At 35.1% G+C, this 72,089-nt stretch overlaps 5 protein-coding genes and 2 pseudogenes across 5 annotated transcripts; 2 read left to right on the top strand and 5 right to left on the bottom strand.

Annotated features, from left to right (window-relative positions):
- The first annotated feature begins 16,400 nt into the window (after window positions 1-16,400).
- LOC116117798 (glycolipid transfer protein 3-like) lies at window positions 16,401-18,439 on the top strand. Its single transcript, XM_031403810.1, has 6 exons — window positions 16,401-16,743; window positions 16,830-16,885; window positions 17,072-17,202; window positions 17,455-17,590; window positions 18,051-18,194; window positions 18,271-18,439. The coding sequence occupies exons 1-6, from the start codon at window positions 16,539-16,541 to the stop codon at window positions 18,304-18,306; spliced, it is 708 nt and encodes a 235-aa protein (XP_031259670.1). The 5' UTR covers window positions 16,401-16,538; the 3' UTR covers window positions 18,307-18,439.
- Window positions 18,440-18,683: 244 nt separating this feature from the next.
- On the bottom strand, window positions 18,684-21,349 carry LOC116117792 (endoglucanase 25-like). The gene is made up of 6 exons (XM_031403805.1): window positions 20,953-21,349; window positions 20,581-20,876; window positions 20,019-20,495; window positions 19,793-19,925; window positions 19,503-19,675; window positions 18,684-19,405 (listed from the first exon to the last, which is right to left on the bottom strand). The coding sequence occupies exons 1-6, from the start codon at window positions 21,347-21,349 to the stop codon at window positions 19,016-19,018; spliced, it is 1,866 nt and encodes a 621-aa protein (XP_031259665.1). The 3' UTR covers window positions 18,684-19,015.
- Window positions 21,350-22,054: 705 nt separating this feature from the next.
- On the top strand, window positions 22,055-24,353 carry LOC116117791 (annotated as a pseudogene).
- A 2,835-nt stretch (window positions 24,354-27,188) lies between these two features.
- Window positions 27,189-27,966, bottom strand: LOC116117790 (annotated as a pseudogene).
- A 6,865-nt stretch (window positions 27,967-34,831) lies between these two features.
- On the bottom strand, window positions 34,832-35,333 carry LOC116117789 (pathogen-related protein-like). The gene is made up of 2 exons (XM_031403803.1): window positions 35,139-35,333; window positions 34,832-35,020 (listed from the first exon to the last, which is right to left on the bottom strand). Exons 1-2 carry the CDS (start codon window positions 35,331-35,333, stop codon window positions 34,832-34,834), a joined length of 384 nt encoding a protein of 127 aa, XP_031259663.1.
- An 18,236-nt stretch (window positions 35,334-53,569) lies between these two features.
- Window positions 53,570-54,599, bottom strand: LOC116117795 (pathogen-related protein-like). The gene is made up of 4 exons (XM_031403808.1): window positions 54,434-54,599; window positions 54,220-54,352; window positions 53,839-54,140; window positions 53,570-53,750 (listed from the first exon to the last, which is right to left on the bottom strand). Exons 1-4 carry the CDS (start codon window positions 54,569-54,571, stop codon window positions 53,607-53,609), a joined length of 717 nt encoding a protein of 238 aa, XP_031259668.1. The 5' UTR covers window positions 54,572-54,599; the 3' UTR covers window positions 53,570-53,606.
- Window positions 54,600-57,417: 2,818 nt separating this feature from the next.
- LOC116117783 (pathogen-related protein-like) lies at window positions 57,418-58,401 on the bottom strand. The gene is made up of 4 exons (XM_031403799.1): window positions 58,252-58,401; window positions 58,026-58,158; window positions 57,650-57,951; window positions 57,418-57,561 (listed from the first exon to the last, which is right to left on the bottom strand). The coding sequence occupies exons 1-4, from the start codon at window positions 58,390-58,392 to the stop codon at window positions 57,418-57,420; spliced, it is 720 nt and encodes a 239-aa protein (XP_031259659.1). The 5' UTR covers window positions 58,393-58,401.
- Between the last annotated feature and the right edge of the window lie 13,688 nt (window positions 58,402-72,089).

The following is a 72,089-nucleotide window of genomic DNA, read 5'->3' as shown; positions in this document are numbered from 1 at the left end:
TTGGCCGAGAAGGAGGAGGAGTTAGTCGCCCTCAGGGAGCGGTGCAAGTTCATTGTTGAAAATGCCATGTTTAAAGCCTGTGCCAAACTGATGAGGGAATATAAGGCCAAGAACACCGCGCACTGGGACCTTGATAGAGATATTGAGCTTTGGGAGGAGATTGAGGCAGAGGCAAGTAAGGGAGATGACCGAGTGGAGGAGGATCGAGCCAAGTTTGATCCCAAAGACCAAATTGAGGAATTTGTTGAGATCTAGAAGGCACTCTGGCAAGGTCAACCGAAGTTACTTAGGATGTGACAGTTGCTAGAGGGTTAACCAGGCAGGAGAAGGAGATTGGGCCAACTGATGACCAGTCGGCTTGGGATGATCAGTCGGGTCATGTACACCCTTAGTTTTATTTTTTTTTTACTTTTGTAAACTTTGAGGCATTAGTGCCCTTTTGCTTTGTATTTTCAACTCCCAACCGTTTGAGGCTTTTAATAAACTTCTTTAATATTTTCAATTCGGCTCATTATCGAGTGTTGCTTTTTCTTCTTTCAATGTATGAATTGCGGATACTTAGAATGTTTGATTTTCTGAAGACTGGTACGCTGAGGTCGAGTCAATGTGATTGACTAAGTGCATAGATTTACTTAGTGCCTTAAGGCCGAGTCGGTGTAACCGACTGAGTGTGTAAACATGCATTAATAAAAGTTAAGTACCTTGAGGCTGAGTTGGTGTGATCGACTTGCTTTGACTCGTTAGAAATACTCACGTTGATGTTGCGAGGCCGTGTCGGTATGACCGATTAACGTTGAATCATTAACCTAGAAAATTACAATTATTTGTAAATAATAAAACAAGTGTCGAGTAGGCCAAGTCAATATGACCGACTGAATGTGAAGATAAAGGCACTAGGCCTTCTGAGCCGAGTTGGTGTGACCGATTGACAGTGAAAGTAAAGCCATAAGCCTTATGGTCGAGTCGGTGTGACCAACTAGTAGTTGACATTCAAGGCGTTAGGTCTTGTGGCCGAGTCGGCGTGACCAACTAGTAGTTGACATTCAAGGCGTTAGGTCTTGTAACCAAGTCGGCGTGACCAACTAGTAGTTGACATTCAAGGTGTTAGGCCTCATGGCCGAGTCAACGTGACCGATTATAGTTGAAAATTAAGGCATTAGGCCTTATGGGGTGAGTCGGTGTGACCAACTTTGTAGGTAAAAATTTTAAGACATTAGTCCTTATGTGCCAAGTCGATGTAAATTGATTGAAGATGAACATAGTTTTTTGCTGATTAATACTTTTATTGATTCGAGGCCTAGAGGCCAAATGGCGATGAAGGAGGTAGACAAGCCCACTCATCTTTTTTATCAACAAAAACAAAATACAGCTAAGATGCGATCTATCAGAAGTGATAGCGCTTGAGGTGGATGACATTCCAATTGTGGTTGATATCTTTTCCTTTAAGAGACAGGAGTTTGTAAGCGCCCTTACCAACTTCCTTGGTGATCTTGTATGGCCCCTCCTAGGTAGGGTCGAGTTTGCCAACATTGATTTTCTTAGTGTTCTGGAATACTTTGTGGAGGACCCAGTCGCCTTCTTTGAATATTCTCACTCGGACATTGCGGTGGTAGTGCCGAGCAACCCGCTACTAGTAGATGGCGTTTCTGATATGGGCTTGTTCTTGAAACTCATTGACGATGTCCAAGTTGTGGCATAAGTTCTGACTGTTTGACTTTTCACTCATCCATTAGAGTCTACGTGATGAGATCGACACCTCGGTTGGGATGACTACTTCCGAGCCGTATGCAAGGGAGAAGGGTGTCTCATCTGTGGATGAGAGGGCGATGGTTTTGTAAGACCATAAGATTTCTGGGAGTTCATGCGCCCATGTGCAATTTGCTTTCTGAAGGCGCTTCTTCATTGTTTGCATTACAGTCTTATTAGATGACTCGGTCTGGCTGTTCGATTGAGGGTTTCGAGGTGTTGATAAGCTGAGTTTGATTCTCCACATTTCACAGAAGTCCCTAAAGCCATAGCTAATGAACTAGGACCCGTTGTCAATACTATCTCTTTCGGAATCCCAAACCGACAGATGATTTTTTTCCAAAGGAACTCTTTTACCTCCCAGTCTTGGACTTAGGCGAATGCCTCTGCCTCAATCCACTTTGTGAAGTAGTCTATGACTGCCAGCATATACACTCACTGACTAGGTTCGATTGGAAGCTTGTCAACGATGTCCATTCCCCACTTCATAAATGACCAAGGGATGAGGATGAAGTTGAGTCATTCAGGGGGGAGGTGCAAGACATGAGCAAATCATTGACAACTGTTACACTTCTTGACATATGAGGCTAAATCTGAGCACGTAGTGGGCCAATAGAATCTAGAGGTTATCACTCGGTGTGCCAGACTGCATCCCCCAACGTGGTTCTCACACTCGCCCTCATGGAGTTCTGCTAATACGTACTGGGCTTCTTTCAAAGTGATGCACTTAAGGTAGGGATCAGAGAATAACTTTTTAAGGAGCTGACCCTTGTAGATGGTGAATTTGGCTGCCTTGGCTCTCAGGCAGCATGTTTCATTCTTGTCAATTGGGAGCTCATCATTTTCTAATTATTTGAGGATGGGGATCATCCATGAGTCGACCAGCTCAATGTCCATAACCTCGGAGTGTTCTTTGGGAGTCAGTTCTATTTCAGGTTGAGGTTCCTTTTAGTCGGCCAACCATTGGAGAAAAAGTAGTGCGATGGATGAGTCAGCAGTTGACAGCGTGTTGTCAACACTACAAAATAAATAAACTTTACTTCTAATTATTAACCAGTAGATGGTGAGAGTAAGGGTCGATCCCACAAGGAAGTAGTAGAATCTAAATTCCAATTATTTAAAAATAAATCCTAGAAAACCAAATTGACCTAAATAACAAAAATATAGATTAGGGGTTTGTAAAATCAAGGAAACTAATTAATTACCAAAAACAAAATTATGAATGAAAATCAATATAAAAACAACTTCAGTTCTTGGTTCAATCTCATCCTCACACAATCAATGTATATTCTCAATTGCAACGCAATCCTACCCTATCATGGAAGTATCAACCCTAGGCAGTAACAAGCTCTACTACCCGAAATTCCCCTTAATTCTGACTAGTGAAACATGCTCTTCAAAATTCTCTAACCATTAGACAGCCTAGAACAAGCTCTATAGATTTAATGTAATGGTTGCTTAAGTTCTAATGAAATAAGTTAATTTAAACAACAATCTCACAAGCTTGGATTATTAAACTTAGGTTTTGTTATTCAAGTAATAAAATAGAAAGTTTGTTCACAATCTTTTATTACTAATTGCTATTACGTGATTAGGAATAGATTGATTACGTAATACAATCCCTAATTCTAACAATCAATATCAATTCAATCAATCTACTACGCCTAAAGTAAATTAAACGAATCAAAAATCAGATTCCATTAAAACAAAATAACATAAATCAAATCCATAGAAAGGGAAGAAATTACATTACTTTATCAATTATACCATCGACATGTGTTAGGAATTGAAATCCCCTTGAACTGAATTGAAAGAATTTAGCCAAACATCGTAAATTGAGAACAACAAGTGTTTCTGAATAAATCTCTGTGTGTGTTCCCTTTCTCTTAAAAACCTAATGTTATATTTACAGCCCCTTCAAACAACTCTAAAAAAGTGTGTACAGCCTCCCAAAAGGTTTACAACTCAAATTCCTAAATTGTAGGCATTGAGTCCTACTCAAAACAAGATGACTAGTTTTCTTCTAGAACTTGTGAGCTGATTTCAGGTCATAAAAAAACTGAATTCGGGCTTGGGATCTTTATAAAAGTTGTACCCCTGGTTATAATATTTCCAACACATCTTCAAGCATCTCAATTAGACTTCTAAAACTCAAGTTATAGCCCAATTACTGAATGGTGGCCAAGTTGTGACGGGATTGGAACTTCTGACTTCAATGTAAACTTTGAATACCCAAATCTACTAGGATTAAAACGCATAAGCCCAATTTAGAAAAATTAGGATGTCTACTTAAAATATCAAGAAGACTTCTTTCTCATTCTAGAACTCTAAGATTGTCAAAGTCTCCACTGAACCTTCAAAGGTCGAATCTGCCAATGTCTGAAAACTGCACATTATGCTCCACTTTCATTCACATGCCTTCATTCCTATCCTAATTCAGAAAGTATATTAATCAGCTCAATTAATCATAAAATATATCGCAAAAATTCGTGTAGATGAATTGAAAATATCAATTATTGAACACTTATCAGAAGTACCTTAAAAGGCTGAGCTGAGGTTGGCGAGTGCATCAGCATGGGTGTTCTTAGTTCTAGGGACTTGGTAGATTGTGAACTCGTTGAAGGCCGACTGGAGCTCTTTGACCAAGTTTAGGTATGTTGTCATCTTTGAGTCTCGACCTTGATATGTGCTTTGTAGTTGATTTACTACAAGTTGGGAATCAGACTTGACTTCTAACCTTGTCACCCCTATCTCCTTCGCAAGTGAGAGACCAGCTATTAGAGCCTCATACTCAGATTCATTATTTGTACACTTGAAACCGCACTAGATGGCCCGCTAGATGACTTCGCCATCTAGAGTAACCAATATTGTACCCAAACCACTTCCATTTATATTACTTGACCTGTCGACCAAAAGAGTGCACTTCAAAGGTGTCTTGCTTGTCAGGCATAATAGCTCTCTCTCAGCCTGAGTAGAAGTGTTAAGAATGAAGTTTTCTATGAAATCTGCTAACACTTGAGACTTGATACCAGTGCGCGGCTGGAAGGAGACATCGAACTCACTCAACTCGACTATCCACTGAGTGTGGCGTCTCGAGAGCCCAGGTTTGTGTAGGATTTTCTTAAGTGGGTAAGTGGTGAGGACAACAATGGAGTGATACTAGAAGTAGGGCAAGAGCTTCATGGATGCGTGGATGAGTACCAGTGCCAACTTTTCCAATTGACTGAACTGAGTCTCAATGTCGAGGAGTGACTTACTTACATAGTAGATTGGCAGTTGTTTCCCATTGTCTTTTCTAATAAAAACCATTGAAATTGCCGATTCCAAGACTACTAAGTATGTATACAATTTTTCCCCAATTAGTGGCTTAGAAAATTGAGGGGGAGAAGTCAAGTACCTTTTGAGTTGTTGTAGGACTTCTTCATAGGTTAGGGTCCATTCAAACTACTTTGACTTTCGAAGGGCCGCGAAAAAGTGGTGGCATTTATCGGTTGATCAAGAGATGAATCGGCTTAGGGTTGACACTCTTCTAGAGAGACGTTGGATGTCTTTGATGCATGTAGGTGAGATAATGTTCAAGACTGCTCAAATCTGATCAGGGTTAGCCTCAATCTCGCGCTAAGTCATAATGTATCCTAAAAACTTACCGGAAGAGTCCCTGAATGAGTAGTTGGCTAGGTTGAGCTTCATATTGTACTTCCTGAGGACTGTGAAGGCCTGACTGAGGTGGTCCAGGTGCTGATCGGCTATCAAGGACTTGACAAGCATGTCGTCGATGTATATTTTCATAGTGTCCCCTAAGTGTTCTGCAAACATCTTGTTGACGAGTCGTTGATAGGTGGCCTTAACATTCTTGAGTCCGAATTGCATCAATTTCTAGCAGTAAGTGCCCCTCTCTGTGATGACAACAGTTTTCTCTTAGTCACCTAGGTGCATGAGTATCTAATTGTAGCCAGAGAAGACATCTATGAAGCTGAGCAACTCATGACTGACTATAACGTCAACCAGCATGGCAATGTGTAGGAGTGGGAAGGAGTCCTTGGGGCATGTCTTGTTTAGGTCTGTGAAATCTATGCGAACTTTCCACTTTCCATTCTTCTTTCGAATCATCACCACATTAGTGAGCCAATTGAGATAGTGAACCTCCAAGATGAGTCCATTACTTAACAATTTTTCTACCTCTTCATTGATGACTCAGTTTCACTATAGAGCAAACTTTCTTCTCTTCTGTCTGATCAGGTGGCAATTAGGGTCAACCTGTAGGTAGTGCACAATTGCTTTAGGGCTGATCCTTGTCATATCTATGTAGGACTCTACAAAGCAGTCATGATTCTGCTTCAAGAAGTTAATCAATCGTTTTCTTATTTCAAGACTCAGTCGGGATCCAATCTAAGTCTTCCTATTAGGATAGTCTAGGTGGATTTGGACCTCATCCAACTCTTCCATAGAGGGCTAGTTTGGCTCGAGTAAACAAGTTGGATTTGTCTATAGTTGCTATAAGGCGTGGGATTTGCCTTTGAAGGCATTCTTGTAACAATCCCTTAAGGCCTTAGGATCGCCTTTGATTTCTCTCAATCCTTATCTGGTGGGGAACCTGATTGTCTGATGAAAGGTTGAAGGGATAACTCTCATGTCATGGATCCAAGGTCGACCCAGGATGATGTTGTAAGATGAGGGACAATCTAGCATAAGAAAGGTAGTCTGTCAGTTTACTTCGCTGGTGTAGACAGGAAAGGCTATCTCCCCGATGGTGTACTTTTGCTCGAACCTAAAACCGACTAAAATGGTAGGGCGCCTATTTATATTTGACTCGGCCAGACCCGTCGTTTTGACAGCTTTCAAGAAATGATGTTGGCTGAGGAGCCTCCATCCACGAATATCCTCTTGATTAGGATATTCGCTATCTATAGGGTGATCACAAAAGCATCATGGTGCGGTGCAGTCAGGGTGACTGGCTCATCATCTCCAAGCTAGATGACATGTTGAATAAACCTGGCAAAATGGGCAAGTGGGTCAGGTATGGATTGGGTCCAAACAAGTATGGGTCCTAAACAGGTCGATCTAAACGAGTCCAAAATATTATACCCGCATCCTACCCTATGCGGGTATGGGTGGACCCATGGGTACCCGTACTATTCACAAAAGTTTTAAATTATGATTGTTACACCCCCAAAATTCCTACAGTTTTCATTTTTTACAATTACACCCTTATAATTTCTGCACATTGACTTGAAATAAGGGCAACCGAGTAAATGGGTAATGATTTTTTTTCTTTTTTTCCTTCCCTTTTCTCTCCTCTTCTCCTTCTTCACTCCACAATCCATTTCCTTGCCCTTTCTTTTTTTTCTCTCTCCTCCTCTTCTTCTTCACTCCATCGTCCATTTCCTTATTCTTCTTTTTGCTTTCCATTTCCATTTCCTTTTTTTTTCCTCTTTTCTTCTTCTTCTTCTTCACTCCACTATTCCTTTCGTTTATCTTTTTTCTTTATTTTCTTTTCTTCTTCACTCCATTATTTTCTTTTCTTTATTTGAGTAAATGGGTAAGGATTTCTAGGTTGCTTTTGTGTTTGTGGTTGTTTAAATCTAAAGTTTTTTCATTATTTGTGGATGGGTCTATGATTAATAGTTGGCCGACTCTTGACAATTTTGGCTGCCATGGTTTAAACAATTTTGGCACACTAGATCCCTTTTTCTTCCTCTCTTCGTTCTTCTTCCTCAATCCTTTCTTTTTCTTTTGAGCACAATTTCGAATCTGAACAGTTTCGGTAGCATTTCTTTTGACTTCTTAATTGACTTTTTTGGGAGATTTCTTAATTGATTTTCTTTTTTTAGATGAGAAGATAATGAGCAGAAGAGTCGAATTTTTTAGTGTTGAATCGAAGAGAGTTGGATAATGAAATTTTAGGAATTAGCGATTTAGCTAAAAAAAAAAAAAAATTTACGGGTACCCACGAGTATACCCGATCTGCCCATTTACAAAATGGGTAAGGCCGGGTACAGGTCCAAAAAAATGAGTCTAAAATGGTAGACCCATATCCTATATTATTTACCCGAGTACGAGCCAACCTATGGGTCCGGACCCGTTTTGCCAGGCCTACTGTTGAATGGGCTTCTATATGGGTGGATAGGAAGAGCGGGCTTCAAGGTGATGGAGTAACTTACTCCACTGATTTTTGAGCCGCCGGCTCAACATTAAGATTATACTCAGGAACCATGAATGGAGTAAAGTTGAAGGGTATGTATGCAGGTCGGGCTGGTGGGCGGTCATATGGTTTTCGATTACTTCTATTGGGACCGCGAGCTGGAGGTGGGTTGTTTGTTTCATACTATCGAGCTTTTGGGCGTCTGTCGCTTCGGCTTTATAGGTGATCATCGTAGGGTGTATACCTTCTACGGTTTGCCTTATCCTCCTCCCACCTTATTTGAATGATTGCTCGGGCCAGAGCGTCCTCCATGGTATTGTAACCCAGTTTAGTAAGATCTTTGTAAAGTTCCCTATTAGGGATGAGCCCCTTCCTGAAGGCAGCCACTGTTGTTTCAGGATTGCAGGATGGGATATATATCTTCTCTTTATTGAATCAATTGACGTATTCTCGCAACGGCTCTCCTTTCTTCTGATAGGCCCTGTATAGGTCAGCTGACAGCTTCTCAAGTTTTTTCATGCTCGCAAACTACTCAATGAATGTGTCGGTGAGCTGGGCGAATGAGCCTATGTAGTTGTTGAGGAGGTTTGTATACCATTGAAAAGTTGGTCTTGAGAGGCTGGAACCGAAGCTCTTACACATGGACACTTCCCTGAGAGTGGTATGGAGACAACAAACATTCTCTGTTTGTAGAAGGCAATGTGATCATCCGGGCCAGTTGTATCGTCATAGAGTCTCATGTTTGGGATGGAAAACTTTTGAGGCATCTCGGTTAGGGCTATGGAGTCAACGAAGGGTGAGTCGGCATAGCTATAGGGTATACATCTCATCATAGCTTCCATGTCGACCAACTTCTTTGCTAATATTTGTTCAAGGGGAGTGGCGGTAGATAGCATGTCTGGATTGACGGTTTGGGGATGGGTGTTTCTCTCACTTAGTCTAGTAAGGCGAGTCGAGTCATTGGGTGTAGCTTGGTGCCTCGTTGTTTGAGTGTTGGGGGCTCCATTCATCCCTTTAGGATGAGTCATCCTGAGCATAACGATCCAAGTGTTTTTGCCAGCATGGATGGTTAAAAGTGTGACCTGGGGGCCGCTCGACCCATAAGGATGAGCCGAGTTAATGGGTGTTTAGTAGGGGTGAGTGCTCAACCCATGAGGAAGAGTCGAGCTGGAAGGGTCTTAGATGTAGTGTGGGTCATTCATACTGATAGGATGGTTGATGTTGGTGATATTTTGTTGCTAATGGATGGGGATGGCTTGAGTGAGTTGGTCACGGGTGCTTGAGGAACTAGCTGATAGGGGTCATGTTTGCATGGCTAGGTTTGTTGTGTCTGTAATGGCGGGTGCCAAGCCATCCGTTATGGATGATTGGAGTTGGGAAGACTATGGGTTTGAGGCCGAGGATCTGGGGTCTGGTGTTCATCGGGACGCAGAATCGGTTCTCCGGTATCAGGTTGAATGGAAAATCAAGAGAATAAAATTGAGTTACCTTTTTCTTATAAGTTCTGATTTTCAGCTCGGATGTTGTTGTTTTCGGCTTCTAGTGTCGTGACCTTATCGGCCTGTTTACTGCATCAGTGTTGAGAGAGCCTCAACCTTAGCTACAAGATCTATTGAGGCAGTGTCTGTGATTTCAGCCATAACGTGATTCTCTGTAGAGTAGGATGTTGAACGGGAATTGATTGCCAGAAGCCCCACGGTGGGCGCCAAACTGTAGATGCTAAAATCTACTGTTACGGAAAGAAGGTCTGATCCTATGAAGTTGAGGTCACTGACAATCTATTGTTCCTCCACACAAAGTAAACAAATGTGAAGCTTACTTAAACACCAGTGTGGTACCTGTTGTAGGCACTCCGACGCTCAAGTCAATAAGGCTGAATGAGGCAATTTAGTGAGGGCTAAGGGAATGAAGGGTTACCGGAAGTTTAGTCGGAGACTAGAACCAGGGCGTAGGTATATAACTCTTAGAAGTAAGGGCTTGGGAGCAAATAGGTGGTATTCAGATTAAAAGCCTAAACAGAGGTGTGACCCCGTTTATATAGTAGTCGTAGGATCTTCATATCCTAGTAGGACTTTGAGTCCATAATGGTAGAGGTTTAGTAAATAGGAAAAAATCCTGATTTACTTGCCTCATAGAATTAAGAGTCTTAATTCTCATAAGATACTGAATCTTGTGCGAATTAGGATGTAACTCAAATAGGAAGAGTCCTAATTATCTTGGACCAATGGGTCTGGCCCTAGATGCACTAATGGTGATGCCCAATCTAGAGAGAGGCTAGGTTTAGGCCGTGCATTTCGGCCTGTGACATGAATTTTGATATTAGTCCAATCGGAATTGGGCCACAGCTTTGGGCCTATATAGTAGAAAATATCTATTTGGGCTTGATAAGGCCCGAGACAATTTTTAGTCTATACAAACGATGTTAAAAAAAAAAAATTGAAATTAATAATTTATGTTAACAAGGGAAAGCGTGTGATATCACATCAAGCAATTTGAAGATAATCTCGAACCCCAAACCATATAAATTAAGATTAAGCCATTTAAAATGTTTCAATCGTCATTGCTTTCATCATTCAATTTTTATTTATTTATTTTTATTTTTATTTTTTGTTTTTTGTTTTTTTTGACAATTGTTAAGTGTAATTGGCCCGTAGATGGTCAAAAGCATTGTCTTAATGTGAGCCCATTACAGTTCCCTAAAATGAAATTTGATTTAATCTAACAATTTTTAATATTTCAAAACTATGATTGGGTCCAATAGAATTTACAAGTATAAAAGAAATTGAGCACTAAATTACAAGAGTTGACATTGTAGGTCCAACTAGCTAGAAATCCTTACGCTTGACTTTCCCTTGTTGCCTTTACTCTCGACATCTATGCCTCAAATCTGTATTTCATTAATTATAAATATTTCAAATAACGAAACTTGCTACTTTAAAATATACAATTCTAAGCCTATTTGATATGTGTGTATGTGTGTGTGTGTGTGTTTATATATATATATATAGTAAACCTTTTTATAGTGATACTCTATATATGAATAACCTCATGTAGTCATAAAAAATTATAGTCCCAACTTGGGTCAGTTATAAATAAAAATAAATTTTACATTATAATAAGTTATAATATTTCTAAATCCCGTCTTAACTAACTTGCCTCTATATAGTAATAATTATATATATATCGTAAAAAAAAATATGTTATGTTATATTAACGATTTAAAATGAAATAAAATATATATATCTAAAGTTATTTGAGACAATGATTTATACTTTAGAGTTGTTACTACATCTTTTACCTTACGGGTACGTAATAAGTTGCCAGTATGGACATCTTCTTGTTGAAGCCAAAACATTTATAGCTTCCCAAGCATGTTTAGAGATTCTTGATATGAAACTTTTTGTATTTTCGTACTATCATCCTCATGATTTTTTCTTTCCTCTTCTTATTTAATTCTAGTAATTATTTCTTTTTCAATTAAAGCCTACACGACTTGTTTCTCGTTTAGATGATTGAGGAAAACATTAATATCCATTTGATTAGTGTAGTAAAGTTGAATCTAATCATTTAATTTTACAATGACTCTATGATATCAATTTCTGTACTATCCTAATGCTGCTAAAATAATTAATTAAAATCCTAATACTATTAAAACTTGAATTATAAAATAAGAAATCAAAACAATAATTTTTGAATAAAAAATAATAATTCTTGTAACTACACTTCTATTAAATTATAATCTCCTCATTGTAATAAATTTAGTTGGTCCTAACAATATATATATATATCAATTTTTTGTTTTTGAAAATAAGAGATACAAAAAAAATCTTATGAAAATACATTATAAATAAGTCAAAATGCTTTTAAAGACAGTTTGGGAATTCAATCCTAAAAAGTTATTTAAAATAAAAAAAACGATTAAAGTTGTTTTCACTATTTCACATAATTTTTTAATATTATATTAAACATATTTTCAAATATTAAAATGGTATTTTAGTTTTTGAAAATTCTGTTCTAATCACAAATCAAACATATAGGCTGTTCGTTTGTTTCAGTTTTGGGAATACTACTTTTAGTATTTCCAAAAAAGTTAAACAGTAAAATACCCAAAAACTCAGATTTTTTGGAATACTACTCCCAATATTATTCAACTTTTTTTAAACCCTTTAAATTTGATAATTTAATTAAATACCCCTAAATATTTTTTTTTTAAATTACAAAAACACCCCAATAATCCACATTTACCAGATTCTGGCCACCACCACCGAAAAATGGCCGGAATCTGGTAGAATGGCGCACTACCGGCTGAATCTGGCCGGTAGTGCGCCGATCTAGCCTTTTCCGGGCAGATCCACGGTGGATCTAGCCAGAAAAGGCCAGATCTAAGGCCAAAGATCTGGCCGTTGACGGCCAGATCTTTGGCCGTAACAGTCGGTCACGAGGGCCAACAAACGGTCGTCGTTGACCATCAACGACGACCGTTTGTTGGCCGTCGTTGAGAGCAAATACGACCAGATCTGGCCGTTGACGGCCAGATCTGACCGTAGATCTGGCCTTTTCCGGCCAGATCCACCGTGGATCTGGCCGGAAAAGGCCATAGCGACGCATGACCAGCAAGATCCAACCGGTCATGCTCCCATAAGGCGACTCCGGCCACCTCTGGTGGTGGTCGCCGGCTGGGGGTGTTTGAGGGTGGGTTAGAGGTATTTTTGTTAACTTTTAATGTTTTATTATAGGGGGTATTTTGTAAAAAAATAAACATAAAGGGTATTTTATGAATTTATAAATTCTACATCGTAATACCGGTCCAATTCAACTTTTTTTTAACTTTTTTTAAAAAACTTTTCCCAAAACCCCCAAATTTTGAACCAAACAGAGCCATAGTTCTTACTGCGGTTATCAATATTATAATTGATAAGAATAATTATAACTAATCAATTTATTAATTCTCCCAAACAAAAGGAGTTCCAAACCTATAAGAGGGGATTATTAATTGGAGAATTAAAACGATCTTATCCACAAATTAGTTGTCCTAATTAATGTCGCTTATGAGTAAAATACTTTTTAGAAGTTAATTTATGCGATCAAATGGGTTCTTTTGTACTATAAACAATTTTTTTAAATGTCTCAAAGAATCTCAATGTATTCACACCTCGGCTCGTGGGGAAATGGTCTGGAATCTAATTAGTTTAATTAACCCGGTGATTAATTCATAGTGTCATCGGTGGTTAACAAAGAACCAATCCTCTCTGGCCATCATCACTTGATATTTGGAGTTGTAAATAAATAAATTAACTTAATTAAACCATTAAAATAAGTGTACTTACTATTTGTCTTGTTTTGATTGTTTTTTAATTATCATTTAGATCCATGATGGAATCCACCTCGTTCACACTTTTTTTTAATTCTTATTTATCTTTCACTGGTTTCAATTTTCGATAAAAACTACATGTAATCATTGTAGATGTAGATAAAATAATTTATAAAATTAAATCTACTCGCGAATGCTTTTTTTTTTTTTTTTAATAGTATCAGGGTGTGTAGGTTAACTTTCGCACACTTCAACTAATTTCTCGAAATTTTGAAACTATCGATCAAATAAGAGTCTTAATGATCACCCTTATTAATATCTAGAGCACTTAACTCAGGAGCTCGTGAATCTTCTTTTACTCTTTTATCATCACATTATTGATAGTTTATGAATGAATGCTATTTTCGAATATTTACATAATTAAAGAAAAGCAAATAATTATATTTTCTTATAAAAGTAAACAATGATGCATATCTAGCAAGAAAGTTTAGGTTATATCTGAGACGGGTTCATATATAATTTTTAAAATTTATCATATCATATAGTTTAAAATAATAGTGTTTTATATCCAAAAAATAAATAAATTGGAAAGAAACTTTACTTGTAGAACTATATTCCTATTCTATTACTAGATTCAAAAATGTAATTAAGGATTCAATTAGAAGAAGAAATGTTTGATTAAGTAGTGATAGTTACGAGTAGCCGTTGTTAAATGCTTAATTAAATTTATTAATTAAGTTAATTGTACTGATTCTGACATTACTAATATTTTTTTTTAAATATTTAATGGTTTTCCCTTCAGGTTCTTTTTTTATATAAAAAAATCATTATTTAATATTTAGTGACCAAGCTTTTAAGACTTTGGCCCAATCTATAAATTTTGGGTCCCATTCTTTGAGCCCATATGAAAAATGATGAATTATATATATATTTTATTTTGTTTTCATTTCTATATATAGTTTAGATGCTTATTCTTTTATTTATTTATTTATTTTAAATCTAGAGTTAGTCACTAGATTCGATATAAAATTCATTCTATTGACAGATTTATGACTTAGATTGTGAAAAATATTAATCAACAAAACCAAAATAAACTATAATAAATTATATATAATTACGTATACCATAGAAATTTGTATGCAATGTTTTCGCAATTACAAGTATTTTATTATATTAAGATCAATTTTGTTTAATATATATATAAATAAATAAATAAGACCCTTATCATACAATCTAATTGTTTTTTTTTTCTCTGTATGCACATCTCATTTAAAAGCTTAGCAAAGAGATTAATTTCTAAATCCCTTGAAAAAGATAGTACAACCACCATTAATTTTTTTTTTCTTTTAAGGAGATAAGAAAATAATTAATTAAATGGGTTATGTTAATTACCCAATAAACTGTTTAAGGATTATTAATTTTTACGTAAGCTCAAGACTTTAGAGATTGGCATAATTTGATGGTGATGCAAGTAGTGATTAAAAAAAAAAAAAAAAAAAAGAGTTGATCCATATCCATAGTTGAATTTGAGGGTAGATAATTGAATAAAATAAAGAAATATTCCTTAAATGAAATCTGAATTTATGTAACGCAAATCTTTAGATGTATTGATGAAATAAGAAAGTTGAAGAGGAACCCATTTAAAAAAATGAGTTGTACTGTTGAGAGCATCTCAACTGTAAGCATATTTAAAAAACTATAATAGGTCTTCACTTCATTTTCTTCAGGCATGGTCTATGGCTCAACAACCACCAACCAAATTCCAACTTGCACCTAAATACCCATTTTCTTGGTCTATTTCTATAGGAAATAATTTGTGGGTCTTATTTTATAGGGATTTAATCTGTCGTATATTTGTTCTTTAAAATAGATACATGTGTGTTTGTTCAATTACGATATAACATCTATTCTATTTAAAAAGTTTTTACGAAGTTATATCTATCTTAATATGATTGAATCGTCGTATACTCTTTTTTTTCTTCAAATGAATGTATGTATACGATATCTGTTTTAGTTAAAAGTTTTTATAAATTTCATATGGTAAAGGAAGACATTTGCATTGCTAATTTGACCAAAAGAAAAGGTGGATGAGAAATCATGAAAGTGATAATTAGAAGCATGTGGCAGGCACACACACAAGTTGCTATATCAAGAAAATTTAATTTGTAAAAATCTCAGTATAAAATGCTCTGTTTTGGAGTTGCTTACTGCAGTCATATCATATAATTACAGTTCACAAATGGTGTAGTCAAGTCTCCAAAAAGAGAGGCAATGAGTGGTCATTCTTTTCCAATACTTTCTTTATAATCTTTTTCTCATGGCCCATGCCTAACTACAGCCATGCAAGAAAATGTCTTCAAAAGAAAAAAAGTCACATTTTTCTCAACCCATCTGTCCCACACTTATCCTTAAAGCATCATCATAAAAGATCAAGAATTTGAAGAAAACTTTATACAATTCTATGCCCAACCCAGTGGATCAATATCATTCAAATCCCCATACCTAAATGCTTTATTTTTCATAATTTAAGAGCTAAAATTTTACAGGGGTTTTGTAACGTTCGGTAAAATGAAATAATAGATAAAAATATCGCAAATAGGCCATTGCCATACTCGCCCAATTTCCAAATTTCAACTAAATTAATGAGGTGATATTACCTATGGATTTTGACTTTGTTACAATAGTTATTACTAAACAATTTGGAGACATTTATTGGATATGTAAATATATCAAAGTATCTAGAACACCATTTTTTTTTTTTCTCTCATCTAATTTTATAATTAATGTAATAGATAATTGTTAAATTTAATTTATTGACTTATGTTCCCACAGTGAGATAATAACCAATAATTGCATTAGCTAGACTTTTAATTGGCTGCTTTAATTCAATTCAATCTATATATGGCATGATACTTTTAACCTTTTCACGATGGCCAACAATATGATAAATGTTCCCTGGCAGGAAAAGAGAAAATATATGATTGTTGTAATGAGCGGCCCCATAGTAGCTTCTGTATGATTACTGATACCTGAAAAAACTCAGCCAAGAATATCGGATAGATACGGCTTCGATCTTAATCTACTATAAGATTTTATTTAAAATAAGTACAGGAAGATAGCTCATAGATAACTCCAAGGTCAAATATAAGGTCACCGTCAGTGTTTTATAAAAGAAATTAATATTAAAGTTCAAACCAGAGAAGTAACATGTTGCAGTCCAGGAGTTTTTAAGTAACAACTGGGTTTGTAATATTCAATACAAATCACCATTAAAGCAAATTCATTTTCTATAAGCTATCTTTTTAACCTCAGTTGTGACCTCTATATATATCTCTATCTATGCAAATAAGTGTTGAAGAACTAGGAGATATAGAGGCTAAAATGAAGAGGAGAAGAGAAATGGAGAAGGGGTCAGAGATCAGGTCTGCCATTGAAGAGCTCTCCATGACTATCAAACTGAAGCCTAATGATAATCCTGATGCAAGTTCTCATGTGCCCACCAAGCCTTTCTTGCATGTCTGCAACTTGGTTCTTCAAGTTCTTGGTTAGTTTCTTCTTTCTTTTTTTTTTCTCTTTTCTTGCACCCTTTAATGATTAGAATTTCTTGGTCATGTGTTTGTTCTTTTGCAGATAAGATAGGGCCAACTATGCTTGTACTAAGACAAGACATTCATCAGAATGTTCAGGTAAGAAGAAAACCATATTCATCCAATGCACATACCTATCCTAGACTTTTTTTTTTTTTTTTTGTATGACAAAAACACCCTTTGATTTTTCAACTTTCTGGCTTTTCTTTCGTATCAAAACTATTGGTACTTCTTTCTGTCACTGTAATTAATTTACGAGTTCTTGTTTTGACTGTTAATTCAAAGAGATTGGAAAAGCTTTGTGAAGTGAATCCTTCATTGTATTCAAATGTGGTTGAGATGTTGAAGAAAGAGGCCAGTGAAGGCAATGCAAGAAAGGTTTCAAGTTGTAGCAGAGCCTTTGTTTGGCTAACCAGGTAAGCCAATGTATATTACTCTATCTTCCATTCATTGTTTTAACTTTGAGTTCTGTTTTCAAGGTTGACAAAAGCAAAGTCACAAAATTGGTGGCCTGGTGGGTTTTGGCAGAACCAAAAACCAGCTAGACCAAGTTACACTTGCACCAATGATTGTAGGATTATCAAGTTAAATGGCCTATCGTATTTTAATAATGCTATTCTTCATGTGAGATGCCAGTTTCTTTCGGAAATTAATCTGTTTTACTACAGATCCTTGGATTTTACGGAGGCTTTATTACAAAGATTAGCAAGGAATCCGGAGCAGAAAATGGAGCAAGCAGTGGAAGAGTCCTACAACATTACTTTGAAGCCATGGCATGGATGGATTTCCTCGGCTGCTTTCAAAGTAATATTTAACTCTTTATTTCTCTTCTACCATTTTATGAATATATATCTTGGTGATACAAGTCATTAAAGCAGTTTTTTTGAGCTGATACATAATGTCTAGATATTGGGTTCATCTTGCTAGTAACTCAAGTTAGATTTTAAGCACAACAGATCATTTTATAGAAGCAAGTGCTTGGTTGTTTTGAAGTGAAAAAAGTTTTTTATGTTAAATGGAATTGAACTCCTGAATTTTGCAGTTTGTTGTTGGTTCTGTGGAATGTTAACAATGAACATAATTGCAACTAGATCATGATCATACCCTTAGATGTTATGGTTCATCGATCAAGTGGATTTCTAAATATTAATGCTCCATTATCCCTTCTTGAGAGCTATTCTATCATTTAGGCAATTATTTATAATGTACTATGTGGCCTCAACTTCTTCAGATAATCAAGAGCTAACAAATATAGTGTTTGCAGGTGGCTCTGAAACTAGTGCCTGACAATATAACTTTCATCAATCTCCTCCTGGCAAAAGATGAAAACTATGACACCCTAAAAGAGGAAATGCAGACTTTGATTTCATTACTTGGGCCTTTTCTAGAAGAGATTCACAGTATTCTGGTGAGCATTTTTCTTTTGCTTACAACACAAGTCTGATGGTGTTACCCAGTTTCACTTGTTCATCCTATTTTTTCAGAGATTGCATCGCTTGGATATGTTGAAGTCCCCATAAGGAGAAAATTCGGAAACAGATCAAAACAGATGTACAGAGTTTGGTTTTATGTAGCTTTAGATTTTTACGACTACATTTTCTGTTTATGTAAATATAAAGCTGTAATTTTGCCTAACAGATATATCTATATATATCTTCTTATATTATAAGTAGAATTCTATGACTTGTAGGACATTCCTCTTATTGAATCTTTAACTTATTTACATTTGAAAATAGAATTCTCATATAATTCATAGGCATTTATGTAAAACTAGTCTTGTTAGTCCAACAAAAATTTACTTTATGATTCTGCAAATCATGCTTTGATTACACGTTTAAATCTGGAAGATCTGAGTAAAAGATTGTTAAGAAAATCATGCTGTGGTGAGTAACTGATATGAGGAAAAAATTTGGCATAACCGAATTTATAATAGAATATGCATCCATGACAGTGTTCTCAGAATTAGCTTATAAATGAAGATATAATGCTTTCATGGCAGTACCTAAACCCTAAACCCTAAACCACACCATCCTGACTCAGTATGAATTTCAACATCAAGTCAACAATATTTTTTACACAAACTGCCATCTCTTCATCTGCCTCTCACTTTGTTTAAAAGAATGCAGAACTATCCTCCATGAAACTTGTTTAAGATTATTTGTTAGCAGTCAGTTTTTCTTTGCATAACATCACAAAAGTTAGCCACAGAGCGTAAAAAGTTCTACGGACTTAAACTGGATGAATTTTTTCAAAGATACCCAACGGGTCGATGCCTAATTTGGCGACATTTGGATTCGAAGACTTGTGAGGAGGATCATGAAGTGCAATGAGGGCTGCAACTAAACCTGCATTGCTTGCTATGGTTGGTTCAGTGAACAATGGTTTGCCCCTTTCATCAGAGAAATTATCAAATTCATCTGGTCCTGCTACCATGGCCCCCAAAAGAACATTAGGATTTGGTTCTTTTGAGTTTAGCCATCTATCTCCCTCTTCACAAGAGTGATATTGTCCATCCCAAGGAATTGATGCACTCCTGTGGTGAACTTGTGTTGGATAGTGGTCTCCAAAGCCAACCATGTAGCTCATTTTCATAGGATTATCTCCTAATATGTAATTGACCTATAAAAAAGAGGGAAAATTAGAAGACCCTTTATGTAAAGAAGGGGAAAGTTTATTTTGCTGCATAATCAGAACCTGGAAGCCTGATATACTTAACCTGAGACATTGAGAAGCTCCTCAAATTTTCAAGGGAGAATCTATCACTGCTGCAAACACCACCCGATCGCCGCAGGAGCTCAAGGTAATCACTGTATAACTTACTGAGGAAAGATGCTGCTGCAGCAAACTGAAGTGGTTGACCATAAGCAGGCTTTAAGAGGATCAATCCACCTACATTAAGAAAATTTTATGAAGTTATAAACCATTAAATTTCCAGCCACTATATTGAATCCATGCATTTTCATGTAAAAAAGTGTACATATTCATATACAATTGATGAAGTTTTACCTTTTGTCTTATTGAACATCTGATCAGAAAGATAAGAACACATCAACTGCTCAGTCCTTTTTGATGAAGATCCCAAGGCATCTTCATAAGGGTAGCCAACATCACGAAAGAACTGAACTCTAGCTAACAAAACCTGCAATTCATACTTAGAAATTATGTCAGCTTTCACTCAAAGACACATTTCAATTCTTCAAAAACTCCATGAAGTCTTGATTAATTAAATTACCGCGTTAGCAGTGAGCTTGTTGTTCCAATAGAATCTCCCTTTCTCGGATATTTTTTCTTCATCTGCAGCTTCTTTAAACCTCCTGGTGGCATATTCAAGGTAAGAAATGTTCCCAGTAGCAAAGGACAACCAAGTTCCTCCCCAAACTAACTCATCTATGTAGCTAGTTGAGTTGTAAAACTCTCTTGCTTCTCCGCCACAATCTTCAACCTCAGTGTAAGTTCCTTGCTTGTGGCCGCCGTCTTCTTCCACAGTCGCCGCACTGTATAACGTCTCTGCCGCTTTGATTAATTGTCCAGAGTATTCCTTCTGTTCTCTGAATACCATTGATGCTGCTGATAGCGCTGCGATAATTTCCCCTGCAAGATCTGAAGCTGTGCTATCACACATCGAAACAGGTCTCTTATAGCTCATGTCTTCAGGTCTTTGCCAGCAATTTATGTCATTTCTGACCCCAGTGTCATTGCCTGCACCAACCTAAAATCACAATACAATATCTCCAGTAAATTTTCATTTCGAGATAAATAACAATGACCATAGAACATTAGATAAAAAGGCTTGCCTGAGAATAAAGTACTGTTTTATCAGAAGTGGAATTTGTGACCTTGAGCAAATAGTCACTACCCCATTTGATAATATCCTTGATATGGTCAAGCTCGCCTATATCAGCATATTTTTCATGGTATTCAATAACAGTCCAGCTCAAGAGTGTTACAGTATAAGCTGTAGGAAAACTGAACTTGATATTGCTTCCAGAATCATAAAATCCACCCACAAGGTCAATGTTACTCTTACTGCCATCTTTCAGTCCTGAATTTCCTCGAAATTTTACCGGACTGTTGGATGGGTAACTCCCAGCTGCAAAAAGAATTCTTTTAAGAATCTTAAGAGAAAAGAAGATGGTTTAGAAGAACAAAAGAGTGCAGAAAATTACACTTCTGAGCATCATAAAATGTTAGAGCTTGGCTCAATGCAAGTGTGAGATTCTTCGAAGTTTCATGGTGGTGATGTTTGCGAGGCAAGAAATGCAGCAAGAGAACAAGTAAAGGAATTAAAAAGAGTACCGAGACAGAGATGAAAACAAAACGTTTGAAGCACTTTCTATCAGTGATAACAAGATCATGATCGAAAGATTTCGAGTATCTTGAAGGGAGTGAATCATATCCACTGGAAGATTTAGGGGCAAGGTTGAATTCAATTTCTATAGAGTTCCATCTACTGGCTGAAGGGAGAAGCCGACCCGCCTCGGAAACTGAATGCACAAACCTGACAGGGTGCATTTCTGCATCAGATGCAGAGGTATGTGTAGGAGAACCTAGGGAGTATGGCATAATTGATGAATATGATGGTTTCCAGGAAAGTTTTATACAAGAAAAAACAAAAAGGAAAAAATGACAATTCCAAGGCTGAGATATCGATTGATTGTAACAATTCCAAGCTCTTTGTTACAAGCAATTGTTGTTCTCAGGCTACAAGAATTAGTGCACAGTAATGTTTCTTTCTTGAAGTAAATAAAATTTGTGTGTTTCTTCTATGCTCTCTGGGGTACCATCTTTTTTTTGTGATGAACTTTCCATTTCATACAAATGACATGTGCTGTTACGTATCCATTTGACAATGGATAACTGTAATCTGTAGATATTTCTTTTAGGACTTATCGTAGGATTTTATTTTTGTATTATTATACATACACGTTTCTGGTAGAATATAAGAGATATATAGTAATTTATTATCAGAAAATTACTGATATGTTTTCCAGGAGGCCTTGGGTTCTTTCACTGAACATGTAACTGCAAGGAGAGGCTGTTAACTTAATAATTTCACAACAGATGTCAGGTCAAAGTCAATTAAATTTATTAATGATCTGTCTTGAAAGAGGGTTAGAAAACTGCCATAGTTATTACGGTGAATTCAATGCAGATTAATTTGTCTCTCTTCATGGTTGCTAGCTTGTTCCGTGAGGGTGGGAGAGACAGAGAAGTTTTTATGATTTATTTATGTAATCCTGAAAGCCTCAGCCGTCCAAACCGCACAAAATGCCACTGGGAAACAAGGAACTTCAACTTCTCTTTAGTTGGAATTGTCTAATAGCTGCTGCCTTCAATTATTTTGTTGCCAAAAAGGCATTATTCTTGCATAAATTCCCATTGAATTAAACTGCCTAGGATTGCAGGCAATCGCAAAAATAGTTCCACTAAGCACAAAGATGCCCACAAAGGGCTGAAACGTTTAAAGGTTTTCTGTATAGACTATAGAGTCCTGAAAAAGTCATTCATTCTAACTTTAGATATTATACAAAAGCCAAAAAATAAAAAACCAATTTATTCTTGTGTGAAAATTTAATTATCAGACTCATCTGGATTATAAAAGATATCAAATCTTTTATAAGAGGTTATTAACATAGGTTTTTATATCTCAAAAATGAATATTAAATACCTATAACCGTGATAACATCATGAGATTACAACTGTATATGAACAAAGTACATTTTTTTGGGTAGACCATAATTGTTTTATCTATGTGTTTGATACAAGTCATCTTAATATAAGCACTTTCTCGTGTGTATTGTGGACCTCATTCAATCTGGGCCTGCAGTGAGTCATTAAGGCCCAAGTGCACAAAAATCTCTTGTCCTATTCTAGTCTTTGGCACCAAGTATGGGCTGAAGTGAAACAAAATTTGTTGGGCTTTCTGATCAGAAAATCCAAATCATAACTGCTACGTCTTCTTGTCCCCCATCTCCCACAACAACAATTACTCTCAAGTCTCAAGGTCCAGTCTTCTTTCCTATTCAAGGTCAAGCTGCTAACATAAAATGTAATGAATCAAAATGGGGATCCGTACTACAATTAACAAGCCAAACAACCTTCTTTGGATCTTCTCTCTACTCAAACCAAATAAACTCAAAACATCTTGGTGAGGTTTCTGTCCTCATTTTAGTCATATATTTAACCAATATCGCTAATGATCTGTGATCCATACGCTTAATGATTGTGATCCATTTCATAATTTTTTAGATTTCGTCTGGGTATGCTTGAATTTGCGATTTGCTAACCCATTAGCTGAATTAGCATTATAATGAGCAGTTTTTCATTGGGTCAAATTCAAATAGTCCCAAGTCCTTCAATGCATACCCAAGAGGTGATTTCGACATAGAATTAGGGACTATTAAAAGAACCCGGAAACCGAAAATGATCAAATCTTTCTCTAATCGCCTTCATACTTCAAGAAGTTGCATCACTTGTTGTGCTGTTCATTCATTGTCAATGCTGTTACTGTATTGATCATTTGACTGCATATGAGAGCCATTTTCGGACGATGAGCAGCTAAGAAATTTTGATGGGGATTGATAAGTATCCGTTTTCGACGCTAAAGAATCTTGTAATGGTTGCTGGACACTCTGTATATACTAGTAGTTGTGGAGTGAGATGATAAGGAGGATTCTTGGTTTTTGGAGCCTATCAGAAGTATCCTGGTCAGGCTGCTAGTTTTGTAACACATATTGAGGAGGGAGTCAAAATAGTGGCCGAAGATGAGGATGCTATACTTTTGTTTAGCGGTGGAGAGACTAGGAAAGATGCCGGTCCTCTAGTGAGGCACAGAGTTACTGGAATGTTGCCGAACAAAAGGATGTTTGGTGAGTCTTATGCTTTCTTTTAAATGTTTTTACTAGCATTGCCATTTGATAGTGAAATTAAAAATGTTTGTATAGTTATGTTGATTCACCATTTATTACTGAACTAGGAATCCAGAAAGTTGTTTGCAATAAGAAACGATTTCACATTGTAATTTCTGGATTTTTTTTCCTGTCATGACCTATATACAACTGTGAAGTTATTTTGATGCAACATTTATCTTTGGATGTTATGGAAGACCCACCAGTAATTTTCTTTCAGCCGTGTGGCTTGTTTGACATTTGAAATTTAGTTTTTTACAACTCAGGTCTGTGTCGAGTTTTGACTTCTTTTTTTTTTTTTTTTTTTTTAAGTAACAGTCTATTATCTGTGGTTGAAAGAAAAAGAGATGAGTTTTCCATAATATTTATTTAATTCCAAGATGTTTTTGGTTGGTTGGAGTCATGAAGATATATTTTACTCCCAAGTGTTTTTTTGTTTTGTAGATAAGTAATCTAACTTCATATATATTCTTGGAACTGGTTCCATTACATGAAGGTCTGAACCATCTGATGTTGATTCTTTGTTGCATTGTGACTTCTGTCAGGCAAAGAAGAAAGTGTGAAATGGAGGGCAATGACTGAAGAGCATGCAAGAGATAGTTTGAGAATCTTTATTTAGTGTCTGTCGGTTCCGCGAACTTACAGGACATATCTCATAACATAACTGTAAGTGTGTTGTATTAGAAGTGCCCTGTTTGTTTATTCATAGCTTTTATATATACGCAATATATTGAGATAGGGTAAAAGGATAAAAGGAGTTCTTCGGAATGTTGTTTATTTTCATTTAGGTACATAGTTGGCTCCTAGGATGAAATAGAGACAGTAAAATGAAGTGTCTTTATGGCCGTGTTTAGTAGTGTTACAAATCAATTTCACAAAATTTGTACATGAGGCTCCTTGTATGCACATTCATGTAGAAGATTAATGTAGAATTGCCCTTGATGATCAAATGAAACATTTATAATGTTGGCACCGTCCTTGTCATCATTAAGTCTGAGTAATTATATGATAAAGAGGCTATATATGCATCCTTTTCACTATAACAAAGATGATGGAGGAGGTTCACATCTAGAAGTTCCCAGCTTGCCAATCATTAATCAACCTTTCCTCTTTTTTATTTTTGGTTTGGCTAATGATAATTTGATCTCAAGCAAAGAGAGACCTGCAATTTCAATCTCCGTGATTCTCTTGAAGAGAGAGCCTCTAGGCCCACTGGACATGGATAGCCTGTCCTTTTTTTGTGTGTGCAAGCTCAGTCAATTTATCTTTCCTTGTGTGAATGTCTCCATGTTTGTGCGTTTGTGCACCTTAAAATTCTCACAACTTTAGCAAATAATAGCCGTGTATCTGGCATGTATTAATTCTGTGTTTGTACAGAAGCCAAGTCCATTAGTTTCTATGACAACTTGGTCTGTTCACGTCAGCTTTCTTGTTAATTTAGGTATATTAGGTTTTCTCCTTTAACTGTTTAGGTTTAAACGCTTCCAATATTGTTGCCTATCGACCGGTGTAAGTTATGATTTCAAGGAGGGTAGTTTTCACATTTGCATCGCTCCGCCATTGGCTTTCCTGAGTCAAGATTCTTTTACTCTGGCAACCAGCTCATCAACTTCCAGAGAGGCAGCCTTGAAAGGGGAGGCATTCGTAAGGTCTCAATTTGAAGAAGATCCATATGGGTGTCAGGTTCACTTAGACGTAAAAAAGTAGGCCGTGGATCCTCATCGGGCAATACCTTACCCAAAGGATGTCCTGAAATTGAAGGTTGTGCAGATTGTGGACCAGCTCTTATACTGGGTCTCTCCTTGGGCTCAGTAAATTAACCACTGCATGTTATTTCTCATGATCCGAATGTAATTAATCAACCTAAACAATCGCATGATAGATGCTTGAGCTGATAGTATAATGTCTGTTCAAAATTGTTCTTTTCTCAATTCAAATTATATAAAGGTGAATAGATAGAATAAATTTGGCTGCAGCTTAGAGAAAATGTTGTCATTATTAGAGAGTTAGTAATTGTATTGCTTGTTTGGGTCCAGAAATGAGAAATCTGCTTTCCAGAACATGTATTGTAGTGAATCTCCTGAAATTGTAGTTTATGTTACTACTAACAAAAGGCGAAATCATTTTTTTTTTTTAGAATGTTTTCTTTTTATCTGTCATTCCATGTTTTTTCATAATTTTGGGAATGAAATATTCATAAAACGCCATGATAAGACGAATCAGCTGATAATGTATGTCCTGTAAGCTTTAAATCAGCTTCACAAATATTCAATCTGAAAGTCATAACAAAGAAAAGAAACAATGCTTTACTTCATTCACCCAAACTGAAGTGCCCAGTTTGAGCATTTATTGTTTGTTATTAGTGTTACAAAAGCATAGTCTGGCAACATTAGCCATAGACAGGCTCTTGAATACAGGGCAGCTCGAAGCTGCTGCTTCAACCGAGCCGTCTATTTTAGCACGGCCGAACGACTTACACATACCCAAGGTTTGCCGAAACGATAGTTGATACCCAAAAGGTTTTAAAACAACAAATAGGTACTTTCCGTCTCGTTTGATAATAGTAAAAAGACTAGAATGTCTTTAAAAGTTTGATATTTTAGTTTTTTATAAATTTAAAAATTTCTAAAAAACCCCCTAGGTTTGCTAATTTGACTAAATACCCCAATATATAAAAATAACAAAAACACCCCCGCCACCGCAGTGCCAGATTCCGGCCACCACCGCCAGAATCTGGTCGGAATATTGCGTTACGACACAGACCCATCGGATCTGTGTTGTAACGCGTCGATCTGGCCTTGACGGCTAGATCTGGCCAGAAAATGCCAGATCTGGTAGGAAAATGCCAGATCGACACGTTACAACATAGATCCGATGGGTCTATGTTGTAACGCAATTTTCTGGCCAGATCTGGCCGTAGATCTGGCCTTTTCCGGCCAGATAAGTCACGCATCTTGCCGGAAAATGCCAGATCTACGCGTTACGACACAGATTCGACGGGTCTGTGTCGTAACACAATATGCTGGCCAGATTCCGGCGGTGGTGGCCGGAATCTGGCATTGCGGTGGCATGGGTGTTTTTGTTATTTTTTAAAAATTTTATATATTGGGATATTTAGTCAAATTAGCAAACTTAGGGGGTTTTTTTAGAAATTTTTAAATTTATAAAAAACTAAAATATCAAACTTTCAAAGGCATTCTAGTCTTTTCACTATTATCAAACGAAAATCACTAACAAAACATGACGGAAGGTACCTATTTGTCGTTTCAAAACCTTTTGGGTACCAACTTATCATTTCGGCAAACTTTGAGTATGCGTAAGTCGTTCGGCCATTTTAGCACCCTTCAGAGTTCAGAAGACCGCCAAGCAATTCACCACGATCGCAAAATATCTCCACCTTCACAATTTTGAATTTTCGTCTCTTCATCCGTCTGTTTTACAAAGAAAAGCATTAACCCATAGTGACAGAACAATAAAGGGAGAAATATTTAGTGTTACTGAAGTTGAAGAGACACCTCAAAAATGCCCGTGCCATAGAATTATACTAACTCCCTAGTGGGGGCATGCCCTTTAAAAGGACCTTCCATGTATCCCCGGTGCCTGAACTTGCAAACAATATTCGGAAGTCCAGAATAAACCTGGAGAATTTCCAAAGCAAACCCTCTAGGGAAAGTTGTGGTGAGAGCCCTATGTGATGATATTGAAGTTTCATCAGCTGGGTTTGTAGCACCTTTTACTCCGGCAAAGAAGTTTGCAGGAATGCGTTGTAGCCGCCAAGCTTGCTTATATCATCCAAACTTAGCGCTTTCCTTCCCGCAATTGCAAATGATGATAAAAATGTTTAAACAATTACGTGGTGACTCAAATTCATGTATTTCGGTTGGTTAATTACCATTTACACGCTGACAGTATACTCCTTTGGATCAAGTGTTTTAAAGTCTTCAATGTTTACTTTATGGAAATTTTCCATTTCCCATGTTTTTATAAGGTTCTGCACCTTTTCTTCAAGAGATCCAGGAGGCCAAATCTTCCAGGCAGAATCACAGGTTAGATATTTAACACTATTGGGCCATGAACATGAACTAATATATACATAAGATCAATTATAAAAGAGAAACAAAAAGGGAGAGAGACCTTAGTTCTGCCGTCTTCAGGAAGCTTATTGACAACTTCATAGTTAGGAGGTGAACCAAATTGCCATTTGGTATTCTTTTCTATATCTACTTGTAAGAGATAAGGATACTTATCGCCCACAATACCCGAAGTTGCCATCTTATTATTCTAAGCAAGCATAGAGTAGAGTAAACGACTTTTTCCCACCCCAATAATGGCCTAATGACACTTTTCCACCCAAAAAGTTTTAAAATATAACTTTATTACCCAAACGTTATATTTCGTTAATAATTTCCGTTAAATACAATGATATTCATTGCAAAGACAAAAACACATTCTCCCTTCTTCTTCTCTTATCAGGCCTTTTGTCAAACAGTTGGAGTGCCAACTTCAAAATCTCTGGTCTTCAATGCCGAAATCGATCCAAAAACCCAAAAAAATAACACCAAACACTTCTAAAACATTCCCAATCATCAATTCCATTCAAAAACTCCAAAACTAGCTCCAATCGAGCCCAATAACTCCAAAAGCGTAAAAACCCTAGGTGACAGTGGTGGACGGCGAACAGCAAGCAACTAATGCCAGGGCTGTTGAGGGTTTTGGTTGGGGGATGTCGGTGAAGCAGTAGGTGGTGAAGGGGATGATTTTTGGAGCAAGGAGCGACTAGAATTTGGCGAGAAAGTCGCAACAGTCGCTTACATCAAAGGTTGAAACCTAGCATTTTGTTATAGTAGGTGTCCTAGAGTCAATCAATTATTGTAAAATTGACTCTTTGTAATAATGTTTATTAATCAATAAAAAATATTTTATTCTATATTGTGTAAATCATATCTATATGTATTGATATATGTCCTTAGGATGATAGAACCGTGATGAGGGTATCAAGTGTTTCAAATCTTGACAGTGAGAACCTTATGATCACATATGGTGGTCATTCTAGAAATGTTTGTAGCCCCAGTATTATTCTGACCAAGGACACAAATAATACAATAAGACTATCATAATTTTGAATGACCCTGTCGAAAGACAATAACTGATCTCACTTGTCAAGGTTGTTTGCTGACAGCCTGGTGCAACGCATGAGTGCTTGCTGTGGGCAAGTTCACTAGACAAACCCACTAGAGGATTCCATATGGATGGTAACCCTAATGTCTATGTAATAAATCCTCTAACAAATGGTGGTGCATGTAATCCTTAGACTTGAGATCACTAGAGCACTTTGTGCATCAATTGGTATAGTTTGACACTAGATTAACGTAGTTATATTCAGACTATCAATACGGTAGTGATTGACTGCATCAAGGAGTGTATCAAGACTATGGTGGATCGACAAAGAATTCATCACTCCCAGGTACGGGAGCAGTTATCTCACTACGCAATTCAGTAAATGGCAATGAAACTAAATATGTGGTCACAATAGGATTTAGTTGTTGTTCAATCCAATTTATTTATCCAGTTATTGGTCTAGTAACTGAATACAAAGATGTCGAGAATAACTAAGGTTGACACTATTTCTGTACCTCAGTCTCGATGAGATAACAATATGATAAAATGATTTGATTGCACAGTAACCATATCATTGATGGATAGCTATTTCACTGAATCCGAATCTATCGGATGGCCATGATGCCTTGCTAGGGGCCAATTTTGGTCTGTGTGTAATGAGACGATTAATTGGTGTTAATCACGATACTACTCATTGTCAATATGATAAGGAGCCTATGGGTCACACACTTAAAAGATAATTTAAAAATCAGTTTATGAAAGGGAAATTTTCGTCTTTTAGAATGAAATGGTATTTTGGTAATTTCACAGTGTAATTAAATTTGTTGAGGCTGTTGCTTGTATTTAATTTAATATTAAAATTAAATTAGTGTAATTATATTTAAATATATGTACGCATATATTTAAATGGATTATTATTATTAATTAAATGTTAATATATATATTGATTTTAATTATAATAATAATTAATTAAATTTTAAAATACCAATTAAAGGGTGCTTGGTTGCAATGGTGGATTAAGGTTGGAGTCCATGACTATTCCTTATTGGAATACAGTTTTAATTGTTACACTATATAAGTGCAACTTAAAATTAAAACAATATAACAATTTCATTCAATAAAAAAAACCCAGCCACCTACCCACTCTCTCTCTCATGTCTTGTTCATTGATTGAAGAGAAATATTTTTCTCTTCTTGATTCTTTGAAGATCTTTGATTCTTGAAGCCACCTTGTTGTTTTAACAAAACAACGATTGGTTCTTCGGATTATCTTCGTATGAATCAACGTACGTGTAATTCTATATTGAATCAGTAACGAAATAAAATCATAGATACTTGAAGGAGCCTTCAAACGTGTGTAAGATTCCTGATTCTTTGAATGTATTATTTTATTTTGTACAAAAATTTTGTTTTTAACCCTAGTTAGTAAATACGGGTACGGCAAAAACAGGGTAAGGGAATTTTACGGGTATAATATGGCAAACAGTGAAAAATACGTTTATAAAAATTCGACTATAAAATTTGGATACGGGAAAAATACGGTACAAGTTTAATATGGTGCATTGTCAATAATACGTTTTGAAAAATACGGCAATATCAATCTTAGTTTTAATACTTTTATGGATTACTTGACTAAAATCAATATAGTATTTCAAATGCAAAATATTCAATTAACCAATAACACAAATATACAATATATAACTGATATTCAAATTATAGTCTCCAGACTCAAACACAATATTTAGCCATGATTTTTTACTAATTTAAAACTTGATAAGTTTGATATTAAATGCAAACAATTTTAACTTCCCATTAATCCATTAAATTATTTAAATCAAAAACTAAAATTTTGTCACACAAATCTATATAAAAGATTAGTGTTACAATAGTCTAACTATTATTTTATACCTATAATATATGACAGTTTTTTTTTTCACAATAAATTATTATTTTAATTTCATTAATCCAATCTAATTTATTAGATAGCATGGAAATAATTTAAAATATGAAATGATTTTGTATGTGTTTTGAGTTTAAAATGTAAGGGTGTCAGGTGTGGGGGAATGGGCGGGAAAATGGATGTCTTTGAGAGGGTTATTTTTTTATTCCCCCCTTTTCCAATCTCTTCTCTTACACCTTACCATTGATTTCTTCTTCCCCACTAAAACGACGTCATTCCAATTAGTTTTTTTTTTTTTTTTTCAAAAATTCGCGAATTATACGGATACTCCAATAATTCGCGAATAATTCGGTAGTCCTTTGTAAAATACATAAATACGTATTTTATACACGTATTTACTAACTAGGTTTTTAACATGTAAGCAATTTAATCGATACCCGGATCTTGGCAAAAAAAGGGCCATTGATCTATCCTTTATTTTTATTTTTCCGCTACATTGGGTAGATCAATTCCTAACATTCGCATTGCCATCTTTGGTCAATTTGGCAGGAATTCGGTGTCGTTGACCTTCCCCATCACCACCACCAGATTCTCTATTCTCCCTTAACCAAAACCCCCTTGATCCCCACATCGTTTACCCCATCGTTCGTCGGCCACCGCAAGTTAGGGTTTCCCTTTTTTGCGTCGATTCTGCCTGATTCAAGCGGCCAAATTTCAATCTTCCACCACCCTTTAACCTCTAACCTCCCCTCTTCAAAACCTCTCAAACCCCGAAACTTCGTACTTGTTGTTCGTCGGTCATAAATTGCATCCCTCCTTCGTCGTTCATTGTTTTCTTAGCAAAGTGGAATTTTAAATTTTGATTTTTGATGCATAATTTTAATTGACCATTATAACGGACTTTTGATCATCCTGCTATTCTTCATAATGAAATTTATTAACATTATTAACAGAATTATGCTTTGGGTAATAAAATTGTATTTTAAAATTTTTTGGGTGAAAAAGTATCGTTAGACCATTATTGGGGTAGGAAAAGGAAAAAGTCGCTTACTCGCATAGAGTATCATAGAACAAATTAGACTTTATGTTACATTTGGAATCATGGATCTTACATATGGCCAATAAGTGTTCGGTGTTCCTATCATCGTTATTGGGTTATTCTAAATGCATGTGTCATATCATTTATTAAGTAATTGAGATACAAATTAATTAAATATACAGCATTTAATTTGCTACCCATATCTATTGATGCGATAATTCATACCAATCAGATAAATCCAGCCGATTCCAGAGGAAATCGAGCAAGATGTGTGCATGATTACGGATAACTAGCAAAGTCGTCGAAGCGACATACTAAAGCAAAGAACAAGAGAAATTTTATAGTGGTTCAGCGATTATGAAAACCAAACATACATCCACTATCATGTCATTTTTTTGGGGTGTTACAAGGTCTACTGAGGTTAAAAAGGGACCATGAGACCAATGAATTTGGTTCTCTCGACCTACTCTCTTTAACTCTTTCTAAAATTATCTAAGTGTTTATCTCCTAAACTTTACTACCACTAGAATCGAAGTTTGAAACGAAGGCCGCGGGCTCTTTTTATACCCATCTCGTCTGACAATGGTTGAGAGTGGGTGTTATGGGGTTTCTTGCACGTATAATCCTCCTAATTAGGATTTGAGTTAGTATAACCCATGCTTGTGGTAGACCGGACCATGGTAATGGCAGTTTAACCCATACTTATGGCAATAATCACCTTATGGTGGAAGTCAAGCACCAAGGGGGTGTCACGTGGGAGGATCTTGGTCGTCGAGCATTGATATACTTTAGGGACATGTGGCACAAATCTGACCATCCAGGAATTGGGCATAACAATATCATTGTTATTGCACAAGCAAGGAAACATGAGGAAACTTTCACAAGTTTTCTGAAGAAAAAAAAATTATAAAACTAATACTTTAAGATTGATTATACGAATAATTTTTTTTTTTTTTTTCATTCAAAACTAATTAAGAGTAAAAGATACGAGATAATTTTAAGTTTCAAAATTAAAAAAAAAAAAAAAAAAAAACTTAAGAGTATGACGAAAATATTTTCTTGTTTTGTAGATTAAAGATTTTGTTTATGGTTGTATCCAATAGTATTTAGAATTCCATATATTTCATAGATTTGTAACCAATAGTATTTAGAATTCCATGTAGTTCATAGATTTGTATAATATATTTCACAGATTTGTATAACCATTACTGGTTAAAAATAATAATAGAGGAAGAAGATAGGGAAAATTTTGGAATTCAATTGTGAACATAATTTATTTAATAAATTTTATTAAATTCGGTGTCTGGAACTAGAAAGAGGTTTGATGGGGCTTAAATAACAACATTCAATAAATTTATCAAACACCAAAAATAAATTCATTGTCACATAATTGCAAATAATAAAATGGACTAAAATTGTTAAACTAAATCCATGTTGTAGATATGAATATCATTTCAACACTTAATACTTCGCTAGATAGCAAATGACGAAATTGACTCCAGGCTTTTTTATTCATTTGGCAAAGATAAAACAAAAGTTTTAAAAGATTAATATACAATCAAAATTTTTTTTAAGTCAAATGTTATTTACTTACTTGACCTTAGACTTATTTTATTTTATTTATAAAGTTATATGCTTGGATTGGATTGGTTTTAAATTGGATTTACTCAGCAAATTTAACAACCCAATTGGATTATCAAAATCCAGTCCAATCCAATTAAATTATCGAAACCATCAAAATTGGAGCGGTTTGGATTGGATTGGTCGGTTTAGGGGGTGTTTGTCTGAGCTTATGAAAATTAGCTTATAAGCAACAAGTACTTATAAGCTAATTTTAGCTTATAAGCATTTAAAATTTTAAGCAATTACGTGTTTGGTTAAAGTACTTATAAGTGACTGATAAGTAGTTGACGTGTTTGGTAAAATATGGCTTATAAGTACATTTTATTATAAAATGACTAAAAGGGGTACTACATTAAACAAGGGTATACTATGAAATTTTAAAATTAAATAAGGATAATGTGGTAATATACTTGGTCAAACTAGCTTATAAGCAGAGTGCTTATAAGCCAAAAAAAAAAAGTACCTCCCCCCAACTTATTTTTTTTGGCTTATAAGCTCAACTTATAAGCTCAAAAAGATTATAAACAAACAGGTCAGCTTAATTTTAGAGCTTATAAGCAAGTTTGACCAGCTTATAAGCTTAGACAAACACCCCCTTTAATTAGATCTGAATCATCTGATTGGATTTTGATCAGCCCTAGTTCAAGACACGGCATCCAAAATAATTAAAATATTTTATGATTTTAGTAGATAATGTGTTTGTCTTTGCTTAGTAATTTATTACTTAACCCTATCCGTTATTTAGAATAGATTAATTTTTTCATATTGGATTAGAGTAAATTGAATAGAATTGGATCAGATTAAATTAATACTATCATTTGTTTAGTGTAACAATAAATTAAATGTATAAATAATTATTTAAAATTTTAAAAAAATCTGATAAGAATGTTTTCTATATATATTGCCGTTTAAGGGTTAAGGCCATGGTTGTTTGAGAGCTTAAGTGACGATGAATATGATAGCCTTGAATTTGGAAGTAAAGCACCCATAGATTAAGACAGAATGACATGTAGATTAGTTAAACTTAAATTCATTATACACATAATTATACATTAAAACAGCTGCATGACAATTTCAATATAAAAGAAAATTAAAGGCAAGTCACTTAGCTGCTACAGGTTGAATCTTGACTGCAGATGAACAGGGATCTCTCAAACTGCATACCCAGGTGCCCACTATGAGCGCAATTATTTATATAGTCACTCCCTTTCTCTATTTATCTTATTAGGATTAATTAAACATTTTATTATTTTACAGGTTCTCTTAACATATGTTCTCTAAACACATATTAAAGGAATTATGTAGTATCACAAGTTTACAAAAGGATAAAACTTTACAGCTTTTAACACGTCATCCACTGTAAATTGTATCTTCTTGTAAGATTGTGGATCATGAAATTCACTTTAACACATGCCTTGAGAACAGTTAAGTTGAGATTTCCTTTATTTATTTTTGTACTATGAAAGTTGGCATGGCAATACTCGCCAGCCATTATAATTGTTCCTGAGAACAGGGCAGCTTAAGGGTGCTGCTGCTTCTTTAGATGAATATGATCCATCTATTTTGGCACCTTTGAGGAGAACAGCAAGCAATTCTCCACGATCGTAAAAGAACTCCACCTTCACAATTTTCATATCTTCATCCACCTGTTTCACATTGAAAAAGAATACATTTTTTTTAGTACTTATAGTATTATTCTTATATAGTATTATACACAGAAGAACTTAAATCACGATAGTCAATTTAGCAGAGACGTAAAATAACCTCAAACATGGCCATGCCAAAGAGCTCTACCATCTCCCCAGTAGCGGCATGCCCTCTAAAAGGACCGTCCATGAAACCCCAGTGCCTGAACTTGTAAGCAATAACTGGAGGGCCACTATAAACTTGGAGAAACTCCATAGCAAATCCTTTGGGAATGTTGTTGAGAAAGTCTTCATATATGAAGCTGCGTTTCATCATCAATTGGGTTGTACACCCTTAACTCCTTTGGCGGGAAGTTGCCAATTTAGGCCATACCCTCCATCAAGCTTACTTATTTTTCAATAGTTTGAGCTTTCTTCCTGTAAATCATGATCAACATGTACATGTTTCAAATATATATAGATACATTAAGACATGGCAAAAACTAATTCATTTTTGAATTGTTGCTTAAGTGTTTATTATTTGGTGTTAATAATTATATAACCATTGAGGTGAAAGTAAACTGTTGGTATCAATTGTCTTGAAGTCTTCAATACGAGTCTTGGATCATTTCCATTTCCCATGACTTGGCAAGGTTCTGCAACTTTTCTCAAGTGATCCAGCAGGCCATACCTTCCATGCAGAATATATAAACAAGTTAGATTGGTGATCTCTATAGTAATAAAAAATCCACATATAAAGTAGAGAATAATTTAAACATATATAGAATTTATATGAAAGAGAACGTATAAGAGACCTTAGTTCTGCCTTCTTCAAAGAGTTTGTTGCAGTATTGTAGTTAGGAAGGGTACCAAACCTCCATTTGGTATTTTCTTTCTTCCCATGTAGGAGAGAACGATATCTGTCTCCCTCAACTACTAAAGCTGCCATTTAAGTTTCTATATTTGCAAGTTTAAGATTAATGGAGTAGAGTGAATATTTTGTGTGGACACAGAGTTCTTTATATAGGCAAAATGTAGTAGACTTTTTGCTTAGTAGAATAAGGTAGCTTGAGTATCACACAAATGAACGAAGTCAACATTTGGAAATATTGGTTGATGATGAATTATATGTCCCAAATTATTTTGAAAACAAATCCAGTACAATCAACGTGATCTTTTATCGATTAAGGAAGGAGTATACAACACTCCTCAAACTCTGATATCACTTATCTCGAGAACTTACAATTAAAATCCCAAAAATCCCAATTCCAAGCAATAATTTTAGCTAAAGTCCACCTTTAAAAATAACTTGCAACTAGACGTTTAATAAAAAATGGTGGAATGGAAGATGGATGATGACACCAAGCTTTACATTTTTCTAAAATGGTCTTATCAATTCCCACTCTTGGTGGTGCTATTCTTAATTTCATTTTACTTGCTAGCCAGCTTCTTTTTCGATTGAACTTCCCTTCTACATTTCTACTTAGCTAAATATCCTAACTAATTCCTAAATATCATAATTTTCTGTGACATATATATACTTTGTAAATAAATAATCAATAAGAATTATAACGCAAACAAATCCTAAAATCAGCCAAGGTTTCATGGTTAACAATAATAAATAATTAAATATAATAATTAATGAATAAATTCAAGCCTCGCATAAAGAATAATGAATAGATTTGTTAAAATCCTTTACAATTCAGAGTTTAAATTGAAGCCAATTGCTTTGGTTTTAGGTGTAGTGGCACAGTGAGTTGGCGTAAAAACAAGACTATCAACTGATTATGCCTTTAAGGTTGATAAACAAATCTTAATCACATAAACTTAATTCCTAAAGTTTGAAGGAAAATCTGAAAATCCTTCTATATCTAAAAAAAATTAATAATATGTTTATATAGGGTGGTGACAACCAACCATAACAAAATTCCTAATTAAACAAGAAAATAAAATCATAATTAAACTCGAAAATTAATTAAAACAGAATTTTTCACTGTTGACTAATTATAAAATACGAAAATACTCTAAATAAAAGAAGAAAAATGTGTTGAAAACTTTTAAACGGGCTTGAAACGCGCAAAAATAGTGGATTTTGGTCTCGAAAACAACCTCCAATCGGGAAACTAGGTTCCATGTTGTCGGACTAAAATGAGTTTTTCGTTGATATCTTATAGGTTCCGTAACTTCTCTAGAATCAAAAGTTATAATTGTTTTAAGTTGGCACGCCCGTGTTTCAGCTTTTGACGCTCGACTCTCTCCAATAATTCATCTGTTAGACATTCTATATCATTTGGACTTTAGTGTATAGCGATAGTCTATATGTTATATTACTTAAGACTTTAGTGTATAGCTATAGCCTATGAGTTATATTACTTATGAATTAAGACATGATTTTTTTTTTTTTTTTTTTAATATAAAAAGACTGAGGTAGATGTAACCTTAAAAAATCGATTTTATTAAAATCTTTAATAAAATGTTGACGAACAGATGATAACATCATTGCTGGTTATTTGATAGCATACAAAGTCATTAAATAAGAATTGAAGAATCAGTATATTCATTTTTTTTTTTTTAAGTGGATTGAAATGGCATAGTTGACTTTAATTTACTTTGATTTTGAAAGGTCATTTGAAATTTTGTAGTTAGGATTCTGAAAAGAACTCTGAAGGTCGGAACTCTAGGAGAGTAAATTAGGATGGGCTGGTCCAGAAATTGACTACGCCTGGCTCGAATTTTGCTATTACCAAGCATGGCTTGATGGGCTGGGTTTACATAGGTTTAAAAAGTTTTCATTTAGGATCTGAGCTCCAAAAATACCTCTGTAATTCTCCATTTACATAAAATTTCTTATATAATATAAAACTATAATGAAAGCAATCACAAATGACCTTTAAAAATGAAAGCAATGAAAAGTCAATGAAAAAAAGAGGATATATATATTCTTCATTTCTTATTTAATGATTGCATATGCTATCAAATAACTTGCAATGATGTTATCATCTATTCTTCATTATAAAAAGACTATTAACATCGATCTACCTCAGTCTTTTTATATTAAAAAATAAAAATTATTTTAAAATTTATGTCTTAATTAATAAGTAATTTAACATATATACATTTAAGTCCAAAACCAAAGCAATCAGTTTCAATTTAATTTCTTAATTGTAAAGAATTCTCTCTAACATGAGAGGCTTATTTATATTTATTCATTTATTGTATTTATTATTGTTAATTCTTACTATATATTTATAACAAAGTATACATGTCATAGAAATTTATGATATTTAGTGAAGTTGGAAGGGAAGTTCAGTTAAAATAGAAGCTAGCAATTACACAATGCCAACACAAGACTATGGTTAGAACCACCAAAATGGGGATGACCATTTTAGAAAAATATAAAGCATGCGTCATTGTGGATATGTCATTATCCACCATTTTTTATTAATCCCTATTTGCAGGTTATTTAAATTTGACTTTAGCCAAAAGTTATTAGCACCACCACCATTCTTTTCCCCAATCATCACTCACTAAAACCCTTTAAACCCTATTCTTATAGACCTCACCAATCGCCGACAACTGAGTGATTAGGGTTTACGCAGTCACTCCTCCCAAGTCAAATTCTGATCAATACCAACCATCAAAATCTAACCTTTCATCACCAAAAGGCTCATTGATCTCTTATCTTCAAAAGCCCAAATAATCTGGAACGAGTTTACTCTCTATTCGTCGTCAGAATATAAATTTAGATAATAAATGATATTTAAAAGTCTATGGGGAGAAAACATCATTAACCCATTATTTGGGTGGGAAAAAGTCATTAACTCTTTAGAAAAATGTAAAGCATGGCGTCATTGTCCACCTTCCATTACCCACCATTTTTTTTTATTAATCCCTATTTACAGGTTATTGAAATGTGACTTTAGCGAAAAGTTATTGTTTGGAATTGGGATTTAATTTGTAAATTCCTCGAGATGAGTGAGATCAGAGCTTGAGGATGAGGAGTATTGTATAATCGTCTTCCTTAATTGATAAATGAGTATCCCATTTATTTTGGATAAGATTCAAACATACATTTAAGTGAATTGAGGTGCCAATAGTTCATCATCGCCCATTTATATCCAGTTGTTGACTTTGTACGTTGTGTGTGATGAGTCTAATGACACTCAAGTTGCCTAACTCTAAGTAACAATATGTCTACCACATTTTGTCTATATAAAGAAACCCTCGGTCACTTAAAAAAATCACTCTACTCCAATTAAATCTTAATCTTCCATACATAACTTTAAAAATATGGCAGCTCTAGTTGTTGAGGGAGACAAATATCGTTAAGAAAGGAGTAGACAACACTCCTCAAACTCTGATGTCACTTATCTCGACAAACTTACAAATTAAAATCCCAAAACTCCCAATTCCAAGCAATAACTTTTAGCTAAAGAATAATGAATAAATTCAAGCCTCACATAAAGAATAATGAATAAATTTGATAAAATCCTTACAATTCAGAGTTTAAATTGAATCCGATTGCTTTGGTTTTGAGTTTAGCGTATAGCAATAGCCTATATGTCATATTACTTATGAATTAAGACATGAATTTTTTTTTTAATTTTTTTATTTTTAATATGAAAAGGCTGAGGTAGATGTATCCTTAAAAAATCGATTTTATTAAATTTATTAAAATCTTTAATAAAATGTTGAAGAAAAGATGATAACATCATTGCTAGTTATTTGATAGCATATAAAGCATTAAATAAGAAGTGAAGAATCATTATATTCCCTTTTTTTTAAGTGGATTGAAATGGCATAGTTGACTTTAATTTACTTTGATTTTGAAAGGTCATTTGTAATTAGGCATGGCAATGGGGCGGGGCAGGGACCTCATTCACCGTACTTATCACCGCCCTCAAAATTACTCCCCACCCCCGCTCTATCCCCATTACGGGGATGACAAGAATTTCCCTTCCTCGCCCCAAAGGAAAATGTTGGAGGCCCGTCCCCACCCCGTTAATTTTACATAAATATAAATTAATTTGATCATTACCAAACACAATAGTTAATTCTCGTCCACATAACAAACACTTAGATTAATCATTTAAACATAATTAATTATACATAAATATGGGTTAGGGTTAGTTCTTGTTCAATTGTTTAGGGTGAGGGAAATTGGGAAAATATAGGTTTATATAGATAGGATAATTATGTAATTAGGTGAAATATATGGGTATTAGTGAAAAGTATATATATATAATTTTTAATTTTATATATTATATACGAGACAGGGCGGGGAAAAGACATCATCCACCCCTGCCTAGGGGTGAGCGGTTCCGGGTACCCTGCATTTTTTGGGGGAACCGGAACCGGAACCGCACAGTGCAGGTTCCCCAAAAAAGGAACCGGAACCGGAACCGCACAGTGCAGGTTCTTCAATTCAAGGAACCAGAACCTAAAATGCAGGTTCCGGTTCCTTTCCAGGGTACCCTATAAAAAATCAATTACCCCCTATTAGTTTAAAAAANCCCCCCACCCCCGCCCCTATCCCCGAAAAAACCGAGGCTTCCCCGCCCCATATGAGGCAGGGCGAGATGGGTCCCCGAAATTCCGGGGAACATTGCCATGCCTATTTGTAATTAGGATCCTGAAAAAAAAAAAAAAAATTGAAGGTTGGAACTCTAGGAGAGTGAATTAGGATGGGCTGGTCTAGAAATTGACTCGGCTGGGCTCAAATTTTTGCTACTACCTGGCTTGGCTTGATGGGCTAGATTTACCAATGTTCTGAAAACCGGACCGGACCGTCCGGTCGGACCGATTCGACCGGTAACCGACGGCATTTTCGGTCCGAAATCGTTAATTACATTTAAACCGGATTGGACAAGCAGTTGGACCGCCGGAATAGTATCGAATCGTGGTCCAATCGCAGTTGAATCCCGCCGGATTCCGGCACCGATCGAGGGAGAAAACACCGCCATTAGACTTGACGACATCTCCACTACAAAACCCTGCCATTTTCAGTGGCCGTCGTCCAGCCATCATCGCTCGCCGTCCACCTGAACTTCACGTGACCGTCGGACTTCTTTTGTTGATTCCGACGATTTCCGACGCCGATTGAACTCCCTAGCACCACCATCAGATTCGTCGGCACGTATACTTCAAAAGCCCCATGATTGCAAACCTCGATTGGCCATCGATCGTCGCTGCCGCCACCATCACCAGTCTCTTCGCGTGACAGGGGTGTTTTGGATAGATTTCAAACCTTAAGGGAGTTTTGTAGGCGTGTTTTTGATGAATTCCAAACATTCAGGGACTAAAAAATAATTTTACAGAAAACGGTCCAACCGACCAATACAACCGGAAACCGGACCCTTGAATGGGTCATAGTCCGGTCTAGTTTTCGGAACATTGGGATTTACATAGTTTTAAAACATTAGGATTTGAGCTCCAAAAAACCCCCTGTAATTCTCTATTTACATAAAATTTATTAGAATAATGTTAGGTCTATAATTCAATCTCACAACATTCTCTCGCAATCTCCGATATAATGGTTTGTCATTGGTTAGCTCGCAAAATGGATTCCACTTGCTTGTATGGGTCCCAATTCCAAGCAATAACTTTTAGCTAAAGTTACCTTTAAATAACCTGCAACTAGACGTTTAATAAAAAATGGTGGAATGGAAGATGGATAATGACACCAAGCTTTACATTTTTCTAAAATAGTCTTATCAATTCCCACTCTTGGTGGTGCTATTCTTAATTTCATTTTACTTGCTAGCTAGCTTCTTTTTCGATTGAACTTCCCTTCTACAGTGCTACTTAGCTAAATATCCTAACTAATTCCTAAATATCATAATTTTCTGTGACATATATATACTTTGTAAATAAATAATCAATAAGAATTATAACGCAAACAAATCCTAAAATCAGCCAAGTTTTCATGGTTAACAATAATAAATAATTAAATATAATAATTAATGAATAAATTCAAGCCTCGCATAAAGAATAATGAATAGATTTGATGAAATCCTTTACAATTCAGAGTTTAAATTGAAGCCGATTGCTTTGGTTTTAGGTGTAGTGGCACAGTGAGTTGGCGTAAAAACAAGACTATCAACTGATTATGCCTTTAAGGTTGATAAACAAATCTTAATCACATAAACTTAATTCCTAAAGTTTGAAGGAAAATCTGAAAATCCTTCTATATCTAAAAAAAATTAATAATATGTTTATATAGGGTGGTGACAACCAACCATAACAAAATTCCTAATTAAACAAGAAAATAAAATCATAATTAAACTCGAAAATTAATTAAAACAGAATTTTTCACTGTTGACTAATTATAAAATACGAAAATACTCTAAATAAAAGAAGAAAAATGTGTTGAAAACTTTTAAACGGGCTTGAAACGCGCAAAAATAGTGGATTTTGGTCTCGAAAACAACCTCCAATCGGGAAACTAGGTTCCATGTTGTCGGACTAAAATGAGTTTTTCGTTGATATCTTATAGGTTCCGTAACTTCTCTAGAATCAAAAGTTATAATTGTTTTAAGTTGGCACGCCCGTGTTTCAGCTTTTGACGCTCGACTCTCTCCAATAATTCATCTGTTAGACATTCTATATCATTTGGACTTTAGTGTATAGCGATAGTCTATATGTTATATTACTTAAGACTTTAGTGTATAGCTATAGCCTATGAGTTATATTACTTATGAATTAAGACATGATTTTTTTTTTTTTTTTTTTAATATAAAAAGACTGAGGTAGATGTAACCTTAAAAAATCGATTTTATTAAAATCTTTAATAAAATGTTGACGAACAGATGATAACATCATTGCTGGTTATTTGATAGCATACAAAGTCATTAAATAAGAATTGAAGAATCAGTATATTCATTTTTTTTTTTTTAAGTGGATTGAAATGGCATAGTTGACTTTAATTTACTTTGATTTTGAAAGGTCATTTGAAATTTTGTAGTTAGGATTCTGAAAAGAACTCTGAAGGTCGGAACTCTAGGAGAGTAAATTAGGATGGGCTGGTCCAGAAATTGACTACGCCTGGCTCGAATTTTGCTATTACCAAGCATGGCTTGATGGGCTGGGTTTACATAGGTTTAAAAAGTTTTCATTTAGGATCTGAGCTCCAAAAATACCTCTGTAATTCTCCATTTACATAAAATTTATTATATAATATAAAACTATAATGAAAGCAATCACAAATGACCTTTAAAAATGAAAGCAATGAAAAGTCAATGAAAAAAAGAGGATATATATATTCTTCATTTCTTATTTAATGATTGTATATGCTATCAAATAACTTGCAATGATGTTATCATCTCTTCTTCAATATAAAAAGACTTTTAACATCGATTTACCTTAGTATTTTTATATTAAAAAATAAAAATTATTTTAAAATTTATCTCTTAATTAATAAGTAATATAACATATATACATTTAAGTCCAAAACCAAAGCAATAAGTTTCAATTTAATTTCTTAATTGTAAAGAATTCTCTCTAACATGAGAAGCTTAATTATATTTATTCATTTATTGTATTTATTATTGTTAATTCTTACTATATATTTATAACAAAGTATACATGTCATAGAAATTTATGATATTTAGTGAAGTTGCAAGGGAAGTTCAGTTGAAATAGAAGCTAGCAATTACACAATGCCAACACAAGACTATGGTTAGCACCACCAAAATGGGGATGACCATTTTAGAAAAGAGAAATGCTAAATGTACAAAGACTCTCACAAAGAGTCTTTGTACAAAGTGATGTGGTAGTTGTCACACTACTAATTTGTGAAAAGAAAGAGAAGATTGATGTGAACTAGTGGTGTGGCAACTGCCACATCATTTTGTATAGAGACTCTTTGTGCATCTAACATTACCCGATAGAAAAATACAAAGCATGGCGTCATTATGGATATGTCATTATCCACCATTTTTTATTAATCCCTATTTGCAGGTTATTTAAATGTGACTTTAGCCAAAAGTTATTAGCACCACCACCATTCTTTTCTCAGATCACCACTCACTAAAACCTCTCAAACCCTACTCTTATGGACCTCGCCAGTCGTCGATAATTAAGCGATTAGGGTTTACGCAGTCACTTCTCCCAAATCAAATTCCGATCAATACCAACCATCAAAATCCAACATTCCATCACCAAAAGGCTCATTGATCTCCTATCTTCAAAAGCCTGAATAGCATGGAACGAGTTTACTCTCTATTTGTCGTCGAAATATAAATTTGAATAATAAATGATATTTAAAAATCTATAGGTGATAAAATGTCATTAAGCTATTATTTAGATGTGAAAAAGTCGTTAACTCTTTAGAAAAATGTATAGCATGGCGTCATTGTCCACCTTCCATTATCCACCATTTTTTTATTAATCCCTATTTGCAGGTTATTTAAATGTGACTTTAGCCAAAAGTTATTGCTTAGAATTGGGATTTAATTTGTAAATTCCTCGAGATGAGTGAGATGGAGCTTGAGGCTGAGGAGTATTGTATAATCCTCTTCCTTAATTGATAAATGAGTATCCCATTAATTGTGGATAAGATTCAAACATACATTTAAGTGAATTGAGGTACCAATAATTCATCATCGCCCATTTATATCCAATTGTTGACTTCGTACGTTGTGTGTGATGTGTCTAATGACACTAAAGTTGCCTTACTCTTAAGTAACAATATGTCTACTACATTTTGTCTATTTAAAGAAACTCTCGGTCACTTAAAAAATTCACTCCAATTAAATCTTAATTTTCCATACATAACTTTAAGAAGATGGCAGCTTTAGTGGTTGAGGGAGACAAATATTTTCAATGTGAAATAGGTGAATGAGGAGATGAAAATTGTGAAGGTGGAGTTCTTTTACGACCGTGGAGAATTGCTTGCTGGTCTCCTCAAGGGTGCCGAAATAGATGGCTCGGCTAAAGAAGCAACCGCCACTTTAAGCTGCCCTGTGCTCAGCCACATTGGCAGATGTTACCTTGCCAACTTTCACATGCAACAAAAATAAATAAAGGAAAATCTTAACTATGAGCTCATGAGTTAAAGTAAATTTATGATACGCAAATCATACAAAAAGATGAAATTTAGTAAAATTTTGTCTTTTGTAAAGTCCGTGGTATTACATATTCACTTTAATATGTGTTTATACATATGTTAAGAAAACCTACCGATAAATAAAAACTTTAATCCTAAAAAGATGGATAAAGAGTGAATGAATTTATAGATAAATGATCGATCAAATTGGTCACTTTGGTTTGCATGTACATGAAAGATCACAGTTGATCTGTAATCAAGATTCAACCTGCAGCAACTAAAGGATTTCTCTCTGTCTTTTGTTATCATAACTTTTTCAGTTGAAATTGTCATGCAACTGTTTTAATGTCATTTTGTATTATGTTTAGATGGGTGTCTCACTCCTAAGTTTATGGCTATCATCATCAACCATGGCGCTAAAGGCAATATCAAAAACGCATAATTATGTCAGTAGGCTCTCTGGTGGATTGCAAAAGAAAACAAACCAACTCATTCACCATTTGTTCATACTCCACATGTTCAGTCTATTATGATGATTCAATCTTCTGAACCCCAAAAGAGAGGACAACATTTCAATTATGACACAGACTTTTCTTCTCTTAAGGAAACTGCGATTCAACTACCAAAAATGGTTCCTTCCAAAGTCATACAGCATGATGGATCCACTCCAAAACCCTCCCAAGCTAAAGCAATTCTCAATTGGCGGACTGAAAATGCTTTAGCCTAAAACAAAACCATTACCAGAATTGAACAAAAATTGGATCTGGTAGCTCATCAAGTTGACTCTCAGTCTCAAAACCACACTATGCTGATTTCTCGGTTACAAAAACAGATTGATCATCTCCAAAACCAGATTGATCAGCTCCATCAAGAATTAATGCGCATTATCAGCACCTCTCATGGCTATTCAGCTCAATTTCTCCAGAAGAAAGTAGAAATAAAGTTGCTAAAAACCCAAATGGTATCGCTTCAGCAGGAATATCTTAAGCAAAAACTCAGACAACCACAGACTTTTCCTGAAATGTCTTTGGTGCCAAATCCTTTTGATTTTTCAACAGCATGGCCACAACCATCTTTTTCACCTTTCCCAAAGATTAGTAAACCTTTGGTCTCACCTCATATACCTTCTGGTGCTGTTCAGGCTTTTGGCAACACTAAACAGTTATATGCCAAGCTCCGCAAGAACGTGATGAAAAGATTAAGTTGGAACGGGAACAAAAGAAGCGAGAAAAATATTCTACAAAAATGTAGAAACCATCCGATCATATACCTGACTCTTTCTCTTCCAGTCATTCCGATCCTCCATCTCCTAAGCCTCATCGTCCTTTATCTAAGGATAAGGCTCCAATGCAAATAATGATGATGGAAGATCGCCAAACTTCTGCTATCTTGTCTCTTCAGAAAATCATGTATGTTCCAATTTTATAAGCTCTTTTTTTAGAGACATGGTAGAAAGGCAACGTCTTGCAGCTTCGGGTATTTCTCAAAATTCTCTATCTACCTTCCAAACAGAATCGGAAGCTGATATGCCTTCAACTGATGAATCATTTGAAAGTGGCTTCGACTCTAAAAGCGATACTTCTGATCAACATCCTAATGTTTATCCCCAACTGATGACCCATCAACCCGAATCTTCAAAACCACATGTTGTCTCTAAGGTTGATGATGAGATACCTGAAGGTGATGATTCTATTCCAGACTCTCTGCCTATGTATCGACAATCCCGTCATACTACGGCTGAGCGTGACTCTTATACAGCTTCAACAAAGCTCCACACTTTTACTGTTGATGATCTTCCTCCACACAAATAGAGAACTTGGATGTATGAATTTCAAGCCTGGTTACAAGCTGAGATGCTTAAACCTAATTCCCAAGTCTCTACTGTACTTACGTAGTTTACAACTAGATTTGGTGGCATTCTCCATGATTGGTGGATTAGTCTTCAAGAGTACAGACAAAATTTGTTCATCCAAATGCCAGATATTAATCAAGCTCTGTATCTCCTTTATGATGAATTTTGTGGGCTACCTCACCTTTATGAGAACCAAGTCAGAGAAGAATATTTTAAGATGCGATGTTGTTCTCTCAAAAAGAAATATCATGACAGGCATTACAAAGAGATGGTAAAAAGATATCATATACTTAAGGGTATGGATGATCCTAACATAATTTAGCATCTATTCCAGAATCCCTAAGTCATGAAGCAACCAAGCTTATGCAATCCTAGAGCAAACAACTTGGTTACACTTCTTTTGGAGAAATTTTTCAGTTTATCATTCTCGCTTTGAAAAAGCTCTGTTCTCAAAAACAATTTTTTGACGATTATCTAAAGCATTCTAAGCATCTGACAAGGTTTGTTAGAGACCAGACTTGCAGATCAAGTGCAAATCTTATCGCTCATGTTCTTATCCTATCAAGAAGAAATTTCATTCTAGATGCATCAAGTTTTCTCCACCTAATGCTCCTGCCGGGCGCAAATTTTGACATTTCAAGCCCCGCAAGTTTCTTCGAAAAAAGAAACTTAGAGGCAAAAGATCTAATCGGTGTTATTTGTGCAATCGTCCTGGTCATTTTGCCAAAAATTGTCCAAACAAGCCCAAATAGTAAACCAAAATGATGCAACAGCTTTCTCAGCTCACTGACATAGATTTTTCTTATAATAATGTTGAAAATTGGTTTTCAATGGATGAAGAACCCACTTCAGACACTATTTTCCAGTTTGCAACCACTGATACTGAGTTCTCTGATTCAGATGATTGTCACTATTTCTACCATATCCAATAGATACCACAATCCCTTCCATCATTAGCCTTCTCATGTCACATACCTACAACAAAAGTTCAGATCTTCCCCACTAAATATTCCAATCCCATTTCAGTCATAGCATTTTTTGATACTGGTGCTACTCGTACTATTATCAACCCTAAAATCCTCCCATGCTCTCAATGGAAACCTCATCAGAAAGTTTTCTACACTGCTAATAGTGACACTTTCACTACTCATCTGATCAGCAAACCCATTAAAATCCAATTTTTTCCAGGATGTTTTACTTTTCATAAAGTTCTTGGTTCCGATTTACCTGGAAAATATATGGTTCTAGGTTTTTACGTTTATTCTAAATGCAATAAACTTAGAATCCTCCCTGATGGTGTTCGGTACAAGATGTTTTTCCAATCCTGGACCACTCAGCCTAATTTATTCCAGATTGAAGGCAATCCTATTGAGCAGATTAAAACCCAGCTTATTTCCTGCTCTTGTGCAAATTTTCTCACTAAATGTGCTCATCCATTATGGAAGCAATGTTTTGAAAACTGGACTGGACCGTCCGGTAAGACCGATTCGACCGGGAGCTAGTGGTATTTTCGGTCCGGTATCTTCTAAAAACTGATATTTTCAATTAAATCGGATGGAGCAGTGGTTAGACCGCCGAAATAGTGTCGAGTCGCGGTCTAATCGCAGTCCAATCGTAACTCAATCTCGCCAGATTCCGACATCGTTCGACGGAGAAAACACCACCATTCAACTTGACGGCATCTCCATGACAAAACCCATCCATTTTCAGTGGCCGTCGTCCAGCCTTCGTCGCTCGTCGTCGGACTTCCTTCTTGATTCCGGCAATTTTCAACGCCGATGGAACTCCCTAACACCACCTTCGGATTCGCCGGAACCTATACATCAAAAGCCCTATGATTCCAAACTTTGATTGGCCGTCGATCGTCGTTGCCATCACCACTCAGCAGTCTCTTCGCGCGACAGGGGTATTTTAGACAGATTTCAAACCTTAAGGGAGTATTATAGGGGTGTTTTTGATGAATTTTAAATATTTAGGGACTAAAATATAATTTTATAGGACACGGTCCAACGAACCGATCAAATCGGTCAAACTGATCAAACCGAAAACTAGACCCTTGAACGGGTCATAGTTCGGTCCGGTTTTCAGAACATTGTCTGGAAGAATTCTGATTTCTTTATCCATTTTCCATTCATCAAGAGCGAAGATATCAATCCCACTAAAGCTAGTCATTTAGGCATGTCACCAAAATATCTCAGTCTAGCCCAAAAAGAATGTACTCAGTTTTTATCTCAAGGATTGATCGAACCCATAGATTCTCAATGGGCATGTGAAGCATTTTATGTCAATAAACATGCTAAACAAGCCAAAGGAAAACTCAGACTTGTTATCAATTATCAGCTATTAAATTTCTTTCTCCGTGATTATAAATTTCCTCTGCCTTCCAAACAAGTTCTCTTTTCAAATCTCCATAATGCAAAGATGTTTTCCAAATTTGATCTCAAAGTTGGATTCTGGCAACTTGGAATTCATCATGATGATCGTTGTAAGACTGCTTTCTGCATTCCCAATCAACACTACCAGTGGACGGTCATGCCTTTTGGACTTAAGGTCACTCCTTCCCTGTTTCAGAAAGCCATGACAAAGATTTTTGCTCCCCTTTTTCATATATGTCTCATTTATATCAATGATATGATATCCTTCTCTTTTCAAAAAATGAGGAATCTCATATACATCTTCTTCATGACTTTGTCGATATCATATACTATTATGGTATTATGCTCTCTGAAAAGAAAATGTTGTTAAGGCAGACAAACATTGATTTTCTTGGTATGGTGATTGCTGACGGCAAGTATGATCTTCAACCTCATGTTGCTAATGAGTTGCAAAAATTCCCAGATGTTCTCACAACCAAGAAAGAAATACAACAATTCTTGGGAATTGCCAATTACATGCGTAGTTTTATTCCCAACATTTCTTGTCTCACTACTCCACTTTCCCAAATGCTTAAGAAGAATCCTCCTTCGTGGTCTGAAAAGCAAACAAATGCAGTCAAGAGTCTTAAACGCAAATCCTTCCATACACAGCCGTTGAAGATTCATTTTTCTAGGAAAAGAATTCTTTAGACGGATGTTAGTGACACTCATTGGGGTGCAGTGCTTTTTTAACAAGATGATGACAAAGTACGACATTTGTGTGGATACTAGAATGGACAATTCAAACCACACCAACAACATTATCATTCTACTTTCAAGGAAGTGTTAGCAGTAAAAAATGTCATTGAAAGGTTTGAATTTCATCTTGTTGGATATCACTTCTTTGTTGAAACGAATATGAAGTCTTTTGATCAAATGCTTCAATTCAACAAGAAAAAGGTTCTGCATCAATAATTACTTCGATTGGTAGAATGGTTCAGCAAATATTCCTTCACCGTCCAACACATCAAAGGTCACACCAACACCATTGTAGATTATTTATCCAGTCTTAAAATTAAATAAGTCGGTATCATGAACCCTAGATCTAAACCTCTTCCATGTTTCATGTTCCAACCATTAACCCAATCCAATTCCTGTTCATCATCTTCTTCACCAAACCATACTCCAGACGTACCTCTTGAATTCGATGACCTTATTTGAACTCGTACCATTGATGAAAATGCTACCACCCTCATGTTTTCTTATCAGATTCAATGCATTGAAAAATGTGGACAATCTATGTATGATATGTTAGGTGTCCATCAAAATTACCTCTTTTCAAAAATCTTTTGTTTACCTCTAGGTCTTGATATCATATTTCTAGAAGAATTATTATGGTTCTTTTGGTATATGTTACACCAGTACCGCATTTTCATTCAATTCCTAGTCCATCATATGTTGAAAATGATTTCCCAATATCAGTCATCCTCAACCTCTGAATTACACTCTTTGATGACTTTTCTCAAATGGTTCAAAACTCGAAAAAAATAGAAATTTGTGTTTGCTCATCAGCTTGCCTGATACAAAGGTTCTATGTCTACCAAAATGGCATGGTCTATCATGTTTTTCCACAGACATCACTCCATCAAATTCCATGACCTATATTTTTCACAGCATCAAATCACATTTCATCAGTCTTATGCATATGATCTCGTCCATAATATGTTTGACGATCCTGTTGAGACTAGATCAATTCAAAAAATCCTTTTTGAAAAAAATCAGATAATTCCGAACGAAATATGCCCATCCTTTCACGATGATGCTCTGTGGGAACTCTTTCGTCTAGACTACACTGAGAAATTACTCCAAGCCAAACAAACATGCATACGTTCCATCACTGCTCAATTCAACGTCACTTCAGATTATCCAAAATGGTGGTACCCAGACTCACAGCCAGATATTGTGCAGGAAGAAGAGCTTTAATAGTCTCGTAATTACTATCTTCATAAATCCAGGCGACAACAGTACATGCATGCACCAAGTACCTCTGCAAAGCAGACATCTCAGTTTTCAGACATTTCTCTGGATACTCATCCAGATACATCTTCTTGACAAATCCGTACTGACTGGATTCAATCAATGGATTGTCTCGATTTCTAGGATAAAGACTCGTGGCATATTACAAACCTGTCAGACGATTAAAGTTTTGCGTGTCTTAAAATAAAAGTTGTGTTCTTTATGTAAAATAGTCATGGACTAAATGGTAATTTGCCAATTTAGTATAATATCTTCCGTATGATTTGTAAAAGTCAAGTATTGTAGCCAAATAAATTTGAAAACAAAAAAAAAAGTCAAAAAGTCTACTCATGTATTAAATGACTCATTTATGAGTAATATCTTATGATTTGATTGAATATCAACTCCAAGATTTACAATGTAAATGGTAGAGATGACAATGGGCTGGACCGGGATCGGGATCGGGTACCCCTTGGCCCGGGCCATTTTATAACCCCCAATCCCAGCCCATGTTAATTTCTATAATTTATTTTCTCACGGGCAGTCTTTGATATATCTTTCTTTGTCATTCATATTAACTTAATTAATAGTATCTTATACTTTAATCACTATATTTTTTGTGTGTACAGATTAATATGATGGACAAGGGATCTTGGGTTTGACTAAAATCGTAATTGATTGTTACCATAAAATTATTTCAAAATCATAACCAAATGAAATAAAAATTTGTTTTTTTTTTAAAATGATAACTTAAACATTGAATGGCATTTTTATTTTATTTATTTGGAAAATAAATGGAATGCAATTTAACATCATCAAATAAAATTACATTCTTGGACGGAGATAGAACTAAACTTTGATTTTCCAAGTCTTATAAATCCATGTCCATTTTAGCAGCCCAAACTGCAAGCAATATTGAAGTGTACAACTAACCAGACTCCAATGGTTCAAGTCCGAACCAAAATCGGCATAAAAGTTATTTTATTAATGAGTTATTTGCTTTGTTTGATCACAAATGTTTGTAAAGATAAAAGGGTGCCTTAATATCAATTAAAAAAAATAATTCTAATATATGTGGAAATATATTGTAACTTGCTTATGAAAAACCACTATATAATTGCATCTGAGCCTTTGATATCATTCTTATTCACATATAAAAACAATAGAAAGCATCTTCAATTGATATTTTTATCTAGGAAAGGAGGAAAATATACCATAAATTGGGAAGAAGAATTCGCATATACTCATAGCAAGTTACCACTTTGCTTGATCCAAGTAATATATATATATATATATATAGGTGAGTTGAGAAAATAAATTGTAGAAATTAACACGGGCTGAGCTGATACATAAAATAATAAAATTAACAATGGCCTCATGTTAAAACTCGGGTCGGGTCGAGCCAATGGTTGTCTTGGGCCCGGCCCGGCCATGCCTATCCCCGCAAGCAATGGCTAATGTCCGACTCGTACGGGCCTGGCCGGATACCCAGAAATCCGGGTACAATTGTCATCTCTGGAAAATAGGTAATAAATTAAATTTCAAAAAATAAAACTACTTCCTTCACAAACCAAAAAAAACAAAAAAAAAAAAAAAAGAGGAGTTTCAAATCCAAATTTCCCATAAAAGTTATGGACAGTGGTGCTGGAAGAGAAAGAGGATAGACTACAATAGTGCGGTTGCTAGAGGTGGTGGAAGAGGATAGACGATGACGGTGCGGTTGAAATTGGTGGTAGTGGTTAGGGGTTGTTAGTTGAAAGAGAATTGGGGATTTTTGATTCAATGGTGATGGGAAGTATTTTAAAATCCATTTTTTATTTCTAAATTTGGGTTAACTAAAATATTTTAATTAATTATTAAATATTTTACAAAATGTTGAATTGGTAAGTGATGATGTAGCAAGTGATGTGACAATCATCACCTATCACATCACTGTATATTAGGCTTCTTGTAAAATGTAGTATTTTTCTTTTTGTATATGCTAAAAAATTATCTTTTAATTTCATAACATGAAACTAGTTATGTATTTTATATGTATTCCAAGCCTTAAAAAATTATTGAAATGGAAAAGGCTATAATTAACACAAGAAACACCCATGAAGTTTATCCATTCATAGATAGATACACTTTGAAGACTCTATTTATGTTACTCACCCACTAAGGTGGTCAGTAACTATAATTTGATTAATTTTCCAAATAAAAACTGACCCAATTCGCCATTCCAACTGTGACTTACATACTGTGAGCTTTCAACTGCAAATTGCTCTCTCCAACATGTGCATTTATTCATTAATTTTATTCCCTTTTTTTTTAATTGATCAATTTCATAAAACGTTACTTTTAGCCAGTGCTCCTGAGGACTGGACAGCTTGAAGTTGCTTCTTCAACAGAGCCATCCATTTTAGCACCTTTGAGAAGAGCTCCAAGCAATTCTCCACGATCATAAAAGAACTCCACCTTCACAACTTTCATCTCTTCATTCACCTGTGTTTCAACAACAAAATATTGTATCAAATTGTTAATTTATGTAACAAATTAAAAATGCCAAAGTCAATTTGTAGAGATACCACACCTCAAAGATGCACATGCCATAGAATTCTATCAAGTCTCCAGTGGGGGCATGGCCCTTGAATGGACCCTCCATGTAACCCCAGTGCCTGAACTTGAAAGCAATAACTGGAGGTCCACTGTAAACCTGGAAAACCTCCAAAGCAAATCCTCTAGGAAAAGTTGTGGTGAAGGCAGTGTGAGATGAAACTGATGTTTCTTCTTCAGGATCGTAGACTCTCAACTCTTTTGGTAACGAAGTTTGCAGATGCGGATTGTATGCTCCACCAAGCTTTCCGATTTCTTGCATATTCAATGCTTTCCGTCCTAGAGAGTAATTGAATCACGATCAATACTTAATATTTGTAGCCAATGGCTGAGCATTAATTTCTTTAATTGGTGTTACCATTTAGGCTGAAAGTATAGTTGTTTGTGTCGATTGTTTTAAAATCTTTGATCTCCTTCTTGTGCATGATTTCAGTTTCCCATGCCTTGACAAGATTCTGAACTTTTTCTTCAAGTGACCCAGCCGGCCATATCTTCCACGAAAAATCACAGGTTAATTAGATTATAGAATTAAATACGCGAAAGAATTGAAGAAGAGAGAGAAAGAGAGAGACCTTAATTCTGCCTTCTTCAAAGAGCTTGTTGACAGCCTCATAAGTAGGAGGAGTACCGAATTTCCAGGTGGTATTCTTCTCATCTTCATCGTTTAAGAAAAAACGATACTTGTCTCCCTTAACACCTGAAGACGCCATTGAAGGAGCTATATAGGGAAGATTAAGATTGGAGTGCTAAAATTTCATGGTACAAAAGTAAGGTTATATAGGCAGAAATTATACTTAGAATATGCAAGTTTGAGCGTCATTCAACACCACATGCCTAGTCAAGCTTTGAATAAATTGACCATTCATTATGTATATTATATGAATCTAACCCATCCCTGTGAATTGAGAACGAAGATTCAATCAAATGTTAATTGAATCTTCAAGCGCTAATATTTTGTTTAGATTTTTTTATTTTTATTTTTTGGGTGTTGAATGGAAATGCTATAAGATAATGTTGTTAATGATATTTGTTTTTTATTTCTTTTTGGGTGTTGAATGGAAATACCATAAGATGGGCCGATTTTGTCGTTATTAATATGATTGTGATTTTAATTAGATGTGATGACTAGTAAGCTTGTAGTGACCAAAACACTTTTGGTCTACACTATGTACAACTATTCCACTTTTTTGTGAATTAAGAAAAAAAAAAAATTAAAGGCTGGTGGTAGATAAACCTTGAAAGTCAAATTTATTTAGTATATTTTAACTTTATAATAAATATTTAATTGAATTTATAAACATGTATGGTCAGAAAATCTGAATTCCGTAAGTTGGTAGGTTTAGCAGTGGTTGTATGGTAGTATAAAATATAAATCATACATTATATAAGAAGTCAAAAGATTCCATATATATTTTTTGTTTTCTTTTTTTATATTGAATTAATTAGCATAGTTGGCTCTATGGTTTTGTGAAAGGTTATATGTAACTTGTTGGTAAAGGAATCGTGAGTGCTTAGAAAAATTCAAGATATTTTTATAATTAATATTTGGCTGAAACAAAGAGAAATAATTAGACAAATAAGATTCAATAATCTTAAAAAGAGTGATTATTAGATGTACATACAAAGTGTTGTGGTGATATGTTTTAATTGACATATTATTCCTCTTCAATTAATGAGTTTTGGCTTCTAATTTCACTCTTTCAATCATTTTCATCATGAATATATAAGACCTCTGGCCATGTATACCATCGAACAGATAAATGCAAACAATCCTAAAAAGATGATTCTAATCATTTTCGATGGTATCAGAAATTGAACCTTAACCTTATCCCCCCAAGAGACACGCTACAAGAGAGACTCAAACTAAAGACTTTATCAAGGTTGAATGAGCTCCCTCTCGCCAGGTCAAACCTTTGAGGGTTAGTATTATTTTTGTTAGATAAAGTAAAATATTTGAAGGTTTGTTTTTTTTTTTTCCCTAATAAATCAGCTATATCCTTTTTATGGGAAACACCTATATGAATATATACATAGTATTAATTGTTCATGCACGTATATATGTCTTTAATTTATTTTTTATTTTGTAGATTTTTTTTTTTTTTTTTATTTTGGTGTTGAATCCAATTACTATAAGTGAAGTTGAAATATTTGTCTGCTGTTGAATATTTTATCTTATCCAGTAAAACCTCTCTATAGTCATAATAGTGAGACTAACTAATTTTATTACTATAAAGAGATTATAATTTAATAGAGGTGTAGTTACAAAAATTATAGTTTTGATTTCTTATTTTATAATTCATGTTTTAGTAGTACAGTATTATGATTTCAATTCATATTTTAGTAATATTATGATTTCAATTCATATTTTAGTAATTGCCTACTTTTGAAACGGATAAAAGATCGTTTCTTAGAACCAGGAAAAATAAGTTACATTAATGGAACTGTAAATGCAGTTGATGCATGGTCAATTGATGTGAAGCCACAGACAATTGTCAATGGTTTTAATCACTGCAAAATTAGGACCACTAATGTCAATGAATCGTAAGTTATAAATGAAGTGGATGATGAGAATAAAAGAGTTACTATAGAATTGAGTGATCAGATTTGACAACTTCACTATGCTAATTGAATAGATATTGATGTCTTTTTTTATTATCCAAATGAGCAACAAATCATGTATGCTTTAACCAAAGGAGAAATCATTGTTGCAATTGGACAAGAAGAGAAAGGAAATAATCCTAAGGATAATAGTACAGCAATACAAAAAGTCTTGTGCCATGAAGCTCTAAACATGTTTGAGAAACAAAAAATATTTTGGCTTCTACAAGAAGGTATCCATACTAACGAGTTATTACGTACTTGTAAGGTAAAAGATATGATAACAACTCTAAAACATAAATCATTGTCCCAAACAATTTTAAATAAATATTATATTTTATTTTAAACCTTTAATTTTACATAACATATATTTTTTTTGTAATTAATATAGATAATTATTACTATGTAGAGGTAATTTTCCTTAAGGCGAGAATTAGAAAAATTATAACTTATTACAATGTAGAGTTTATTCTTATTTATAACTATCTCAAATTAGGACTATAATTTTTTATAACTATGTAAAGTTTATTCTTATATAGAGTATTACTATAGAGAGATTTTACTGTATTATAATATGAACCTCTATTATAATATGAACCAGATAGCCCGATCTTATGGTAGCTACCTAATGACTAGAAAGCGAGCTAGTAACTTTCCTGTGAACCGAGAAATTATTATTTAAAAGAAAAAAAAAATTAAAGGATTGTGGCAGACATGAAACCTTGAAAGCCAAATTTATTATTATTATATTTTTATTTTATGTTAATTGAGATTATTTTATAGTTATTTGTGTCTTTAACAAAAACATGACCCAAAAGGAAAAAAAAATTATAATAACGGCAAGATCAAATTTTATTTTCAACAATATGCAGCTGATACAGCTTGGTGGAGTACAAATTCTGAAAGATCCTTTTTCTTGTTCATTTCATTCATACAAAGAAAATTAGTTGGAGTAATTTCAGCCAGTGTTCTTCAAGAAAGGGCAGCTCAAAGCCACTTCCTCATTGCCACTATCCAATCGAGCACCTTTCATAAGACCTCCAAGCAATTCTCCGCGGTCTAAAAAGAACTCTACCTTCACAATTTTCATTTCTTCATCCATCTATTCCAACGCACAAATTAGGGAAATTGTGTTAGGAAATTTTACAAACCAAAGAATATGTATTGTAAAGATAATATAATTAATGTACCTGGAAAATGGCAATTCCAAAGAGTTCTACCAATGCCCCAGTGGGGGCATGGCCTTTGAAAGGACCCTCCTTGTAACCCCAGTGCCTGAACTTGTATATAATTTGTGGTGGACCTGAATAGACTTGGACAATCTCCAGAGCAAAACCTCTTGGAAATGCTGTTGTGAAGGCGACATGAGATGAATCAGCAGTTTCCTCAGCTGGATTGTAGCACCTGAACTCCTCTGGTAAGGAGGTTTGCATAAAGGAATTGTACCCTCCTCCAAGCTTCCTTTTTTCTTCCAATGTTATTGCTTTCCTTCCTGCACAATACAAAAACCAAATGGTTACTCTTTGATGTTGAGAAAGTAGATTTAAACAGTTCGGAAATACTTACCATTGAGGCTGAAAGTGTAATTATTTGGATTAACTGTTTTGTAGTCTTCAAAATTTGATTTATGGAACATCTCCATTTCCCATGTCTTTACAATGTTTTGAACCTTCTCCTCAAGTGATCCAGGAGGCCATATCTTCCACCAACAAATTTGCAGAATCAGAAAAAAAAAATAATAATAAATAAAAAAACTAGTGTATTAAATTGTGTATATTGACATAGGAAGAACCTTGGTTCTGCCTTCTTCGAAAAGCTTGTTGACAACATCGTAGTTTGGAGGAGCACCAAACCTCCATTTGGTATTTTTCTCTGCTTCTCCATACAAGTAAGAGCGATACTTGTCTCCCTCAGCACTTGAAGAAGATGCCATTTTCTGAGTATGCAAGATCAATTATTGTTGAGTCTGAGTTTAATTTGTTGGCAAAGGAGAGGTCAGTTACATAGATGATAGATGTATATGCAAAACTATCTGACACGGAAATAATATTTTAATGATGGCACTCCACAAGCAACAAGATTGTAGTCCAATTACTTAGCCATCCAGGTTTGAATTAGCATAAGTCCAGGGTGGCGGCCATGGAAGCAGTTAAGATTTTGAGTGAGTGGATTCAAAATTTAGGAATTTAATCCTCCAATTTCAAATTCATTGATTAAACTCAACAAAATTCTATAATTTATGACCCTTCATCAATTAAAAAATCTAAAAAAAAAAGTCATGAATCTTATAACTGAGCGTTTTTCAAACAATTTCTACTAACTCAATAAAATTTAATTCATAAACCCATAAAATCTCATCAAATTCAACCCTAAATATCAAGCAGTTAACCAATATATCAAAATTAAACCAAACTTTCAAATCTCTATAATTTATGGTTTCATTAATTCTTTAAACTCATTCAAAATTAACTCAACAACTAACCAAAATTTATCGAACCCAACTTAAAATAATAATTAATTAACAGAAACCTCAACATAAATAAGATTAAATCAAAACTACATCAAAATCTAAGAATTTAATCTTTCAATTTTGAACCCATTTAATAAACTCATTAAAAACTCATAACTCATAATATTTTATCAATTAAGAAAGCTAAAAGAAAAAAAATTTAAGCAAAAATAAATAAATAAACATTTTTTAGTAATCCAACCAAATGAAGAAAAAATAAAGAAAGAGAAAAAATGAAAAAAGATTTAATTAATACAAATTTTGATGAGATTAATATGAATTTAAGTGGGGTAAAAATTATAAATTCTATAATACATAAAGTTTTTTTTTTTTTTTTTTTTTTTTGAAATCTGAACCATTTCTTCTTTCCCACCATTTCCTTCTCACGAATAGGCCTTTAAGGCACCAAACGTTGCCGATGAAGTTTGATTTTGCCTCCGGCTATTGTCGAGGCCTCTGAGAATATTTACTTCCATAATCTCATCCTTTCTTTTTTTTTTTTTTTTTGTTTTAAAAAATTGAGTGGGTGTGAGTGTGGCTAGGTGCCTGGTGGCGGCCGCCAGCCAATATAAATATATAATGTTGAGTTTTATTCAGCTTCACCGAAGGAAAGCGAAAATGATATGCATTTTGGGGGGCATTTGGTTCAGGAATGTTAGATTACTGAGAATGTTGGATTACTGAAAAAAAATAGATTACCTTGAAAGATTACTGGAAATCTTTAGAAAAATGTGTTTGATTAGTTGATTGATATTTTATATTAATATGTTTGGTTATAGGGAATAAATTGGTGGGCATGTTATTTAAATTACTAAATTGTCCCTTTTTAAAATATTAATATAATATTATTTTTATTATTAATTTTTGAATAGTTTTTTTAACCCCTAATATTTCAGATTTAGCTAAAACACCCCCGCTTATATAAAACTTTAATTTATGACGAAATCACCTCCACCTCCTGCCGCCGCCTGCCGCCACTGCAAACCACCACCGAAAGTCATCGAAAGTCCCCGTGAGTAGCTCACCGGAAACAGCCACACCGAAGCCTCCCGGAGCCTCCCATCGAATCTTGTTCTTTTTTAGGGACTCCGACGACTTTCCGGCGGCGGTCCGCGGTGGTTGGCCCACTGTCGACGATGGTGGCTGGGTGGTAATGGTGGTCTGTAAATTGTTTTAAATATAAAGTTATTATTGTCCAAAATTTTAATTAAACAAGAGTAAAATTGAAATAAGATATTAATGTAAATTTCTTTTAAAATAGGGGTATTATTGTCCAAATTTTTTATTAATAAAGGATAAAATTATAACAAAAAAAGATAACCCTAGTAATCTTAAAAAATCTAAGAAAATTGAGGTAATCAGATTACCTCCAATATTACCAATAGTAACAACTATTGGTATTTAAAAATTACCGATATCTTATATTACTTGACAACCAAACATGGTAATCAAGTAATATAAGATCACTTACCCCAGTAATGTCAGATATACCCGAACCAAACGCCCCCTTGTTTCTTTTTGGTTGCTGCAAGACAATTCGTATTCAATCTCAACATGAATTCATCAAGTAAATAATTGATTTTTTTTTTTTTTTTTTTTTATAGTTGAATAGATTATGTCTCAATACCCCGTTGTTATAGTATCCACGTTAATTTTGTACTATAAGGTATGATGTCTATACTGTACTATTAGTATATTTTGTTGGAGTCACACACCACTAAACACGATCAAGCCTACTGATTTATAAGAGAGGATAATCCTCTCATTCAATAAGGTCTTATTAGGTAAGAAGTCAAACTCACCTCAAATTCTATTATGATATCAGAATTCAGGTTCAATCTAGCTGAATGTTTAACCAACAGATGAGGAGTTAAAATCGACAACTATTTCCAACAACAAACATAACCCAATAGATGGATTTGACTGTAAAAGAGAGTGTTAAAGTCTCACAGTGACTAAACACACTCAAACTTACTATTGATATATAATATATAAGAGGAGATCTCCTCCCATTCATTAATATCCAAAATATAATTCATTCATGATTCATCCATTTAGTGGTGGTTGCCTGGTTGGGCCATTCATTGGGCCCAGTAAACAATATGATTGCCCCTCTAAAATTGGGTTTTGTTGGCCATTGCTCCTCCCTACTCTCTAGTGCTCTCTAGTCTCTATTATTTGGGGTAAGGGTTTCTGTAGATTGATGGTAAGGTATCTTGGAAAGGTCACAACGCCTGCGACACCATCAATTTCATATCAATTTTAATCACAGTTTATATAACATAGACAACTTGTTTAATACAGTACTCTGAAGTCCACAGAACCAAAATACGAACACACTTTTGGTACTGGAAAAATTAAAGCAGACGACATTAGTTAAACCAAACGAAATTATTCAATTTCTTTAGGAACATATAATATAATTCTCAAAACTTTTTAATTTGTTAAGCTGGAAAGGCTCCAATAGAATTCCCAATTAATGGGTTCGCATTTCGCAAGGTTACCAGAGAAGCACACTGGTTTATGGTGGCATAATCACTCAAAAATGTGTAAATATTGATTCGATTCAAAGTTTGGGTACGATTAGTCTGCAAGAAATTAGAGGACTTTGAAGTAAAAAAAGAAGGNTGCTGTTAGTAGTTTCTTGATCCTCTTAGCTTTTCAGGTATTCCTTGGAACTGTGATAAGATAACCAGACTAGCTATTTGACATCCTTTTCATATTTGATCTCTAATTCTGTTTTTATCCATGTCAGAATTCAAGAGTTGGCTAGCGGTGATGGGCCTTCACAGTGGAAAGCATATGGAGATCCAACTAACTTGAATTCCATAAATCTACATGATCTGCATCCTACATCCTGGTGAGTAACTAATTTCCAGATAATTTACATGAAAATCATGTGTAACTCTATTCAATCTGATTTGAATAAAATGTTAGGATCCTACATTGAGAGGGAAAAGGTGTGGGCATGTGGTTTATAAGGGCTTGAGCACCCTCTCTTAGCAAGCCGGTTTTCTAAAGAGAGTTCTACCTAAGCCCATTAAAGACCCATTGCCCAGCCCAATTGTTTGAGTTGTTGGGGTGAGTTCCTATCAATTGGTATCAGAGCATGATCTTGTGTCTATAGGACATCGCATACATGGCAGGCTAACCTTGGGCTCGAGCTACTACCCCAAGAAAGGGCATAGAGGCTTGAGGGAAAGGGGATCCGCGTAGTTACTTAAGGGATAAAGAGACCGATGTGAACATTGGTTGCGAAGTGTGGCGGTGTGTTAGGATCCCACATTGGAAGGAAAATGGGTTGGCATATAGGTTGTAAAGGGCTTGGGTACCCTCCCTTGGCAAGCCGGTTTTCCAAGGAGAGTTCTACCCAAGCCCACAAAAGGACCACTGCCTATCCCAAATCCTATCAAGGCCCACTACCCAGCCCAATTCTTATCAAAGGCCCACTACCCAGCCCAATTCTTATCAAAGGCCCACTATCCAGCCCAATTCTTATTAATTTGGGAGTAGGTTTCTATTAATTGGTATCAGGGCATGATTCTGTGCCCACGGGATGTCGCCTATGTGGTAGGCTGACCTTGGGCTCGGGTTGCTACCCCGAGAAAGGGCATGGAGACCCGAGGGAAAGGGGATCTGCATAGTCACCCAAGGGGTGAAGAGGCCGACAGGGGTAAAGAAGCCGACATGGACGTCGGTGGCGAAAGCGTGGTGGAATGTTGGGATCCCACATAGAGAGGGAAAAGGTGTGGGCATGTAGTTTATAAGGGCTTGGGAATCCTCCTTTGGCAAGCCGGTTTTTCAAAGAGAGTTATATCCAAGCCCATGAAAGACCCATTGCCCAATCCAGTTGTTGAAGTTGTTGGGGTGGGTTCCTATCATAAAACTAGTATGCTCAATGGAACAATAACTTCTTTGTTATCTTTCGAACGTTTATACAGAACTAATTTCGTTGTACCAACAGCTAACTCCAAGAAATATAGTAACTTTTGGTGCCATTTAATATTTCAGGTACTCAGTGGCATGGTATCCTATTTATAGGATTCCAGATGGCAATTTCCGTGCAGCATTTTTGACTTACCATTCACTTGGTCATATGATTCGTAGAAGTACAAAAGTCAATTCTGCTAATGTAGATAGTATTGTTTCTCCGGTGGTGGGTCTCCAAAGTTACAATGCTCAGGTAACCATATAATTATTTTAACTGCTTGTCCTTTGAAAAATTGACTTAGTTATGCCGACACTGCAATGGCTGTTACTAACATAATTTTCCACAGTACTTCTGTCCGTCTACCGTGAGAATTTTTCCTAACTGCATTTTGACATACTCGTAATACTTTGATGTTATTTAAGGAATCAGTTATCACTGTTTAGCGGCTGATACTGTTTAGGTACCATATCTGTTACACCTAGGAGCTTATTAAAATGAATTCTTTCAATTTCATCCTTACAGATTAAAATAACCATCCTCGTAGCAAACGCATTTTGCTGAAGCATATAAGTTATGATATACATTTGAAATGTTGATAATTTAGTCATGGCAAGCTGTGAAGTGATTGAAATTTACTTGGGTTTTGAAGGCATAAATTTATCTCCTTAAATGAGCCCATTGGAGATATAGCAGTCACTGCATGACTGTAAATGCTTGCATGTTCAAGTTTCGACTGTCATGTCAAATGGATGTCGTTTCAGAAATGGCTTCATCCAAGATGTCGAATATATATCAGTTCCAGCATTCTAGCATCGTGCATACATTCTGCTCATATTATTCATCTATCTTAATCTTTACTGGATGTTGACATGAGCAGAGTGAATGCTGGTTCCAGCTGAAGCACCCTGCTATGAACCAGACAGCAGAAAGCTCTGGCTTAAACCCTTCCAGGATTCTGAGGGAGCGGTTGAAGACACTCGAGGAGACAGCGTCTCATATGTCAACAGCTGTTGTCAATAAAGGAAATCAAACCTCTGTAAATAGACATCCTGACTACGAGTTCTTCCGCTCAAGACAACGTAGTTAGAGTTCCTAGATTTCTATAATTGATCGATGAAATAGTGTTGATGTTACTGGAATATTTAGATAGAAGCTAGTTAACCTCCAGTAGGAAGCTGAAATGGATGATCTTGTTCCTTCCATGGTTTTTTTCGCCCTTTTTCTTCTAACTCTGGAACATGGGCTCCATTTGTGAATAGCTGTGTATGTTTCTGCCTTCAAACTCTAAAGGGTGTGTAGTGAAGATACTGATTTCACACTTGCTGTAAATCTGTGTGTTCAAATTCGGTTGAAGAATTTTTTAAATTTAGAGTAAAGTTCTTATTTCTATTCATTCTACACTTTATTTTGTTTTAGAGGTAATTGTAATTTTTCTCTCGAGGAATCATTCAGGAATATGAAATAACAAATTATCCATTGAAATCTAGAAATTTGAAGAATACATAAAAATATTTATTTTTCTCAATCTTACGAACAAGATCCAAGAATAAGATTAGTTGATAGAGTGAAAAGAGTAGAAGTAGGTTTGGGGTTCAACCAGTAAGGAAAGAAGCGATCACTTCTTCTGCGAATTGAAGAGTTCTTTCAAAATATTCATCTATATGATTGATAAGTCATAAGACAATTCATAGTTCAAGAGTTCTTTTAAAAGATTCATCTATATGATTGATAAGTCATAAGATAATTTATAGTTTAGGTTTAGACTTCTTTTAAAAGATTCATCTATCTGGTTAATGGTCATAAGATAATTTACAGTCTAGGTTTTTATTTATAGAAAAAAAAAATATGAACATAACCATAAAATCTAATTTATTAGATAAAATGGACATAGAATCCAAAATATTATTAAAGATGAAAATGAAACATACAGTAGTTAAGTTTTACGAGCAAGGCAACAGTCAGGTTTAGCTGGGCAAGGGCAAGGCCATAAATTCATGCGAGGAAAAGAAGACTTATCTCTGACACCTTCAATAAAAGCTGGCATGGCAGTCAACACCATCACCAAAATCATCATAAGAACCAGCTTCACTGCAACTTGGAAAATTTTCTCCATTTTTTATCAACTTCAGAAAGCCAAGAAATGGAGAAATGGATCAACTGTTTCCACAATCTGCTTCTTATACAGAAAGGGCAATGTCAAGAATGGAAATAAATGGACAGTTGGGAAACAGATATCTGGATGTCATTAGCAAAATCACCTCTATTATGATTTGTTACCAAGAATATCAAAAGTAATTAAATATATTCAGATATTATCACATCCAAAATATGTCCAAGATGGTAAGTAAATATATGGTCATTAATAATATGGATATGTTTGACACGTGATATGACATAACATTAAACAAATTGTATAGAATAGCATTGTATTATATAATGTTACCCTAAATGTTATATAATGTTTGGTAGAACATTGTATTGTATTATTTTTATACTATATTATATTTGGTATATAAATTATATTGCATAATATTAGTTTTGTTCTCTAATAAAAAAACTTATTTATTAAAAACTAATATATTTTCAATTATTATTTAACTAATAATTAGAAAAAGTCAAAAGATGAACGGGTTTGTGCCTTTGTGGTGAATGCCGGTCAATGGAAGTCAATATAGTGGTCAAACACAAGTCAATGTCGATCAAACGATTGTCAATGTAGGTCAATAATGGTCAATGTCATTGATCGGTATTGATCATAGTGTGACCGGGCATTGCAAATTTAAATTTATAAATATTAAATTAATTGACAATGTTTATTCACTTAAAATAAAAGTTAAATAATTTGCATTAACTATTGTTTTGGTTTTATTTGACGTTATTTTATATAGAATATAGTCATATGTTGCATCATTTTACACTTTAACATTATTTAACGATACGCAGTTTTGTCACTAAACATAGCGTTGTATTATTTAGTGTTATGCTATGTTGCGCATCAAACATACCCTATATACATAATACAATACACACGCTGTATAATATTATCATGTATGGACCCAAAATGTAGATTTAAAGCACAAACTGTGCAAAAATAAAGACTAATTAGGGTTTCTCAACTTTAATTTTCGCATGTCCACACCTGAGAATAATTATACGTAATAAACATCTCATTTACGGAGGCAGCAATCAGGAATAGCGGGGCAAGGACAATTCCAGTTGGCATAATAAGGCTGCTCTCCTCCTGCACCTTCAATAAGAAATGGCATGGAGGTGAAGAAGATGACCACCATGATCACAGGCAGAAGCTTCTTGGCAATGTTGAAAAATTTCTCCATTTTTTATCAACTTAATGAATTCACAAAGCAAGAGATGTGAAAAATAATGGAGGAATTGGTGTGAGTAATTAGCATCTTATAAATAAATTNATATATATATATATATATATTACCGGTTACCGGCTGGCTGGTTTTTATGCAAAAAAGACAAAACGGGATTGGATTTCCACTCAGAAGGAAGGAAGGTTAGATACCTTTGACAGGATTTTCTTTTTGGTTGAAATGGGATGGTGTTCAAACTCCCGAAATCCAGTCTAGACAGCGGGCCCTCCCCTTTCTAACTGGACTGACTCGGGGAAGGGTCAATCTCCTTCGGAGCATGCTGCACAGCCACTCATTCGTCCTGACTAAATAGTAGAATCTATCTCTCAGCGATTCTTTTCTCCGCCAATAACCCCTTCCCAACCAGCCCGCCTAATCGATTTTGTAAGATCAGCTAATTTAAAGGGGTTAATCTGGTCCGAAGTTGTCGGAACGAATCGTTTGCTTTATCAAACAAAGCTTTGATAGGGGGCTTTGTACCATCACAAAATTTCCTTCAATTCACAAAGAGCTGCTTCAAGCTTTCCAGCAAACTTTTCCTCTCAAGGGTTCCACTCTCAAGGTTCAAGTCTTTCTGGATATTCTCCTGGTTCTTTTCCAGGAAACTCTCATGGATTCTCTGGAAATTCTCAACCTTCCAGCATACCTGGCTATTTTCCATATAACCATCAGAGATCATCACAGTTCCCTCAGAAAGCTGTAAATTCCCAATCTTCTTCTCAGCATAATCCAGGAACTAGTTCCACTCCACAAGCTCTGTTTGCAGCTCACAACACTAGTCCAGAACAACCATCAGCTCAAGATCCAGTCTGGTATATGGACTCTGGAGCCACTGATCATGTAACTCCTGACATGAATCAGCTTCAATCTTCCAGTAACTATCATGGACCAGCTCAGCTACAGGTTGGAAATGGTGAGAATCTTTCTATTTCTCATACTGGAAACACTAGTTTTCTAAGTTCTTTAAGGAATAGATCTGTTTACTTAAAGAATGTGAAGTGTGTGCCTCAAGTGACTCGAAATTGACTTAGCATTTCTAAGATTACAAAAGATAATAATGTCATTGTTGAATTTTCTTCTGATGCCTGTGTTATCAAGGTACACAAAGTGTCCAAGATCATTCTACTCCAAGGAACACTTAACAAGGGCCTGTACCAGATTGCTATCCCTACCCTATCTACTAGACATCCCACTGTTTCAGATTCATCCATTGCCTTAAACATAGTCGAATTAGGTTTTTTTTGTTTGCACCTCTTATCCCTAATTTCAAACTTAATTATTATTATTATTATTTTTAGTTTACAACCAATTTCAAACTTGACTAGGGTTTTTGTTTACACAATTTTTTCTCAATTTCAAACTTAATTAGGTATTTTATTTATTTATTTTTTTGTTTATACTCCTTTTTCCAATTTCAAATTTAAAACTTATTTTTTTCTTCTTCAAATTCAGATTTATCCTATTGTGTCATTACTTTCTCCATTGATTTAGTAATCTATTTTCATCGAACCAAGAAATATTTGAAATTAAAAAAATAAAAATTCAACGATTTAGAAAATTTGAAGCTAAGGTTTGTGTAAGAATTAAAATTTCAAAATTAAAACAAAAATATAAAATAGAGTGGAGTGTATTTAAGTTTTATTTAATCATTTAGGTTAAACTTCTAAAAAAAAAAACCCTTAAAAGTAGGAGATACTAATCAATTTGNTGTTGTCCTCTACATCAGCTTCTTTCACAACCAAATCCAATCAATTACCTTTACAAACCAGCACAACAATCTCTACCAATCCATCACCATATCCTACAATCAAATCCAGCCAGTTACCTACACAGACCAACACAATTTTTTCAAAAAATTTAGTACCAGATTCTGCAACCAGAACAGCACCTTTACCTACACCAACTACCATGATTACATCCTCTTCACAATCAATACCATAATTGCCAACAATCAAGCCTATACCAACTGCAACAATTGCACCATCGTGCTCTCTTGAAGTTGATCTGACTCCTTCACAGTTTGTTAGCATTCCATCAGTCTTAAATACTTCCACCAATGTTCATCCAATGATTACAAGGTCTAAACTGGCCGAGGTACACTCTTTCCCTGAAAAGTCATCAATTCAACCCTCCATCCAGCCTACACATCAAATTACAGGTTTAACTCAACCTAAAAATCACCATACAGCTCTTATACTTACTGGATCAGTTATACCAGAACCAAATTCAGTTCAAGAAGCCTTGAAGAATACTAAATGGAAAACTGCAATGCAATGTGAATATGATGCTCTAATTTCAAATAACACATGGACACTTGTACCTTTTTCATCAGAAATGAATGTTGTTAGAAACAAGTGGGTTTTTAGAGTAAAGTATAATGTTGATGGCTCTCTTCAAAAGTATAAAGCTCGGTTGGTAGCCAAGGGGTTTCAACAAACCCCGGGATTGGACTATTTTGATACCTTTAGTCCAGTTATTAAACCTTCAACAATTAGAATTATCCTCACTTTGGTTGTCACCTACAATTGGGATGTTCAACAAATTGATGTGAACAACGTTTTTCTCAATGGAACTCTAAATGAAGTTGTTTACATGGTGCAACCTCCTGGTTTTGAAGATACTATGAAACCACAGCATGTTTACCGATTAAACAAAGCTTTATATGGGCTCAAACAGGCCCCTAGAGCCTGGTTTGATAGACTGAAACAAGCACTTCAGAACAAGGGATTCAGAAATTCTGTATCAGATTCAAGTTTATTCATTCTCAAACAAGATGCACACATCACTTATGTTTTGGTTTATGTTGATGATATCTTACTAACTGGATCTAATATGGCATATGTGAGTACCCTTGTGCAGGAACTTAATGATCAGTTTACATTGAAAACACTTGGGTCTTTAAAGTATTTTTTAGGCCTTGAAGTTACCAGGACAGCCACTGAAATTCATCTAAGACAGACGAAGTATGCCAATGATTTGCTACAAAAAACAAAGATGATGGAAGCCAATTCATGTGTCACTCCTATGAACACAAGATCAAAGCTGTTTCCAATGGATAGTGAACTGTTTTTGGATTCCAGGTTGGATAGGAGTACCGTGGGTGCTCTTCAATATCTCACTTTAACAAGACCTGATCTTAGCTTCACAGTGAACAAGTTAAGTCAATTTCTGCAGTCTCCTACTGTTAGACCGGTCGTCACGGTCACAAAATTAAACCTAAATACCGTAGTTAGCGGTAAGCAAGGTCGAATCCATAGAGAGCAAGACTAACGACCTAATGTATATTTGAGTTAACGAAAGAGAAATTAGCAGAATGATTGATTAAAACTAAGGAAACTAATTGCTTGCATGAAATTAAAAAGCATTAAATAAATTGCTAACTAAAACACAATATTAAAAGCGTTGTCGCTACGGGTTCGGTTTGACTCAAGACCAACTCTCACAATTCCTCTCCTCGCTCTTCAATTTCCTAAACCNATTGGCAGGCTTGTAAAAAGGTCTTACGGTACATTCAAGGCACAAAAGATTATGGCCTTAAGTTCACACTAACTGCCTCTTTGGAGATTGAGTGTTATGCTGATGCGGATTGGGGCAGTAACATAGAAGACAGAAGGTCCACAAGTGGGTATTGTGTCTACTTAGGACCTAATCTAATCCAATGGAGCTCTAGAAAACAGAAGGTAGTAGCTCTATCCTCTACTGAAGCTGAGTACAGAGCTTTGGCACATACAGCCACTGAAATAGCCTGGTTAAACAGTGTGTTCAATGAATTGGGTCTATCAATTACTAAAATTCCTGTAATATGGTATGACAATGTGAGTGCTGGAGCATTGGCTTCTAATCCCGTATTTCATGCTAGAACCAAGCACATAGAAATTGACACACACTGCGTCAGAGAATAGGTTTTAGCCAACAAAATTGTTGTGCAATATGTTCCCTCAAAGCTACAGATTGCTGACATTTTAACAAAGGCTCTTCCGGCTGCTCAATTTGGAGAATTGAGAGCAAAACTAAATGTTGTTTCTTATTGTTGTAGCCAATAACTTGCAGTTGTTTTGAGGATATCCAATTGCAGAAAATCGAGGGAGTAAACTGCAGTGTTGCAGAGGAGAAAATTCAGCAGTAGTATTGAGGAAGTTAAACTGCAGTAGCTTGGGGACAGATAAACTGCAGTAGCTTGGAAAACATATTGAAGTATTGCAGAGCAGTTGATTGAATGAAGTAAAGGTTTTGTTGCTGTCTTTGTTTACAGTAGCTTGAGGAAGCATATTGAAGTATTGCAAAGCTGTTGATAAAATTGAGTAAAGGTTTTTGTTGATAGAATTAATTTGCAGAAGCTTGAAAGTAAATTGAAGTGTCACAAAGCTGTTGACAGAATTAAAAGCAGAAAGCTGGAGCAGAGTGTCTTTGTTTGATTTTTTTTTGTGGTTGTTATTGTTGTTTTGCACAAGCTTAAACTGCAGAGCAGTTCAGCTTGAGGGAGGCTATTGGACTGAAGAACAAAACTGCACCGTTTAAGAATAAGTGATACGGCAGCGTTTTCTATATGTTAGAGTGTTACTTTAGGCAGCTCAGCTAAGACACTTATCGTGTCTTTCTTCTTTATAAGAAATATGGGTATAAAGTGTACTGTATCAGAAACACTTTACTAATTGAAAAATCAGATACAAACTTTGTTCGTTCTTTCTCCTCTGTTTTTCTTCTACTCCCTACTGTTGTTCATATAGTTCTCACATGGCATACTTCTCTTCTTCATTTCTTTTTTCTTTTTACTCGAATTTCTAGTTCATGCAATTGCATAGAAATTGTACTCAAAACAGCCATATAAGAATAGACACGTCTCCAGATTCCTTCAATTTCTGATTTCTAAAAGCATTCTCTCTTTTAACCTTTTATTTTTGAAAATAATGTGAAGTCAAAACGGGTCGTTTCATTTAAGTTTATTGGTGTAATTTTAGCCGTCAGATCAAGACAGATCCAAGGACTAATATTTACTGATATGGGCATATATAAACGAAGCAACAGTGATGTGAACAGACGATACGTTTTTGTTAATCTGAAAATTAGGGTTCGTGAGAGGAAAATTTGAGAGCAACTAGGGCTGAGTATTTCCTGGGTCTTTCTGGGTATAATCTGGGTAGATTAGAAAAAGGGTTGCGTTTCCTTCTTGAGGCTGGTTTTTGTCCTCTGTTTCTTGCAGATTACTGAGAGATTCTTGAGCGAATAGGCCTAGGTTGAGGGTTGATTTGTTTTGACAAATTTGTATGGTTGTCTTCTTGTAATCGTTGGATATTCTTTTAGTGCTGTGAGTATCCGTATTTCGGAGCTCAACGTGGATATAGTTTATCTAAGATTGGATAGACGAACCACGGTAAATTCGTACCTTGATTTTGTGTGTGTGTGATCTTTTGATGTTGAATCTTGTTTGTGTTTGTTTGTGTTGCGAATTGGTTAATTAGGCTTGGGTTATAACAATTTTATCGACATGCCTTCATCATCAACTCCATCCGCGGCTTCAACTTCAGTTGAGGACTTCCCTCCGATTATCTCCCACTTTCCCGTTTCTCCTCCAAGCTGGAGCTATCGCACGGCCGTTGATGATTCTTTCAAACTTCACCCTTTCCCGAATCCATCCTTAACAAACACCAACACCATTGATGGGATGATTTCCATCCGGATTCAGCAGCTTTGTATTCCAATTCAAGATGGCGAGTTCCACCGACGAACAAAAACCAAGATATTCATCATGATTGTCGCTCAAATTGCACTGACTTTGAGCACTTTTGGGTCCATGAATAATGGCACCAATAACA

Source organism: Pistacia vera, unplaced genomic scaffold (genome assembly GCF_008641045.1).
Source record: "Pistacia vera cultivar Batoury unplaced genomic scaffold, PisVer_v2 Contig821, whole genome shotgun sequence".
Classification (NCBI taxonomy): Eukaryota; Viridiplantae; Streptophyta; class Magnoliopsida; order Sapindales; family Anacardiaceae; genus Pistacia; species Pistacia vera.
Note: the sequence above shows the minus strand (reverse complement) of the source record. Positions and strands in the feature narration are given on the sequence as shown.

Coding starts and splice junctions, on each gene's coding strand:
- LOC116117792 (XM_031403805.1), bottom strand. CDS start 21,349: ATGCCATACTCCCTAGGTTCTCCTACACATACCTCTGCATCTGATGCA. Junction 20,496..20,580: donor AAACAGTACTTTATTCTCAG/GCAAGCCTTTTT, acceptor TTGTGATTTTAG/GTTGGTGCAGGCAATGACAC. Junction 19,406..19,502: donor GGAGCTTCTCAATGTCTCAG/GTTAAGTATATC, acceptor TCTTTTTTATAG/GTCAATTACATATTAGGAGA.
- LOC116117783 (XM_031403799.1), bottom strand. CDS start 58,392: ATGGCATCTTCTTCAAGTGCTGAGGGAGACAAGTATCGCTCTTACTTG. Junction 58,159..58,251: donor TCGAAGAAGGCAGAACCAAG/GTTCTTCCTATG, acceptor TGTTGGTGGAAG/ATATGGCCTCCTGGATCACT. Junction 57,952..58,025: donor TTACACTTTCAGCCTCAATG/GTAAGTATTTCC, acceptor TGTATTGTGCAG/GAAGGAAAGCAATAACATTG.
- LOC116117798 (XM_031403810.1), top strand. CDS start 16,539: ATGCAAATAAGTGTTGAAGAACTAGGAGATATAGAGGCTAAAATGAAG. Junction 16,744..16,829: donor CTTGGTTCTTCAAGTTCTTG/GTTAGTTTCTTC, acceptor GTTCTTTTGCAG/ATAAGATAGGGCCAACTATG. Junction 16,886..17,071: donor ACATTCATCAGAATGTTCAG/GTAAGAAGAAAA, acceptor GTTAATTCAAAG/AGATTGGAAAAGCTTTGTGA.
- LOC116117789 (XM_031403803.1), bottom strand. CDS start 35,333: ATGAAACGCAGCTTCATATATGAAGACTTTCTCAACAACATTCCCAAA. Junction 35,021..35,138: donor TTGGCATGGCCATGTTTGAG/GTTATTTTACGT, acceptor AATGTGAAACAG/GTGGATGAAGATATGAAAAT.
- LOC116117795 (XM_031403808.1), bottom strand. CDS start 54,571: ATGGCGTCTTCAGGTGTTAAGGGAGACAAGTATCGTTTTTTCTTAAAC. Junction 54,353..54,433: donor TTGAAGAAGGCAGAATTAAG/GTCTCTCTCTTT, acceptor TTTTCGTGGAAG/ATATGGCCGGCTGGGTCACT. Junction 53,751..53,838: donor ATGGCATGTGCATCTTTGAG/GTGTGGTATCTC, acceptor GTTGAAACACAG/GTGAATGAAGAGATGAAAGT.